We start from the raw sequence: 72089 nt of genomic DNA, 5'->3' as shown, positions 1-72089 counted from the left end.
AGATTCATCCATAGTGATACCTGAGTGAGATACCCCTAATTGTGTCCTGCAACAGTCAGTGGGAAGGATCCTGGAACTGGGCACTCCCTGGGGACATGATATCACCCCAAAGGTTTTCTGTGACTCTGGTTAACTCCATGCCATAGAGTGGGGTCAGAGTCCCAAAAAACAGAAGCAGAGTCAGGGCCTCCACAGATCCCCATCGTGTTCAGCTCTGGCTTCCTGCTTTGACGGCACTACCTGGCTGAGCCACTCCCTGATACTGAAAGAGAACTTTGAAAATTTAAAGAAAGATATCCAAAGCTTTAGAACTTTGAGGCAATGACTTGCGTGGATCTAAGGGGGTACTGGTCTTTAGTACCAGGCCAGTGATGGTCTATGTTTGGCAGTTGGTCAACCAGTTCCCTTCTTTTCACTTCCTTCAATTCATTTCTCTCTTCATGGATATTTTATCAGCACTGCCAATCCCTCCTTAAATTAGGCAGGTTTTGGACTAAGGTCCATATGATATTTAAACTCTCCCCAATCCCCACCTGAAAAAAAGCAAACAATTATTGTTTGACTTGGTAATAGCATTTTCTTCTATTGAAAATATGTCATGTCATCTTTCTTCTGAGTGCTCTAATGTATATTGTAATATTGTATTAAAAACGCAATTGTATAACATAGTTTTCTATTGCTGTTATAACAAATTACTAGAAATTTGGTGGCTTAAACAGTACAGACTTATTTTATAGTTTTCTAGGTTAGAAGTCTGACACAGGACACGCTGGGCTAAAAGGAGGAAGGTGCTGCGGGGCTGGCCCTTTGGGAGGCTGTGGGTTAGAATCCACTTCCTTGCTTTTTTTTACCTTCTGGAGGCTGCCTGCATTCCCTGGATAGTGGTGCCTTTCTCCATCTTCAAAGATGACAACATTGCAGCTCACTAACTTCTTTTCCCTAGCCACACTCTAATTACAGCCTGGAAAGGTTCTTTGCTCTTAAAGACCCGTGTGAGGGGATTGGGCCCTCTTGGATAATCCAGGACAATCTCTCCATCTCAAGGTCCTCAAACTTCATTACATTTGAACAATTTCTTTTGCCATTTATGGTAATTACATATTTTCACAGGTTCCAGAGGATTATGGTGTGGGCATCTTTGGAGGGCTACTAGTATTTTGCCCACCACAGCAGTTTTAACAACAAAATAGGGTGGCAGGGTCTTTATGCTATTTAGAGTACTGCCCTTCTACTGACATATGAAAAATCATGCTTAAATCCTTTGATCATTCACAGGTAAAGAAAATTTTAAAAGCACCCATGCTATATGCTTACAATTTTTTAAAAGATTTTTTAATGTTTTTATTTTTAAGTAATCTCTGCATCCAATGTGGGGCTTGAACTTACAACCCCAAGATCAAGAATCACATGCTCTTCTGACTGAGCCAATCAGGTGTGTCACCATTTTTTTATTAAAATATGTAAATACATATCAAATGGATCATTCTGTTTCATTTTTTAGTGCCTGCAGTACAATTTAAGTGATATAATATCAATGATTATTACTGACAATTTCCTTTTCATTCTGGGAACTGGAAAATGCCAGTGTTGACATTTATTTAATATTTAGTTATGTGTACAGAAAGATAGAGTCCTAAATCTACCACAACCCCCAAACCCAAAGGAAAATTTTAGCCTCTGAGAAGGAACTATTCAACACCTAAGGCATGTTGTTAATTTGAATTTGGGATCAAGGAAGAGAGTAATGATAGCCTCAAGTGCCTCAAACCAGGGCTTCCTGGGGCTGGTTGATTGGAAATGTAGCTCAAAGAATGTGGGAATTTTTAGCTAAGAAATAAAAAAATGTCTTTCAGAGTCTTGAAAGCATGTAAAGAAAATGATCTAATGTCGTGAATGTTGGTACTATGATGGGATAGAATTAATAAAATACCCTCAGCACTGGACTAGAAATTAAGAGATTTTTGTCTTGACCCCATCACTAACTTGTGTAAAGAAAATGTTTCACCTGAGCCTCTTTCTTCCTATGGGTAAATGAGATACTTGAGATTGATTATCTCCAAGGTCTTGTTTAGTTTTTAAATTTTATAATTCCCTATATTAAAAAATAAATTGCCTTGGAATATACTTTACATTGATTACCATTTTGAAAAAATTAGTCTCAACTCAAAATTCATCCTCCTTCAAATCTAGTAGAGAAGTGCTTGGTATTTCCATTTGTGCCTTTGTGCCTTACCATATCAACTTGCACCTATGTCTAGAGTAGTAGTCCGATTTACAGGTATCCCTGTCTTCCATTAGGTACTCTGTGTCTCTAGGGCAGCTACTCTACTCATTATTCCTTATGTCCCTGGAATTCAGAATAGGGATTGTAATGTGGTAGGTCCTACAGAAATATTTTTTGGAATGAATGCATTAATGTACTATTTCTCAGTGTATGTTCTGTTCCATAATAGTCTGCTGGGATACTCTGCAAAAGGAGTGCCATATTATAATGCTTGTTGAATGCGACTTCTCTTTCTCCATATGAATATTTACAGTTAACTAAGGGTTTGAGAAATTCTGCAGGAAAGGAAAATAATTTTGTATATGCTGGAATTTTACACACATTGGACTCTGAAATCATTTAAAATAAAATCCATGCAAGATGCTTTGTGAAGCAGTACATTGATCAATTAAGCATACAATGCTGATAAATATGATCTTTGGTGATTCTGAAGGAATTCCATATTCTTAAGAAATGTGTTATATCAGTTATAATATGATCTCTATCTACCTCATCTCAAAATATTCTCTCCAGATATTATTACTCCAGTTTCCCAGGCCTTCTTCTTCTTCTTTTTTTTTTTTAATTTTATTTATTTATTTGACAGACAGCAAGAGAAGGAACACAAGCAAGGGAAGTGGAGAGGAAGAAGCAGGCTTTCTGCCAAGCAGGGAGCCCAATGCGGGGCTTGATCCTAGGACCCTGGGATCATGACCTGAGCCGAAGGCAGACGCTTAATGACTGAGCCACCCAGGCACCCCTCACAGGCCTTCTCAAGTAAGCAAATAATTTTCTAGTAGCCTTTACATCAACCTTCCCGTATTCTCAGGCTGAAAAAATTCGTCGTTCTCTCTTATTGAAACTTGTTAGTTTCCTTCATGGAATTTATCACTATTGGTGGCTTTATTTAAGGTTTATCTTCTTCATTAAGTCTAATGTGATATTAGACTAGTTAAGTCTAATATGACAACATTGGTCATATGTATTTTGTTTGCCATTTTAACCCAGTTCCTAGTCCATAATGTGAGCTTAATAGTACTTTTTGAATGGAGAGAATAATCTAGTTGTTTATTCTACCAGTTTGAATAAACTATGCTGAATGATGAGCTTTTTTTCCCCTAGCTTTACCAGGCATAACTGACAAAAAAAATTATAAGATATTTAAAGTGTACAATGTGATAATTTGATATATGTATATGTTGGGAGAGGATTTCCCCCAACCAGTTGACACATTCATCACCTCATATATTTCCTTTTGTTTTTTTTTTTTCCCCTGGTGGGAACACTTAAGTCCTAGTCTCTTAGCAAACTTGGATTATACAATACAGTGTTATCAATTATAGTCACCAAGTTATGCATTAGATCTTCAGACCTTATAACAGAAAAATTTGTACCCTTTTTCAACCTTTCCCTTTTTCCTTCACCCCCAAACTTCTGTACTTTGTTTCTCTGAGTTTGACTTTTTTTTTAAGTTTCCTCATATAAGTGATATCATGTGGCATTTGTCTTTCTTTGGCTTGTTTCACTGAGCATGACGCCCTCCAGATTCATGTATGTTGTTGCAAATGACAGGGTTTCTTTCTTGGCTCTGAAGTTAATAATATGTCATTATACACACACACACACACACACACACACACACACACACACACACATATATAATAGAATATACTTAATATATATAATATATATCTCCATCCCATTTTCTTTACGCATTCATCCGTTGTTTCCGACCTTGGCTATTGTGAGTAATGCCGCTATTAACATGGGATTATAGACATATCTTTAAGATAATGGTTTCATTTCCTTTGGATGAATACCCAACAGTAGGATTTCTGGATCACATGGTAGCTCTATTTTTAATTTCTTGAGGACTCTCTATACTGTTTTCTATAATGGCTGTAACAGTTTGCATTCCTACCAACAGTGCAGGAGGGTTCCCCTTTCCACACCCTCAGCAGCATTTCTTATCTCCAATGATGAAATTTAAATGATGAACTTTTGGTGATTTTTTATTCTTTAAAATATTTTTTTCCTTAGAACATTCTAACTGATAGGATACTAGAAAATAGAATTTCCATGGGAGCATGAGAAGAGAAAAATGAAACAAAACGAATAGTTTGGTTTATAGCTTAGTAGAATGGAATTTCATCTCTAGAACAGAATATAAGAAGGAACCCAAATTTTAGAGACCTCTTTTTATGCTATTTCTTTAATTAGAAATTCCTACACGAGGTTGAATGTGATTTGGAAAGTTGAAAATGTTTCAGAACTTTGAGAGCTTTATTATTTTAACAATTATTTATTGAGATGACCAGGAATTTTATAGTGTTCAGATAGACTGGGTATCAGAGCTACAAAGCATCACAGTTTATTTTATATGATTAACAGTGATAATAATAAAAACACCAAAATATCAAGAGACTATGACAATTTTTTTCCAAATAAAACTTTAGCAATTCACTGTCTCTGAGGCAGGTGGAAATGAACAATGGATTAGCTCCTTTGAGCAAGAAGAAAGCAGGGCTCAGTGGAGTTGGGACTTCGTCCTTGTCAGCAGTGCTTACGGGTACAGCTGGAAACAGTGCTGTATTTGTTGATTTGTTCTGCTCTACTGATGAGTTTCTGTCTCCCTCTCTTTCTTTCTCATCAGCTACTTTAGAAAACATTTAGCCTAATATTTTAGTCAGGGTAGAAAGCTCAGGAGCTCTTATTTCAAGATTTATTTCTTGGAGGAAAAAAATGGAATCAGGGATAAATTTCTCTAGGAAAGTCCTCTTGAGGGAACTGAGTGTTGGTAGGTGCAATGGATGCCGTGCCGTGTGCTTTAGATGCAAATGAGTGCATTCTACAATAATATGTTAAGCAGTTTCTAATACCCAAGATGAGTGAATTACAAAGAAAATGTAAAAAAATATATGCAAGAGAAAGATTAATTCTAATCTATTCCCCACTTCTGATATATATTTCTGGAAGCTTTTACATGTCTAGCAGTCCCAAAAGCTCTGTGGAAGAAGATATGATCTTTCTCTAGGGGTTTCTTTTGTCTGAAGCATGAAGTGCAGAGAGCATATCATTATTTTGCTGCAAATTACACCTTCTTATCTGGGTTGTTTTCATTTAACTAGTTTTGGTTTAGAATGTACTTAATGCTTATGATCACAACTGGTGTGTCATTATTGGTCGTTAGATGCTGACTCAAAGCTCTCTAGCAGGGTTTTCATTACTTAAAAACTTTATTCGTTTATTTAATAAACATTTCTTGAGCTCTGTGTGTGTTCTAGCTACTCACTATTCTATGAGTTGGGTCATTGCGGGGAAGAAGCAGGCAGAAAGCCCTGTTCTGGCAGAGGAAGAGAAAGAAAGTATACTGTGTGTCGGACAGCGATCGCTGCTAAGAATATAAATCATGGAAAGGAGGTATAAAATGTCAGGGGTGGCCAGTGAAGGGGTCACAGAGAAGTAGACGTTTATGTAAAGACCTAAAGCAAGTGAAGGAGCTAGATATCTCTGGAAGAGCAACTGAAGAAGATGGAGGAGGAAGTGTAATGGCCGGGGGTAGAAGCTTGCCTATTGTCCTCAGGGAACAGAAGGGAGGCCAGTGTATCTGGGTCGGTGTGAATGAGGAAGCACAGTAAGAGATAAAATTAGAGAGGGAACAGGGGCCTCATGGTGGGCCTTGAGATCATTGTAAGGCCCAGATAGTGGCATCATCTGGGAAGCTCAGGACACTCCCTGGACCAATGAAATCAAACTCTCCGGGGAATAAGCCCAGGCATCGACAGTTTTGAATCACTCAGTGTACAGCCAAGATTGAGCAACGTCACTATTAATGGTGGAATGATATGATCTGAATGACACGATGACATGTCCATTTACAGATATTCACCTTAGCTGGTACTTGGAGAATATTCTGAAGGGGGAAAAGAGCAAGGATTATTAGTTGGGAGGTCATTGTGAAATTCTAGGTGAGAGAGAGTAGCAATGAGGGATGGCAAGAAGTGGTAGCATTTTGGATATGTTTTGATGTATATCTTACATCCTCTAAAAATTCTGAATGCTCGTCTGCAATAAGTAGCTTCTATAACTCAAGTATGTGGAATATGCCGGCGCTGACTCCCTTGTAGCCAGCCTTTGTACCATGGTTCAGAAGAAGGGGAAGCCGGCAGCGGCGGTGCTGGTGGTGTTCTGTTTCTTGATCTGGATAACGATCACTGGTGTGTTCAGCTTGTGAGTATTCATCTAGTCATACATTCATGATTTCAGCACTTCTCTGTATATATTTTATTCTCCTACATAACAAGGTGGAAGAGCCTATTTTAGGATAAAAAAAAAAACCTGAAGAGACTTAAAAATGCATTGGTAATGCCTCTCTCTTGTTGTAGCTGCAGGATGGTGCAGGTGATTATGAACATTTGGACATCCTTGCTTTCTAACCCCCTGATGAGCTATACCATTCGGGTACCAGTTGTCTATAGCGGCCTTTGTTGACCTTTGCCATAATAATGAACTTGTAAGATGTCTGTCCTGTTGTGATGAGGTCACCTACATGAAGCTCTTTCCCTCCTCGTTAGTATCAGACCTGGTGGGATTGAGGCCCTTGTGGAAGTGAGATTGGGGGGGGGTGGCGGGGAGAAGGGGCATGTCTAAGGTCACCAAAGAGCAGAGAAATCAGTTAATTTGAGAATCTTTGCTCTCTTTAATACTGACTCTGCTATGTGACCTTGCACTTTACGAATCCTGCTGTCTTAAAATGTGACTCTGTACTTTGAGGGAGTTTGGCGAACGTTAATATTTGAAAAGGTTGAATGGACTCAAAAGACAAACTAGTGTAATTGGATCATATTCTGAAATGCACTAATGTGCTTTTTTTTTTTTTTAATAGACCTGAGCAAAGTTTGCATTTGTAAACAAAAGTGAATAGAGTGAAAGATTCTTGTCTCGTAGGAAGGAATTGACATACCAACGGAATTCACTGGGGTATTCGTTTGTTGGCGAATCCAATGCATTAAAAGAGAGCGTTTGCAAGGAGCCAAGTCTCAGTGAATACGCCGGCACTATTTCATGGATCTATACCTAGAAGGAGTAAGCTCGGAGGGAGCTGCCAGCATTTGCTTGGCACTGTGAGTAGGACACTTGAAGGGACGAGTCGGATGTTAGTGCTTTGTGTGCCATGAAGGAGACCATCACTTGGATAACCACACTTGATTCTGTTCTCTGTTCAAGTCGTTTGAGTTAGTTTTGAAGATAGAGTTTCTGAGGACGTGAAAGGGATGGCTATATATGCCTAGCGAGTTTCCAGGGCAATATCTGATGATCCTTACATGTCAGCTAATCAACTTAAAAGCAATCTCAAAGAGGATTTTTATGCTTTTTTTTTTTTTTTTAAACTCTGCCTTTAAAAGCTTGTGAGAAAGGAGAGAGGAAATCTTTTCTGTACCGAAAGAGATGCAAAGATACCAATCACTGGCTTTTGCTGGGCTGACGGTGCACTTAACTTCCACTGCAAATGCATTTTATTCTGAGAGGATGATGTGAAAAAGGATGCTTTGCCACACACATACAGGCGAATATGGCACCACAGGGCTTGTATTAATCGCCATCTACACCACATGTTCTGCTTAATCAAATGCATCGCCTTGTGAAAATCGCTTTTCTTGATAAGCCTGGTGTAGCCATCTTTCATTTATTTCCTTTTTAGGATTTAGTCTAGGCATTCAAACTAGTCAGTAATACTAACACTTATTATTGAAAACATTGTCATTTCTTTACTTTTTCAAAAAATGTTTTCTAAACATATTCTAAACATATAATAAAACATTGGATATTTTGAATATCGTTTATATTTTTGCTTAATTAAATTTTGTGGGCTTTAAGAATATGTTCAGTATCTATAACTTTGAAGTTTAAATTAATGTTTTCTTTTTTCTTTAACCTTTGCCAACTGAGTAAAATAGATCACTCTGAACAAAATTCAAAATAGAAGCAGGCTTTTCCCCTTTACTTTTCACACAGTGGTGCCAAATGTGGCCTGTGCTTTTTTGAGCTTCCATAGGAACAGAACCTTGAGGATGGATCTTTCTATTGGTTCTGGATTATCTGGAAGTATTTTTCTGATCTCATAAAATTCACAGCACTAATGGCACTGTTGCCAAAAAGAAAAGGGACACTGTCGTCCATGACATGCTCTGAGCAAAATGCTGATGCTCCATGCTTTCCACCCCCCATTCAGTCTCATGAGAATGGGCCTTGGGCCTTGGATAGTTCCTTACCAGGAGTTAAAGAGCTCACACAGCTTGTGCCAGGCTTATCATCTCATGGGAGATAGCTTTCTCTTTCGTGAGCCCAAAGTATTCTCTTTTCTTCTGCTTACGAGTCAGCATCATACGGACCTTGGCTAACCTCACTGCTGCATCTGTCGTCTGAGAGGAGGGGCTGGGCTCCTTCCACTGAGGCACGAGAGGGGCATATGTGAACAAATTGGCCTGTGTTGGCTGCCAGGAGTCACCCGTGAGAGACCAACACCCACTATTGAAGCAGATCTTGCTCTCTCTCTTCTGTCTGTGAGTAAAGCATTGTTGCATCCAGGGCTTGACTGGTGGTATTTTCCATGGTGACTTGTAACTCAGATACCAAGATGCAGTGGGCAGGAGTGTTCGGAGTCCTTCCCTGGAACTAGTAACCGTGCACGGTGTTCTGCTAGATACTAGTCTGTTCCTAAGTGCATAGGAGAACTTGAAGAAAGAAAATGGTGATCTCAAGTCTCCAGATGGACTAGAATGCATCTGACTAACCTAAACAAACTTTTTTAAAACATAAACAGAGGGCTGAGATTTCCAAAAACCAAACCTGAAGTCTAGTCCTGAAGTTGCCTGGATTTCAGTGTAAATTGGATTCACCACCTTGCAGAATTTTTTATGTTGGTTACATGGAATTGGAAGAAGTGGAAACTAAAAAAATGAGATGGGGACATATAGACAAATCCTGATAAAACTGAGGACATTGGCTTTCTTAATTCCATTGAGTTTCCTTTGCTAGAAGAGGCTCTTCATCCATTGTGTGTGGAGTTGGTTTCTACCTCTCTGAAGAACATAAAGTTTCCTTTGAGATAAAAACCTTGCAGAGCACTGCTGATCCTTGTCAAGACCTACTTACATTCAATATTTTTTTTAGATCTATAACCAGGCTAAAATCCTGGGGCCAGCCCTGGGGGTTAGGTACAAAATGTGACACATGAAATAGTGCCATATGCATAAAGATAACTGCAATATTTTACCAATCTTTTAAAAAGATTTATTTATCTTAGAGATAGAGAGCATGTGAGCATGAGCAGGGGGAGGGGCAGAAGGAGAGAGAGAGGGAGAGAATCTCAAGCAGACTCCCTGCTGAGTGTGGAGCCTGACATAGGACTTGATCCTATGACCCTGAGATCTGACCTGAGCTGAAATCAAGAGTCAGCTGCTCAACCCAACTGAGTCACCCAGGCACCCGGATTTTACTAATTTTTATTGACAGAATCCTGGGGCAACTGTATAGGAATGAATCCTAAAGTAGAACAGTGTGAGGGAAATACAATCATGGATTGGACTGATTTGCCAATATGGATGAAATAAGCAGAGATTCTGGATTTCATGTTTTATTTATTTTTTATTTATTTTTATTTTTTTAAAGATTTTATTTATTTATTTGACAGAGAGAAAGACAGCAAGAGAGAGAGGGAACACAGCAGGGGGAGTGGGAGAGGAAGAAGCAGGCTCCCAGTGGAGGAGCCCGATGTGGGGCTCGATCCCAGGACTGGGATCATCCTCTGAGCCAAAGGCAGACGCCTAACAACTGAGCCACCCAGGTGCCCCGGATTTCATGTTTTAGTTTAAGCAGCTAGTATGGCTCTAAGAGTACTTGGTTAGTTTATTGAAACATGGATCCAAAGATGATCTACACTAATTGAAGCTGAAATTTCAGGTGTTCTTTGATGTACTGTAGGTCTAGGAAAGGCTTGGGAAATTGTAATGAAAGACGTGGTATGTTATGTAAGATCTATGCACCCAACCCCGATCTATGTTTAAGAGGTTGGGCCAGAGAACACTCTGCATTTATTTATTTATTTTTAAACGATTTATTTATTTATTTATTTGAGAGAGGGAGAGCAGGGGGCGGGTAGGGGCAGAGGGAAAGGGAGAGAATCTCAAGCAGACTCCCCACTAAGCACGGACCTCTGTGCAGGGCTCAGTCTCACAACCCTGAGATCATGACCTGAGTTGAAATCAAGAGTTGGATGCTTAACCAACTGAGCCACCCAGGCACCCCCACTCTCTGCATTTAAAGTATAAGAAATACATTTGTAAAGGAGCCCAGTTTCTTTGAAGAGCTCAGTATTGGGCTATTATTTATAAGTCAGGACTGACAATGGGTATGCTGTCATCAAAATGGGCTGTTAGAATTCAAAGGAGATGATGAGATCCTGGGTGGCAGGGACCAAAGTGTGGCCCTTAATTGTGAAAAGCAAGGTGGGCTTAGTTACCATATTAGACAGCAGAGTTGAATCAGTAATCAGAATTTGATCTGCAGAGAGAGAGATCTTTGATAATCATGGTGTCTGTTGAACTGAAATATTTTTACAGCCTCTTATAGTAATACTTGAATGTTTAAGTGGCAAAGTCTAGGCCTGGGAATAAAAGTCTGACTTGAATAACAACAATAGAGTCATGTCCTTTTGATTAATTCCCAGACATGAGCCAGTTTCCAGATCCAGAGTTCCTTGAATGAAAGGGAAGCCAGGTTCCCTTGAGGAGTGATCCTTTGACATAGCCGACATCTTATACTGGAAATCTCAATGTTCCTTAAAGGGACCTATTGTTATTTACCAGGGTAGTGAATTGAAGAAGGGGAAATAACCAGTGTTTTTGGCAGTTACTGGATACTGATCTCATAACTGACACTTATTTCTAGAAACCCCAAATGCCATTGTGGTCCATAGTCAGAGGAGGGGCTTATGGATGCAAGGTAATCAATGGAATTTTGATTTAGATATGAGTAGACCAATGGGTCCTTGAGTCCATCCTGTGATTATTTCCCCAGTTTGGGAATGCATAGTTGGAATAGGCATTTTCAGCAACGGGTAGCGTCCCTACATTAGTTCCCCAACCAATGGAATGGTGGTTATTTTAATAAGAAAGGCCATGTGGTAGCTTATAGAACTTTTTCTTGTTTACCAAAAGAGTAAGTCAAAGACGATAGTACACATTTGAAGCAATTGCAGAGAATATGGCAACCACTGGGCTCTTGCAAAATGGTAACTCACGTCTTCACACAAGTTGCATAGTGGCTTGTGCAGCAGACGGATGGATCTTAGAGAATGTCAGTGGATTAGCACACCCTTAATTGGGCATTAACTCCAATTCTAGCTGCTGTTTCAGATGTGGTTTTGTTTTTGGAGGACATACCCTCATAACTTGGTATGTAGCTATCTACCTGGAAAAAAAATTTTTTTTTAAACTCTCTAGTAGAGACCAGATAGAGTGGTGAAATGATCTTTCGAAGACGTTATTATAGCACCAGCTGTATGACAACGCACTGCACGGTTGGGACAGTATTTTTAGGATGTGGGGCTTTAAAGATTTATTTATTTGAGGGAGAGAGAGAGAGAGAAAGCCCAGGATGGAGGTGCAGAGGGAGAGGGAAGCAAAGTCTTAAGCAGACTCCATGCTGAGATTGAGCCCCGCGTCCAGCTGAACCTTGAGATCACGACCTGAGCTGAAACGGAGAGTTGGATGCTTAACCGATTGTGCCACCCAGGGGTCCCAGGGGTGGTGGTGTGTGCTTTATATCACTGTTCAGTACATGGTCCTGTCTCCCCCAAATCCAGGATTCATGGGTTCTGGAATCAAGGAGTGACAATGGAGGGGATCCTTTCACAGTTCCCCTTGTGATGCGCCAGTGAAGTGTTGGCTCCCTGTCCCAGTGACTTTAAGCTCTGCTGACCTAGAAGTCTGAGTTCCCAAGGGAGTAATGCTTCTACCAGGGACACAGTACTGGTTCCCTTAATTTGGAATTTGCCACTGGCCCCTTTGGGTTTCTCGTGCTAGTGAATCAGCAGGCACAGAAGGAGGTGCTGTGGTGGCTAGGTTGTTTCTCTCGATTATTAAGAGCATGATTGTGTTGCTACTATGCTGTGTGGTATTGGGAAGAGTGTATCTGGAGTGCAGATATGCTTGGGGTGCCTCTTAGAAACATCCACGCCCTGTGATAAGAGTTAATGAAAAAACCCACAATAATCTAATACAGATGGCCCAAACACTTTAAGAATGAAGGTTTGAGTCACCTCACCAGGTGAGGAAACTTGAGTAGCCAAATTGCTCCTGAGGCAAAGGGAATGTATGATGGGTAGTGGAAGAAGGAAGGTACACACACCAGCTACAACTATATGAGAAATTAGAAATAAGAACTGTGATAATTATGCCCATCTTACTTATTTTGATATGAATTTGTTTGCATATATGTTAGCAATTATAACATATACATTTAAATATTTATTTTAGAGAGAGAGAGGAAATGAGCACAGGTAGGGGAGGAGCAGAGGGAGAAGAGAGAAAATCCTAAGCAGACTCCATGCTGAACATAGAGCCTGATGCAGGGCTCAGTCTTCACGACCCTGAGATCATGCCCTGAGCTGAAACCAAGGGCCGGTGCTTAACCCACTACGCCACACAGTATAGTTAATGTGTGTGTGTGTGTGTGTGTGTGTGTGTGTGTGTGTATCAGTTCCTTCCCGTTCCCTTCTCTTCTATTCCTTTACTATCTAACATAAGATGTATTCGTAGTGGTTAATCTCTACTGCAGAACAGCAGATAGGGAGTCTGATGCTGGCCTGCTGGCTCATCTTTTTGGATGGAGTAGAGCATCATCTGTGCTTGCAGCCTGTCCACATCACCCTTGTTGCTTCTCTGGGTCTCAGGCCAGGCACGCGTATAGCTCTGTGGTGACAAGCACCTGCTTCTGTAGGTCACCAGTGTGATGGAGGTGATAAGTGTTGAGAGATAGACACACATTCCAGTGGTTTCATTGATTTAGCTTTATCTTTGCAGATTTCAGTCTATCTTGTTCTACTCCTTTTTATATTCAGCTTTTCCTCCTCACTCTAGGCCCTGCTGACCTATAGTGACTTTGGGTTCACCAACGAACGCAGAGTGAACAGTCATCCACGGGCTTCTTCATCAGGTCTCCTTCCTGTCCGGTGGGGCTGATCCCCCAGCCCTTGCCTTCTGGACTTAGACTTTGTCTTCTATTGGACTTACACTCCCACCATTGAGTTAAGTCTAATATTATAACAAATGCCTTAATTTGCAACACTCAGATTGCTGGGATCCTGATACAGCACCCATCCTCATCATTAACGTTTACTGTATTGCAAATATTGTTCCAGTTTAATTTTTTCTAGGTCTGAAATTAAACTATAACAGTGGATGTTTTGAATATTATTATTAGGATTTTGCTTTAATTGAATAAAATATTGTTGGCTTTAAGAAAATGTTTAACATTTGTAACTGTGAGGCTCAAATTGGATTTTTACTGTTTTTTCATCTCTCACTTGCTGAACCAAAGCAGACCATTCTGAGCAAAATTCAAAATACAAACAGGATTTTTCTATTTAATTCTCACTCCCTGGAGCCAACTGTGGGTCATGATTTTCTTTTTTAGTTATATTGTTGACTTCTGGGTGAACCTGTAACTCCTGGGCGTGTATTTTTTGGAGGTTGACATTAAGAGTCCAGTATTACAGGATCACGGGGAGAAAGTGTCAGTCTTGCTGTGGTGGCTTTTTGTGCCTAAATTGTTGTAACATATTTAAATGTTAGTGGTGCTCCCAAGCATGTGCATTTCGTTGTGCCTGGAGCGTAGTATTTTTGCTAGGTCACAGACACATTAGAAAAAGAAATGGAGAGAATTTTTCTATGCTTTTATCCACTGTAGATTTGATATGTTACATTACATGCTTCTTAAATTTAACAGAGTAATGTTCCCCCTCACTGTATCTTTCACCTAGGAAGAAATCTAGTAAATAAAACCACTCGGGTCCTGGACAGAGAAGCCCAGGTAGATTCATCACTGCAGAATGCACTTTTGACTTCAGACTAGTCTATCCACATTTCCTTGCAATGAAAGAATCAGGCTATGTGGAAGTTGTTAAATAAATGTTCTAACACAGGCATCCTCATGGTGACCAAAATTACACGAAAGAAGCATATTATAATGACATATTTGCATAATACCCAGTGTTTTATGTTTTCTGGTTATCATTGTGAATCATCGCTATTCATATGAATTTTTTTAGAAATTGCATTGTATTGCACGGGGCTTTATGTAACATTCCTTGGACTGCAGAAAAAAGATGAAAGATTTCTTATTTCTTAAAAGGTAAAAATTGAGACAATTTTTAAGAGGTCAGAGAATGTCTTATTTTTGCCATACATATAGGAAAGGAAAACGTCTCCTTTTCACATTCAGAATGGAAGTCATTCAAAAGTCAGAAGTAAAGCGGAAAACCATTTCTTGAGCTTTGGCCCGATCGGATGCAACTATGATTTGGTGTGGCATTCAACCATTCACGAGCTGAACCCGGCTGGGATGTAACTCAGCTAAAAAACAATAAAAGTTAAAAAAAAAAAAAAAACCACATAATAATAGTTGTCTGTAATGTTTATTAAATTGTTCAAGGACTTGAAAGTAATATCTTTGATAGGTCAGGTCATACATTCTCTAAATTCGACAGTCCACTCAAAGGGAAAATGCAGGCTTTCAGACAGCTGCCAACTGTTAAAGAATTTTGATCACTGACTAATCTTACCTTGTGATTTAGGAGATGCGAGGGATTACATGAGGCTTAAGTTAGGCCAGCTTCCATTACTTTATCTCCTGTATCCTCTTTTCAGTATTTTGCTGTCATCAAGAAGTTACATAAATATTCCCAGGGTATAATCAGTCAGGCAGCCCATCTTGTCCTTTCCGCTGGCTGTCAGGTCATTCTGGGGAAAATGAAAGCTTTAGAGGACAACATAAGGTTATGCATTGCAGGAAGCATAAAAAAAGTATCTGCTCATGTGCTCAAATAGACTTTACTAACATGATAAAAATCATTTCTCAAATTGTAGATGTTGGACTTTATCCTATTTGGGCTTACCTAAGATTTGGAAAACATAGTTGCATTTCTGGACAAATTCTTGCTTTCTGTTCATCTTTTCAAGCTCCAAAAAGATGAGAGGAAAAATAAAATTCTTGTTCTGTTTTCTTTCCATTGCAATTTTAATAGTATATGAATCCATTTCTTTTAACTATATTTGCTTTCAAATAGCCTTTCTTTTTTTTTTTTTTCTTTTATAGCAGACCAACTGAGGGGCACCTGGGTGGCTCAGTCGGTTAAGCGTCTGACTCTTGAGTTCGTCTCAGGTCGTGATCTCAGGGTGGTGAGATGGAGCCCCGCATCAGGCTCACCATGGCATGGAGCTTGCTTAAGATTCTCTCTCACCCTCTGCCCCTCCCTACCTCGCTCATGCTCTCTCTCTCTCTCTCAAAAATATAAATAAGAATAAAATAGAATTTCTCTAACAGTTCAATTTATTTTATAACAACATTTACACCTGGATTTTCTTTGTTTTACACACACACATATACACACAGACACACACAGACACACTTCTTTTTCTCAAAAATCTTTACATGTGCTATATCTTGAATATAAGATCAAGTATACATGGATTGAAAGCTAGTACTAGTGTTTATTGTATCCTCTTTAAGGTGCAGATCACTCATAGGTGGAAAGAGGTGTTAATCTAAACATTGAGAATCTATCCTTATTTCCTGAAGAAAGGGAGAACACGGAGGAGGAAACTGACAGGAAGTGTGTTGAGAGAGGAAAGAGAGAGTTTTGGAGTTGGAAAGCCCTGGACAGCATGGGTCATTGAAGTAAATACTATTGGGGGTTAGTGTACAATTTTTGATATTTGTTGCAGTAATAGATTATATTAGATATTGCATTTTAATAATACTATAACTAGAACTTTGAGATTTATCTATAGTGCCCTTTAAAATTTGAGATCTAACACAATATTTTCTAGGAATTTAGACATATAGACATAAATAGACATATGACTAGCCAGGTAGATGATACGCCAATAGATCCACGAAGATAGGACATGTGTTTATTATGGTCTCAGTAACTACTAGAAGCATGGCAGGTGCTCAATATTGTTCATTGATTTATGGATGTTATTAGGTAAGGGGCCCTTATTTATATTCAGGGTGACTATCATTTGCTGTTTCATTCTTATGAGGCCCTAAGAGTTGTGACTTACTCAGGGTAACATAGAAGAGTCACTTCTATGACTCTTCCAGGTTTTCTAAAGTAAATTTGTAAACACTCACTTAAGTCTTCTTTCTACTATCATCCCTGTCTTGCAACAGCAAATTTGTGGCTCAGAAGTACATTAGACCATGTTACAAAACTACATTTGAATTTCTTTAATTTATAACATATGATAATAAGTGAATAGTGTGACATTTGTTACTGGCCATCAGGAGGAAAGAAATGTAATGGTATTAGTATTAGTTCATGTGTTCTTTATTCTTGCATGTAGTAGCCAGGTCAAGCAAATGTTGTGCTCTGTTTCCCAAGCTCCATTTTTCTCCTAGTCTTTTAGTTCCCTTGGATTTTATTACAGTGACAGTATCATCAAGTAATTTTTTTAGATTAAGAATTGTGGTGTATTTTCCATTGCAGGTAAACCAAAATAAGAACCAATAATCTGAACCATCATAAAAAGAAAGTGTCATTAAAGGTAATCTTTCTTTTTACTTTTTGAGACCTATGATTTGGGCCAAAATTGTAGTGAGAGTAAAAATGTGGCCTAAAGTGGCTGTCTGTTTCATTCTTTTCTGTATGCTGCAGATTGAATTTTGTCGGGGCCAGAGCCCAAGGAGTACATTTGCTTTATTTAGCCCACAAGGAAACCAGTCACTAGTCCCTAGACAGGTATGCAATTCTGAATTTACTTACATTTCATATTTTGTTAGGCAGCAATAATATAAAATAGCAAGATGAATTGAATTAATGAGAGTAAGAAAAATGAATCCTAGTAAAAATAAAGGAAGAAAAGTAAAGGGACTACAGGTAGGTTAGTTCATGACACCTTTCCTCTTAAATCCTGCATGCAATATTACCAACACTGAGCTAGACTTGTCTTTAAGATTTCTAGCAGTGAGTGAAAAAAATATGGCAGTAGGGCCAGTCTTAGTTTCTGAGTCATAAATGTTGATCAAGAGAGACACAACCGTGTATTATACTGAAAAAAGAGATAGACACCGTGCACCAAAGTGAACAATGTCTTTGATTAAAAACAATGAGTTTCATTGAGCTCTTTCTTATAACCTTTCTCAGTCTAGGTCTTTGATGGTAATTCAGCCACAGCAATTTGCAGCGGCCACCGCAATGTTGTACAGGGAGGCTCTCTCTTGAATGGTCTAATTTAATAACTCAGAGATGAATTTTAAAGAATCCAGAGGAGAGAATAGATGGCACATGCATTAAGTAATCCTCCATAAATATTTTGTGCCACTGAAATCTTTTGCTAGGTTTTGGGCTGCACTGAATTTGGCATTATGCCCCGGAAGGGAAGTTGCATGATGTTCTTTGGCATGCTCTAGTACTCAGTCATACCGGGAGCAAGGTAGAGATCTTATTGCAAAAAGTGACTTGCTTACCTAGGGTGCAGTTCTGAAGAGAAGGCCGCACACTATTTGGGGGATGTTGGCTGAGATGAGATTATGCCAGCCAGGTTATTCTGCATAGGGTGCCTTGGGACTCTCTACCAAACAAATAGTCGGGCAGTAGAAGCCTAACATCTTCTGTCGTAACAATGGCCAGAACAATGTAATCTTAATATATTTTAAACAAGTATAATTAAACTTCTGCTTTATAAAAAATAGTCTTAATAAAATGCATTAAGATAAACTTTCCGGTATACAGTCAAGTTCCGGTCAGGAGATAGGTACGATACCAGTAATTCGACTGGGGAAATTGGCATATTTTTTTCCTTTTATTTTAAATGGAGATATAATTTATATGCCGTAAGATAAATTACTCTTAGCATGCAGTTCTATGAGGTTTGATAAATGCATTCAGGCATGTAACCACTCCACAATCAATACACAGAACAGTTTTATCATTAAAAAAAACCCAACCCCCATCGTAGTTAATCCCTCTTCTCGTCCCTAGCCCAGCAACCACTGACTTGTTTTCTGTCCCCACAATTTTGCCTTTTCTGGAATATTATGGAAAGGGTATCAGAGTATAATGTTTTGAGACTGGCATCTGCACTTAGCACAACGCATTTGAGCTTCATCCTTTTTGTTGCATGTATCGGGGGTTTGTTTCTCTTTACCGTTGAGTAGCGCCCGTGGTACGGACGTGCCGGTTTGTTTATCCATTCTGCAGGGGAGGGGCATTTAGGTTACTCCTGTATTTTGGAGATTATGAATAAAGTCACAAAAAAGTATTTGTGTGCAGTCTTTGGTGTGAACAAAAATTTTCATTTCTCTTGCTATGAAGTTTGTCATAGAGATTGTTTTTTTAATTAATTATGGCCTACCTTCAAATAATATTATACCACTTCATGCGAAATGTAGAATCTTCCAACAGTGTCTCCAATCTTCCCTCCCATCTTTCTTGCCAGTTTTGCTACACATTACACTTTTACCTAAGTTATGATCCCATGAAACACTGCTACCATTTTTCGCTTTAGACAGTCAATAGACTATGAAAACACTTGAAACTTGACTTTCTATTCACTGTGTTTATGCCATTTTTGGTGGTTTTTATTTGTTTGTGTAGATCAAAGTTTCTTTCTGGTATTATTATTTTTATGTGAAGAATTTTTAAGAATCTTTCTTAGAATGCAGGTCTGCTAGTAACAAACTCTGTTTTTGTTTATTTGAAAAGTATTTCTCCTTCATTTTATAAGCTATATTCACTGCATATATGCTTTTGTGTTGACAGTATTTTTTTTTCCTTCAGCACTTTAAAGATGTCACTCCATTGAGCAGGAATATTTAATACAAAAACACATTCGTCTGTAAAAGTGGTTAATGGCTAAAACGAGTGGAAAAGGACCCTAAGGAATGTGGGAGTTGCTCCTATAGGACGAAGGGAAGAGCATAGCCAAGGAAGGAACAAAGAATTTGGAAGATGGCCCCCCTACAACAATAGATTCCAACCTCATGGGACAGGGTGTGGCTATGGATTGCCAGATAGTGGAAAAGTTCTCTGTGGCATTGAGGGATGAAGCTGGGCTGCGGAAAGCTGCCTTCTGGAGGGTCACAGAAACTGGTTGGAGAGTGAGCACCCCTGGACTCCTGCATGCCACTAGCTGCCATCCCAGAGGAAGGGAAAAAAATCACCCCAGAACTGGGAAAAGAAGCCCCTTTCTGTGCTGTTTCTTCCAGTGTCCCTCTAACTCTCTCCTCTGACAAAGCCTAACATTGTCTCAGCTAACAAAGGAGGGGTATTTATGGGGTTTTGCTTTGCTCTAAAAATGCAGGACAAAAAAATGTAGATTTGAAGCTAAGAAGCAATAAATTGATAACCAGCCCACGTGCCAAAATAAATGAGATGCAAAATGTACAAGGAGTCATATGAGACTTGCCCACATAAATGGTAGAAAACTGTATATAGAATAACCTGCCCTGATGGCTTCAGCCAAGAATCTTTCCTTGCCTCTTCCAGTGTTTTCCAGTGTCTGGTGGCCCCAGCCATAACTCAAGCCTCTGCCTCCATCCTTATATCTTCTCTGTGTATCTCTCTCTGCGTCCTTTCCTCTTCTTATAAGGGTACCAGTCATTATTTACACATGTAAATCCAGGATGATTCTATCTTCAGATCCTTTCTGAATCATGTCTTCAAAGATTCTATATCCAAATGAGGTCACATTCTGAATTCTGAGCAGACACAGATTTGGGGGGAATATTTTTCAACCTGTCACAATCATACAAAATTCAGTTGCATTTATGTACATACTAACACTACACATTTGGAAAATAAAATTTAGAAAACCCTTTGTAATCACAATGAAGGATACGTTCAGTAGCAGTTATGTAAGTCCTATGTACAAACATACCACACGTTGTTGGGAAAAATTAAAGAAGACCTCAAGAAATGGAGAAATACACCATATTCTTCGATTGAGAAACTCATTAAGATGGCAGCTTTCCCCACATTGACCTATACATTTAACGCAATGTCAGTGGAAATTCTGGCAGGCTTTCAGGCAGAAATTAACAAGGTGAATCTTCAACTTACATAAAATGAGCAAAGAGTTTGAACAGATACTTAACAAAAGAAGACACAAATGGTCAATTTGTACATGAAAGGATGCTCAACATCTTTAATTATTATGGAAATGCAAAATAAAACCATAATGAGATACTGAAAGACAGCAAGTAGAATGGCTGAAATAAAAAATATTGTAATATTAAGTGTTGGGCAGCAAGGGAAGCAATTGGAACTTTCATGTATTGTTGGTAGGGCTGTAAAATGGCACAGCGTTAGAAAGCCATTTAAGCAGTTTTAAAAAATGAAAACATACATTCACCATATGACCCAGAAATTTCACTCTTAGGTATTGATGAAGGAAAAATCAAAATGTATGTCCATATAGTAATTTGTACATAAGAATGTCAAGAGCAGTTTTATTCATAAACTCCAAAAGTAAAAAACCAACCACATGCCCCTCATCATGTAAATTGGTAAAGAAACTAGTACCTCCATATAATGCAAACCTACTCAGCAATGAAAATAAGTGAAATATTGATAATAGATAACAAATGATTCACAAAAACATTACGCTGAATTAGTCAGGCATACAGCAATGCCTACTCTATGATTTCCTTTTATATGATAGTCTACAGGAGGTAAAATTAATCTATAGAGATAGAAGTCACGTCAATGGTTGCTTGGGGTGAGCACTTCAACAGCTGGTAGGGGCATGAGGGAATTTCTGGGGGCGGTGGTAACGTTCCATGGTCTGTAGTTCGATGAATACGGTAGTTACATATACAATAACCATTTTCTTTCTTCTGTGCCCTTTAAAGGAGTACATTTTATTTTATGTAAATTATACGACCAAATAGTTTATTGAAAAAAAATTCAAACAGCCTGGGAATAATTTCCACCCCGTGTTGAGAATGAGTGCCAGATTGCATGTTCTTCACCTGAGAAAGTGGAGAAAGAGATGTTTTTAATTCCTGATTAGTGGAGTGTGGCTTGAGATGACTAGGGCCCCAGCCTGGGTGATGCCTGTTTGAATTTGGTGACCGTAGGAACAAAGCTAACAGGAAAGGCATAGATAGCTCCCAACTCTTCCCTCTTCACTCTTCAATTCAGTTTAAATTTGCTGGAAAAAATTTTAAGCAGTTGGGCCCTGGTCCACTGTGCCTGAACCTGGAGCTTCCTTCCCTCCAGAACAGTCTGACCTACACTCTTCCTGGGGGAGAAGGGAGTAAAGCAAGAACAAAAAGGACAGATGTGTGGGGCATCGTTCCAGCCACTTCACATTTGTCATCTCATTGCATTCTTAAAACCTCCCTGGTATGTAGTAATATCACATTTTCCGGAGTTTTAGAGAGGGAAAGCAATGCATGCACAGTCATACAGCACATAAGGGGTTCAGCCTGGATCTGAACCACCTTCTGTCTGCCTCCAAAGCCTATCTTGAGTACATAGCATTGTGTTACGCTCCCTCTTTTCCAGACTGTTTTCTTTCCTACACATCGCCTTATAATTGTTCACATCTGTGTCCTTAATAGACTGTGAAGAACTTTTTCATTTATCTTTTATTTTAGGCACCTGAAATGGTTGGCCCTAGGTCAATGTCTACGAGTGAATTAGTTCACTGTGCAGAAAGATCAGAATTGTGCTTAGAATTTCAGATTTACAACTGCAGGAGAGACTGGCTATAATACCACTGTGTTCTCATAAAAGGGTTTGCAGCAGACCATTCAAATCAAGTTGAAATAAAAAAAAATCAGTAACAAAGGGTAAATTGTTTAAATCTCAAGCTGCGTTATTTTAGGTTCAGTTTCGCGTTCTAGGCAATGACGTTTATTAGTTCTTTGATATAATCTAGACTGGCCATTCCATTTTGGGGAACAATTGGTGTTTAACTTGTCAGCACGGAAATTCTTAGCCTCAGCTAGCCTCACCTTTGATACCTCTTGATCAGATAATAGCAACGGGTTGCACTTACGCTGGAAAACTGCTCAGAAGTAGAAGTAGTAATATGCATTTGTTCTGGTTAGCTGTATTTTTCACTGCAACTCTGTGTTCTAAAGTCTGCAGTAATTGCTTACTCCCACGTGGGGGAGTTCAGCGGGCTGACTTGAAGCTATGGAGTCTCACCTGACAGGGGATCTAAACACCTCGGAAGCACACAAGCATCTTTCTCCTGGTCCTTTAATACGTCAGCATGGAGGTCAGCAGGGAGCCGGATTGTAAAGTTGAAACTTTGTGTCACTTTGGGAAAAAAGAAATTACTTTTCTTAAAACGTCCGGTTGAGCCAAATGTTTTGACCTCTAGTATAAAAAGCATGGCCTTGGCAGACACCCTCGCCTACCAACATTCGGCCTTCTTTGTTTACAATACCCTGATTCTATTCAGGCTGCAACTAACCAGCCCCAGGTGAAGCCGGTTTGACTAATACAATGTAGCTATCCCGTTCCCTTAGCCATTGATTGGTCTAAGTGCGATCATGTGCTTTACTTCTAACCAATGAGAAGTCACAGGGTGGCTGTTTGGGGAGGATTTAAGGAGCCTGCTTTTTCTCCCAGAGAGATAGGGTCCTGTAAGTGGGGATTTTCTGCGTCTCTCTGGTTTTTGGGTTTCAACCCAAGCACATTCCCCGTCTCCTGCTCCGTTAGGGAGCCCAGCTACTCACACCTCAACTTTCCGTGGGAGGTACTGCGTGGAGCTGGAAGTCAGCACCTTGAAGACTCTGAGGAGAAGGGTAAGCAAGTTAGTCTCTCGGACCCAGTGATCTGGCATATTGTGCTGTTGAACCACTCCTAGAATTGCCATTTCAAACTTTTTGTTACATGAAGAACTGGGATAACTCTATCACTTAAGTTTCCAATGATTAAGTATTCTGTCACTTGCTGTGGAAGTGACATTCTGACACATGTGTCACATTCTGACCATTGATACATTGGTTAATACAGTTAATTGGTTTACTTTTCTCCCTTCCTTCAAAACAGAATGTCAGTGTCACCGTACTGCTCTCTTACAACTGAGTTTCAGTAAAGAGTTAAAACTGCTGCAATTTTGCTTTTTTAAAGTTTCTAATATTCTCGAGAGTCTTGAAAAGATGGAGTCAATCAGTGTGAAGTTAATTATCTAATTATGCATTTTTTGGGTGTCTGTTATCACTCAGTGAAGGTATGTTAAAATGATGAGGCCTTAAGCTATTGTCTGTTTTACTTTTAAACATTGCTATTCACCGTCCTTAGTCTAAAGTGACAAGCGAGGACTGACTAATTAGAATCAGATGTTTCATTTGGTGTTGGCAAGCCCGCGCTCCCACACGCACGCACGTGTGTGTTTACCAATCAAGGCAACCTGTACTACTTAGAATACATATATTTTTACTAAGCCCCTAGTTCATGTAATATTTGTTTCAGGATTTTTTTCTTTTTTGTTGTTCAGAAAATGCAGTAACTTTTCAGAGCATTTGGAGAGCACTATAAATAATTTACACCCTGACAAATGCCTGCCCGGTGAACAGAGAGCAGAACATGTGTGGGGTCGGGCCACTCATTACGCTGACTTGCAGCCCAACTGCACCTGAAGGTCCAGGGGAAATTTTTTTTCTCTCCCACTATGTATTCTTAAAACAGGACATGTACTTTTTGAATATTCTGAAGATTTATCTTTCTGCAGGATGCAGATAGCCTCCACTGATACCTTAAACCCTAGCCGGAAGCTACATGGCCCTTGGTACTGCTATTAAGGCAGAGTTATTTATATAGAAATGCATTCTGTTTTATTTTTCTCCTCTTTTGTATGCGTGCTCTTTCTCCAGGTAGCTGGAGTATTTCTGCAATATGTAGTGTATTTATAAATACTCCATTACTACAAACAAAAACACCTAGTGGTCTTTTTGTGGGTCAGGTTACCAGTGCCTTTGAATGGATTCCCCAAACCTCCCAAGGATCATTGGTGTATGAGGGAGTCCAAATTGATGCTTCTTGGCTCGGGTTTTGTTTGGGGAGAGGACCCCCAGAATCATTTAATGTGTACTTTAGTCCTACTCTCTGACCACATAGACTTCTATATTAATTATGACTTAGAGGCATGTGCTTATAGATCTCATAGAGATGAAAAATACATCACATTTTTTTTTCTTGAGGTAATTTTATTATTCAGTAAAAAATTCAGAGTAATGTTCTACACACACTTTGTTATATTTTATTTTTAGTCCCTTATCTTTAAAGAGTAACTTTATTATATTGTTTGCAATTTGAATTATCAGTCTCGTAAAGCTTTCATCGACTTTACATCTGAATATTACTCCTTTAGGGTAAAATAGATCGGTAGTCTTTATTTCGGATGTCTAGGAATCTGTAATGATCACTTTTTCTTAAGGAAGGGCCATCAGTTTCCAAGTGAAGTGGCAGTAGAGGTGAGATTATGGGTGAGGATTCCCAGTGACCTAAACATGATGAATAATGTCATTTCTAATGAAGTTGGAGAGGCTGTGCCAGTAATTTTTTTTTTTTTTGGGGGGGAAGGAAAACAGAGTTAGGTTACACCAGGAAGCACTAAAGAATGTAAAATGAGAAAGAAGTTCAAGGGATGAGATAATAGTGATTTAAACATTTGTACAAGTAGCTTTATTCTTATAAATAATTTGGTACTTAAAACAACATCCTGTCAGGAGGGGTTGGAATATAGGCTATTTACTGGGTAGTACAGAAATATTTCAGTATTTCAGAAGTGGATATGATCATTCCAGTGAATGCCAACTGAATAGTCGCCTTGGTTTCTTGTAGCAAGTATCGCTCAATGCTGACAGCTCAGAGCTTGGTGCCTGACAGAAAGGGTGTTGATGCGTCTGCTCTGCCTTTGTTTCTTTTGATTCCTGAGCCAATGAATGTTTTGTCTCCATTATTATTGTAGGTTTCTGTTGACCTTCTGGTCTACACAAAAATGTAGTTTTTTGTCCTAGTTAAAATTAATTTTTAAAAACTGTTAAGGCAGTGGTGGGAAAGTGTACATTCAAAAATACCAAAAGAAATGGAAATCTCCTTGACTGTATCTTTTTATTATAAAAAACAATGCTTTTTCTATCAGTGCTATGTGTTTGGGGCAGAAAGGTTTCCCAGCCTGGTGTCAGCTTAGCTGAAGTCTCATTCTCGCCTCCGATAACTCCTGTTTTGCTTCCATTCTCACTACTCCCCCAATATGGCAGATCACCCAAGACTGTCTCCAAACCCACCCCAAAATTTGAAATCCTCTTCATTGTACTTCCAGCAGCATTTGGCCAGTTGACGGTCCATGCATCCACCAAATTCTCTTTTCTGTTGGCTTATGGACACCATGTTCACACTCTTCTGCCTACCTTTCTAGTCATTCCTTCTTAGCATTAATTGTTTCGCCTCCTGTTCTTGATTTCAAAATTTTGGAAGTCCTCATGACTACCCTTTTACTGCTCACTCTACATTTTTTTGTAGGTGATTCTATTTCCTCAGCGTTCAACACTATATTCTGATATTTCCCAGATTCATAGAGAAGTCTTAGCTTCCTACCTTAAACCTAACTCTGTCTGAGACATCTTTCTTTAGATTATTTCAAATAATTTTGATCTTAACATATCTGAAATTGAATCTGTAATCTTTTAGTTTTGGATTTATTCTTTTTCTAGTCTCTGTGAATTCCACCAGTATCCTTGCATTTGCCCTTGCTAGAAATTAAGGAATGCGTCTCGATGCCGATTTTCCCAAACCCTCACTTAAGTCTGTCACCAAGTTCCATTAAGTTTTGCTGCCAAAGTATATCTGGAATCTGACCGCTGTATCTACTGCTACCGCTAGGATACTACAAACAAGAAGCCTGGCTTCTTTAGCCACTGTGTGAGCTTCCTATTTGGTCTTCCTTCTTAAAATCTTATCAAATTTGAATCCATTCTCCACAAACCAGGTAAAGAAATCTATTTAAAATAGAAATCAGATTTTGTAATTCCCTTCTGGTTTACTCTGAGTTTTGCAAAGGGTAGACACCAAGGTACAATTAAATGTGTGTGGATTTTATTAGGAGACCTCTAATGAAAAAAAAAAATGGGAAGGGATCTGGGGAATGTTGGAGAGCCATGAGACCAGCATACAAGACTGATTGTAAGAGCAGGAGAGAGGGAAGGGTTGAGGTTCAGCATCCCAGATTGGTCAGTCTAAGGACATGTGGCAGGGCTGTGGAAGAGTCTTTGAGACAAAGTTGCCCATCAAAGGAGTGTGTGTCTCCCAGGAGTTGGTCTCCCCTGCATGTCTGCCACTGTAGGTCACTGTCTTGGACAGCCTGTGAGAAGTGTGGCCTTGAGGCAGTTGCCACTGTGGATATCAGAATGATGCAGCTGAATATTGGGACAGTTATGCCACCTGTAGTTGATGTGTGAGGCCTATTCTCATGGCCATCTGTGTTAGTTTTCTAGGGCTGCCGTGACACATTACCATAACCTAGGTGTCTTGAAACTACAAAAATGTATTCTCTGATGGTTCAGGAGGCTGAAAGTCCAAGGTCAAGAGGTTAGCAAGGTTGGTTCCTTCTGGAGGCTCTGACAGGAAAACCATTCCATACCTCTCTCCTAACTTCTGGTGGTTGCTGTCAATATTTTGCATTCCTTGGCTTATAGGTACATGATTCTGATCTCTGGCCCTATTTTCACACTGCCTCTCCCTGTGTTTCTGTGCGCCCTCTCATCTTAAAAGGACAAAAGTCATTGGGTTTAGGCCTCACTCTAATACAGTGTGACCTCAACTAAAGACATCTGCAAAGATCCTATTTCCAAATAGGTCTTATTCTGAGGTTCAGGATAGACATGAATTTCTGGGGGAAGCTGTCCAATGCCCTATATCGCCATACCTCTTTAATTCTTCAATAAATAGAACACAAATAGGTTAAAATGAGTGAGGTTTAATGAAAATGAGTAGTACATAAAAATGCAGTTGGATGGAGTTAGGAAAAGGAATGTGTCAATCAGGAACATCAGATAAGAGGATCTGGGAGTTTGAGAGATGGTGTGTGATATTATAAATGGAGAGGAAGGGAGAGTGGAAGAGGTGTTTCAAAGTGAAAATATAGAGAACCTGACAACTGACTACATAGAGGAAGTGAGGGAAAGAAAGTATAAATGGTTGATGTGACTGGGAGATAATAGTGGAAGAAGATAGGCTATTGAGAAAGACTACTGCTCTTGGTCAATGTTTAATTCTTTTGTTTGCTGTTATAAATTTATGGAGGTGGAAAGATAGGGGGAGATATCTAAGAATAGATAACATGGATTAAGATGAAAGATGCTGAAATCCTAACGAAGGAGCTCCCCAAGTAAGAAAGGGTGGGAGAATACCATGCATTATGAATCCTATCAGTCTTGGATTAGAGAACAGTGTCCCTCTTCTCTAGACATAGAGGTGCATTTTTTTTTTTTTTAAGATTTTATTTGTTAATTTGACATAGAGGCAACCAGCGAGAGAGGGAACACAAGCAGGGGGAGTGGGAGAGGAAGAAGCAGGCTCATAGCGGAGGAGCCTGATGTGGGGCTCGATCCCAGAACGCCGGGATCACGCCCTGAGCCAAAGGCAGACGCTTAACCGCTGTGCCACCCAGGCGCCCCTTGAGGTGCATCTTTTGAATAGTGTGAACTCATCTTTGCCCTTCTGTTTGTAGCACAAAGCTATGAAACAAGACAAAGCAGCAAACGCGAACCAGTCACTCAGCTGGGGATAGCAAAATGGTGTTCCCATTCCTGAAGAGCAAGATCTCTGGGCAGGGGTCAGAGAAAGTAGAAACACAGGCATTTCGATTCCTTAAATTTCTGCATTACAGAATATGCAGACTGTATAATACAAGATCCTAAAATAGGTGTGGTTAGAATTTAAGTGAAGAAGAGCTTTGTTGCCCTTCATATGTGTATTTTGCACTAAACTGAGCTGTTTTCCAGCATTTTCTTCCACAGTGCTTCTCTGTTTTCAACCAGAGCAAGGTCTAAGAGTTTCTTCACCTTGACACTATTACTATTTTGTCGTATGGTGTGGTGATGGGGAGCCGTTAACCGCATTCTTGACCTCTACCCACTAGACGCATTAGCACAGTCCCCTGCCCACCGGTTGTGGTAGTCAGCATTCTCTCCAGACCTTGCCAAATGTGCCATGGGGATGAGATCAACCCTGGTTGAGAAGCACTGGTTTAAATCATGGCTGTCACAGGCGAGATCTGCTTGGTCTGTAGAGTAAGAACTCTTAACACGATAACATAATGAAGGAAATGTGCTAAACCAATTACATATCCGGTAAAGAGGATTTGACTGAAAAGCTCTGAGCATCGCCAATTTTGCTGACCGTTGTATTGTAGCCAGAGTGCCGAACATACACTTGGGAAGTTTCTTGATCAGCCCTCAAGTTTTGGAAGAAAGATAGAACAAATGCTCAAATATTTTCTCATCTGCTGGCCCTTAGAACACATTACGAAACTGTGTAGGGAGGTGACCTGGGTATACTGATGACTACAAATGAATGCCTACGAATTGTCAAATTAGCCTATTTCACATAGCCTCTTGTTTGTAGTTTGCTAAATGTCTTGGATAAAATCTCTGAAGGTTGAAAAAGCCCAGAAAGGCCTTTTGATTTACTCAGCTCTTAATGCTCAGTCTCATTAATGTAAATGTAATTGATGTCTGCTACTTGTTATCTGTACAGAAGGTCGGGTTTTGAAAGCTTTTCTGAGATGCGGTTGGGATTTCTTGGTGAGATTTGTTGATCTTTCTTTTTTCTAAGAGTCTCAGCCCAGCAGGTCTTCTCTCCCTCCATTGTGAGTTCAGCGGAGTTTGCACCCTGCCAAAGCAGGCTTTCTCCTTCCTAATTCTCTTTAGCTTTTATTTGTAGCTTTGTTCTGTGGGGATCCTGAACCTACAGCGAATGAAATGTGGCAGGTATCAAACTGCTGACACTCTTTCAAAGCAGACTGAGCGAGCAGCCAAATTTCAGGGTTGTGCTTAATTTGAAAAATTGGTTAGGAAGTCTTGCATGCAGAGAAGCATCTGGGATGTTTGAAAAATGGCATTGGTGTTCCTAGCTGGAAAGAGGAGGCTGTTGACCAGTGTGGAATGAAGCAAGCATGTTGCTCTGCATTCCAGCACTTGGAAAAACTTTTCCTCGTTTTAAAAGTATGCACCTTTGCTCGTTTTATCATTGAGGGGCTTTAAACCCACCATGCACCTTCCTATCTCTCTGGACTCGATGGAAGGAGGGTAGCTAGAGTGGGTCAGATGTGAGGGGACCTGGCACAAGGTACCAGTCGTCCATCACGCTTACTCCCTACCGCCGTTACAAATGCTAAATGGCAGCCTCAGAAGAATTCTCCCCTTGGTGTCTCCAGCAGGAGTTTCCTTGACTATATAATAATCAGATTTGACCAGATGGTGATGAGTCTGGGAATGCTTTCTGAATGGATGCTTTTTAATCATTCCTGCTAGGCTTCCTAATTCTGAGTGGACCAATCAGCTTCAGGCTGTGCAGGTTCTAAGAAGTCTCACAATTTGGACTAGAAGATTGTTACCAATTGTGATTTCCCATAGTTCAATGGGAGGGCAATTTTCCCTGTCTGCAGTAATTTTAAGTGACTGAAGTGACAGATTGTGACAGATGGACAGCCGCCATGGAGAGGCCTGATGACATAGGCTTGGATCCTGTCAGTGCCTTTTTATGTATTTAGCCTGTAAGAAAGATCACTACTGGGGTCTCAGGTCTGTGCGTGATTCTCCTACAATCTGAGGTCTGAGCTGAGTGTCTGAACTTCATGATCTTGGCTTTTGTGGTGGATGCTGTGGGGCCTCACCCAGTTCCCTCTTCAGTCATCTACTCAACAAAGTTTTGGCTGCTAGTGGCTCGCAGCTGGGTCCTTCTCTAGAAGGGAACTGCTTCAACCAAGATCCCTTCAGTCCCCTTCTCTCCTTGAGGAATGCACATCCAGTGATCGGGCTGGGGTACAAGGGGGGCACATGTAAGGGACCATTCCCCATCAAGAGTTCTGTATGGGGTTGGCCAAGGCCCTTCTCTCTCTGCTCAATCCTGCTGCCACAGTTAATGCTCCCCAGATAACTTTCTGCATGCAGATCTCCTTCTCTGAATCTGTTTCTGCAGCCCAACTACGGCAGCCACTTGGGGGCGGGGGGGGGGGGGCAGAAAACAACAATAAAAAACAAAGATAAAAACAGTGAATGTCCTGTCCTCTATTCAAGGAACAAGGAACTTTTTCAGTTGCAGCCTGAGAGTGGTATATCAGAACATGATAATCTCTCTCTCAATGCTGGAAGTAATAAAATTTTTTTCCCCATCAAGTAAAAAGCTATGGTAATCATGCAACAGACATTAATTGAGACTCTTACATATGCTAGGTATTGGGCCAGGTGACATAAAGATGATGGGGTCTCTGTTCCTGAGGAGCTTGTGGTCTAGGAAAAAGATTGTATCACCCCTTCCCCCCTTCAGAACCTGTAATGGCCTGTGACAAGAGGCAGCAGTAAAGCGGGGAAGACGGTACAGGAACACACAGGTAGGACTACGTGCACAGATGACCACGTCCCAGCTTAAAGTCTGCCGCCTCCTCCCCACTGACCTCTCTGTCTCTCCCTCTTCTCTCTCTCAGAGCTGTTCAGGATAGCGGGGCTTCCCATGTTCTTCTAGTTTTTTTATTACTTAAAATTATACTAACTTTGTGCTTGTTGGTCTTAATTTACTTGAGATTACAAAAATGGCAATAGATATTCTACAGCTTTTTAGAAATTGTGCTCTCTGGTGGCGTGAGCATTGCTTTCCATTTCAGCGCAAATGTTCCCGCACTTGGGTACTTCTATTATAGTTGGGTAGAACGAAAATTCTTTAAATTCTTATTTCTTGTTGATTATGCACCATGTTCAAGTCTTTATGAAAATAGTTGTCTAAATTTGTGTTTAAGTTTTAAATTGAGTTTGGGCATTTGGAAGATGTAATGTTTTGCAAAATTCTAGTTCTGTTCACATCTGTTTATCATCTATTTTACGTCATTAACATGAGTATGTTTTCTGTGGGCGTGAGGCTTAAAAATACTAAAGGCTATTTAGGATGAAAACTGTTGAATCAAAGAAGTTAAAACTCCCCTCAGATTCAACGCAAGTCTATTCCTAAACTAGTTTTATAAGTACATTTCAAAGGAAATTGTGTTTTTAGGACCTTTAATGTAGGTGACACATACGGTCTAATGGATTTGGCAATAAAGAAAAGTGGAAAAATATCATTATGTCAGAGATTAGCAAGAAAAGAAATGCAAATGAAATCCTTTAGATTTGCTTAAGTATTCTTTTTTTTTTTTTTTTTTTTTTTTTGCCAAATAGTAGAATAAAAATCATTTTTGATCCCTTATTAAGAGTCAGGTGTGCAAAACTGATGGGGTAGGAGATGATCAATCTCCTTTGCAATAAAGGAAACTAACATGTTTTTTGCAAATGAATACTCTTAGCAGTGTCTGCATGGTAATTGAAGGTACTCAGTTTTTATCTGAAAGTAAGCAGAACTATTTGGAGTCATAGGAAGTGAGAGAGAGAGAGAGAGAGAGAGAGAGAGAGAGAGACTGTGTGTGTGGGGGGGGGGGTTGAGATTTTTTCTCCCGCATGCGTTTTCATTGGCTTTTGGCTTCTTATGGCTGGGAGCTGGCCTGGGCGTGGAGCCTTTGCTTGCAGGAGACACTGGTGCTTGGGAGAATGTGGTCAGTGGCAAGTAGTCCTAGAAGGTAAGGGCTCTGAGCCCACACACTCGTGGTGCCTTCCTTTACTAGAGCATTAAGCACAGCAAGAGGATGGTGGGCTTGGGGCGGGGGACAGGGAAGAGAGGATTTAATGTTGGAGGAGAGAGAATGCTCAGTCCGGGCTCAAATTAGTCACCTGCTGGGCAGCAACAACTATGAGATCTTGAAGCTTCACTCAGTTCCTTTAGCTGTAACTCCGGAATGAGGGACTCTTTTTCCTTTGATAATCTCTACCTGAAAGTGCCTGTGTGAAACCCAAAACTAACCTTTCTATACTTCTGACACTGTTCTGTGTAATCTCACACTGTTAATTCTGTGTCCACTGATTCCGTTCTCCTCCTTTACCGCAGTTCACCTGGGAACACATGTCTGGACCACTTCGTCTTTCCTATAAAGGATTTTCCCAAATCGTGGACCAAAGACAAAGGCAGCACATGAGATGACATGAGCTGACTCAAAGGGTATTAAGTAATAACCCATCACACTGTGAAAATTCATTTCTATCTCCTTTTTACTCGTAATTGGTATTATTTTAGGTTGTGGCAAATTTGTCTTCCCAGAGTTGCTAGAAAAAAATATTTTCACAAATTAAGAACAGCTCTCAGGAGCTGAAGCACTGCTGAAGTACCCTCAGTAACACTGGCTTAAATACAAACATTTAAAGTTGTCTTTATTTTAAATACTTTATTTATTTCCTTTTTTTTTTTTTTTGAGCAGCTTCAGATTTCTAGCAAAATTGAGAAAAAAGTGGAGAGATTTTCCTTCTGTGTCCTGCTTGCTCATGTGCACAGCCTCCCCCACTATCAGCATCCCCCACCAGAGTGGTCCATTTCTTACAATTGCTGAACTTACATAACACATCATTAAAATGCATCCTTATGGTAATTTTCCATTTATTATGCCAAATAATACTAGGTTTTGTATCGTAGAGATCTCATTTAAATATGCCAGTTCAAAGAAAAGTATTACACAGTAGTACAGGTGATAAACTAACATGGGAAAAATTCTGGAGGTGGTTCTTGAATAACTGAAGTTTGGAAAACACTCATCTTTTGTTTCCTTTTGCTTTTCTTTATTTTTCTTCATAGGGTTCTTGAGTGGGTCCCATTTGTTTCAGTGGCATAAATAGTGCCGGTATATTGAAGCCTCCCAAATACATGTCTGACTTCTGAGCTTCTGAGTCCTTATGGGGCTGTTAGAGTACCCACAGGCTCGCCTGGCCAAATGTGAACTCATTTTTTTAAATTATAAAACTGTGCTTCCTCAGGTGTTCCCAGTCGTGATTAATGGCATCTGCCCCCTCTATCCCCCTGCCCCAAGTTAGCAACCCAAGAGATTGACTTACCTCACCCTCTCCCATCCCATTTCTTCCCATCCAGAATCCTTCTCCAAATTCTGTGGCTTCTTTTTCTTCAGTCTCCTTTGAGTCTGTTCTCTTTTATGTATATCAACAGTGCTGAAACTCCAGCCCTCACAATTGGTCTCTTGGACCGATATACTTGATTCTTAACTGAATTCTCTGCCTCCTTTATTGATTTCCCCCTCTGTCCGTGGTGCTCACCACCACCTAAGTTATTTTTGTACAGTATATAAATCAACACATGCCATTCCATTGTTTAAAAGCCTTTGGTGGTTTGCACTTGCTTTCTTGAAATGATAGACATTCCCTTACTTGATATGTGAAGCCCTTCGCGGTCTGCCTTTTGACTACTCTTCCATTTTTCATTTCCTGACCTCCCCTTCGGATTTCCCACCTCACACCTTGTATTATGGCAACATTACAGTTTCCTAGTGTAGTGATTGTGTTAGACCTCTTTGCCTCTGTACACATGACTCCATCTACTAAAAAGGAAGTCCGGATAGTGTTTAAAAGCAAAGTATTTGGGTCATTGTTACTTTTAAGTATGTGATTTTAGTCAGATTACTTAACCTTCTTATGCCTCAATTACTTTATGTAAAATGGGAGTGTGTACTAAGAATAATACACCTCCCACAGGTTTGTTTTGAGGACGCAGTGCTTAAATATGTGAGGTTCCTAGAACAGTGCTGGAAACACACACGAAGTGCTGTATGAGTAATTACTGTCACTCTGAATACCTTTTCTTCCATGTCCACTGAGTGAACTCATACACATTTTTTTTCATTTTTGAAATTGCTCATTTTATTTTATATAGTATAATGTATAAAAATGTCAAATACAATGTTGGATAAAGGACTAATAATTTATAAGATGTTCATGTTAATGATGCAAACATAATTCAAACACAGCGAACTTAAGAGGAAATTAAATAAAATGTATTTAAATTTTTGATAAATTATAATTAAATGTCAATGTTAATTTTTTAGAAAGTATCTCTCTTAAATGATTCTTTTTTAATTAGTTAAAATTTCACGAATTTTTTGGAGTTATTGCTGGAATGAGACAGATTTCATCCTAAATCCTATTTTCTTTTCTGTAGATGTAAATCATAAGAAACTTATAGAAGAATGAATAGATAAAATAAATTGGATAAGTAGATAACTTGGAATGAAAACTTTTTTTTTAAATTCTTCAGGCTCTATTAATCAACTTTAAGTACACGTTTTTAAATTACCTGATCATTTAATTTTATTTCATTAATTACTTCAAATATATTTGTTTAGATGATTTTCAAATATTACTTTCATTTTGGATTATCTGCTTTTACAAACTTAATACTTTTACTCTATTAAACCATATTTATGTACGTTATTGTCAAAAACAGTTCTGTTAAAGTTATTAAAAGTCTATCATTTCATAATTACAATCTTACTACTTTCCAGCTGGTCTCATCTTTTCACTACAAATAGAATACAGCATGATTTTTTTTTTAATTTCCAGTTAGCATACAGTATAATATTAGTTTCAGGTGTAGAATTGAGTGATTCATCACTTAATATAACACCCAGTTCTCATCCCAACAAGTGCCCTCCTTCATCCCCATTGCCTATGTAATCCACCCCTGGTCCAGCAACCCTCACTTTATTCTTTATAGTTGAGAGTCTGTTTTATGGTTTGCCTCTCTTCCCCCCACCCCCATGTTCATTTGTTTTGTTTCTTATATTCCACATGTACGTGAGATCATATGGTATTTGTCTTTCTCTGACTGACTTATTTCACTTAGCATAATACTCTCTAACTCCAACCACATCGTTGGAAATGGCAAGATTTCATTCATTTTTATGGCCAAGTAATATTCCACTGTATATATGTGTATGTATATCTACAGACATGTGTGTGTGTATATATATGTATACATACATATATATAAAATACATACATACTGTATCTTTCTTATCCATTCATCAGTCCGTGGACATTTTGGCTCTTTCCATAGTTTGGTTATTGTTGATAATGCTTCTATAAACATTGGGCGCATGTACCCCTTCAAAGCAGTATTTTTTTTTTAATCCTTTGGGTAAACCCCTAGTAGTGGAATAGCTGGATCGTGGGGTAGTACTATTTTTAACTTGTGCAATCTCCGTACTGTTTTCCAGAGTGGCTGTACCAGTTTGAATTCTCCCCCAACAGTATAAGTGGGTTCCCCTTTTTCCACATCCTTACCAACCTCTGTTGTTTCCTTTTGTTAATTTTAGCTATTCTGTCCGGTATGAGGTGATCTCATTGTAGTTTTCATTTGTATTTCCCTGATGATGAGTGATGTTGAGCACTTTTCATATGTCTGTTACCTCTCTGGATGTCTTCTTTGGAAAAGTGTCTTCCTATCTTCTGCCTATTTTTTAATGGGTATATTTGTTTTTTGGGTGTTGAGTTTGATAAGTTCTTTATATATGTCATTTGCAAATATCTTCTCCTGTTCTGAAGCTTGCCTTTTAATTTTGATTGTTTACTGTGCAGAAGCTTTTGATCTTGAAGTCCCAATAGTTTATTTTTGTTTTTGTTTCCCTTGCCTCAGGAGATGTGTCTAGTAAGAAGTTGCTGTGGCCGAGGTCAAAAAGGTTACTACCTGTGTTCTCTAGGATTTTGATGGTTTCCTGTCTCACATTCAGGTCTTAAATCCACTTTGAATTTATTTTTGTGTAATGGTACAAGAAAGTGGTCCAGTTTCATTCTTTTGCATGTTGCTGTCCAGTTTTCTCAACACCATTTGTTGAAGAGAGTATCTTTTTCCCATTGGATGTTCTTTCCTGCTTTGTCAAAGACTAATTGACCATATAGTTGTGGGTCCATTTTTGGGTTTTCTATTCTGTTCCATTGATCTATGTGTCTGTTTTTGTGCCAGCACCAGACTGTCTTGATCAGCGCAGCTTTGTATGTAACTTGAAATCTGGAATTGTGATGCCTCTGGTTTTGATTTTCTTTTTCAAGACTGCTTTGGCTATTCAGGGTCTTTTGTGGTTCCATACAAATTTTAGGGTTGTTTGTTCTAGCTCTGTGAAAAACACTGGCGGTATTTAGATAGGTATTACATTAAATGTACAGATTGCTTTGGATAGTAGAGACATTTTAATAATGTTTGCTATTCCAGTCCATGAGCATGGAATGTTTTCCCATTTCTTTGTGTCATCTTCAATTTCTTTTATAAGTGTTTTATAATTTTTGGAGTACAGATCTTTTATGCCTTTGGTTAGGTTGATATCTTAGGGTTTTTGGTATGATTGTAAATGGGATTGATTCTTTGATTTTCTTTTTCTGCTGCTTCATTATAGGTGTATGGAGGTACAGCATGTTTCTGTATGTTGATTTTTATCCTGTGTATTTACTGAATTTGTGTATTAGTTCTAACAACTGTTTTATTGGAGTCTTTTGGATTTTCTACATAGTATCATGTTGTCTGAAATACTGAACATTTGACTTCTTCCTTGCTGGTTTGGATGCCTTTTACTTCTTTTTGTTGTCTGATTGCTGCGTGTTGAATATGATTTTGTTGTCTGATTGCTGAGGCTGAACTCCTATAAATTCTTTTTTTTTTTTTTTTAATTTTTAAAAAATTTTATTATGTTAGTCACCATACAGTACATCCTTAGTTTTTGATGTAGTGTTCCATGATTCATTGTTTGCGTATAACATGCAGTGCTCCATGCAATACGTGCCCTCCTTAATACCCATCACCAGCCTATCCCAATCCCCCACCCTCCTCCCCTCTGAAGCCCTCAGTTTGTTTCCCAGAGTCCATAATCTCTCATGGTTCATTCCCCCTTCTGTTTACCCCCCTTCATTCTTCCCTTCCTTCTCCTACCAATCTCCCTGCTATTTCTTATGTTCCATAAATGAGTGAAACCATATGATAATTGTCTTTCTCTGCTTGACTTATTTCACTTAGTATGATGATCTCTTCTAGTCCCATCCATGTTGCTGCAAATGTTGGCTAATCATTCCTTGTGATGGTTGAGTAATACTCCATTGTATATATGGACCACATCTTCTTTATCCATTTGTCTGTTGAAGGGCATCTCGGCTCCTTCCACAATTGTCCTATAAATTCTTAAAGACAGATGCAGTATCACCTCCTCTGAAATTTGTACTTAGTCTCTGGGGGCATATTGTTTCCCTTCCAGTGTGCCTACACTGGAAATACACTGTACTTATTTGAGCAAATCTCATATTCCATTGTATTTCTTTTGTTTTCTATTTTTCCCATTATTAGATTGTGAGCTTCTGTAAAGAAAGGATTGTATTTTACTTATTTTGGTCTGCAAGGAGTATGTACTTAATTTGTCAAATGAATGAATAAATACAGAAAAGTACATGATCTTTAAAAAATGTTTTTTATCCGGGAAAATTTCAAAAACACAAAGTAGATACGCTCATACAATGAACTGTCATATACCCCAAATGTAGCTTCAACCATCAACATAGTACCATTTTTGTTTTTTCTATTCCTTTTTTGATAGAATATTTGAAAGCAAATCTCATTCATATTTTTATTTACAAGTCTGTAGATACCAGTAACAGGTAAGGACTTAGTTTAAACAAAACCGCAATGAACTAACTGGCAGTGATTCCTTTATTATCTAATACTCATTTTGTTTTATTTAGTTTTCCCCAAATATCTTTGAATTGTTGGTTGCATTAGGATCCTTCCCTCCAAAGTGTATGTATTGCATTTACTTCGTGTCTCTAAACTCTTAATGTCAAAGAGCATTCCCTCTTATACCATTGAATCTTTAAATAAAATAGATCATTTGTCCTTGAGCATTCCCCACATTTGGGGGTTAGATGACTGTGTTACTATATTATTTAACATACTCCTCTTTTCCTATATCCTGTAAAAATTACATCTAGAGAATTGATTAAATTCAGGTTCAATTTTTGTAAAAGAATATTTCATAGATCCTGGCATGTATCTTTGATTACATGATATCAGTAGTAACATGATGTCAGATTGTTCAGTGTTAGTGATAAGATTTCTCAGTGGGGTTTGGGTGGTATCAACCTCATCTGTCCATTTTAAAAAGTTCCTCATCATCCTTTAGCTTAATATTTTAGCAGCCCATGAGTGATCATTGCCTTGACCCATTATTTCATTAGGAGTTGCAAAATGGTGATTTTTTCCCCCCCTAATTCTACCATGTCTTCTGCTTGTCTTAGCTGTGATTTTTATAAAAAGAAGATTGTCCCCATTTATTTTTTTTTTTCAATTCTCTTAAGATGCAGTTCATTGAAAAAAGTGAAGATAAATGCACCAACTTTCCTTTTGAAAATTTTTACAATGATGGGATGTATGCTGGTAATGTCTAAAGGTGATCAGTGCAATTTTTTTCGATCATGATTTTGACCTCATGGCATTTTATATATTTACTATGTTTCATTCAATTGCAATCAGTATTCTTTATGATACTCAGATTGTTTTAGCTTTGGACTATGGGAGGTGTTCAAGGTACTCCTGAGTCCATTTTGATATGTCTTCAGACATCTTACCTAGTATCCTTGCTTTTAGGCACGGCAAGATACTCTCTTGTTCATTTCTTGCCCCAGATTTGGAATTATTCAATTGTCCCATTGTACTTACTTCCCTTATGTGTGAAATGGTATTTAGAGATGGTAATCTGAGTCCTAGTGAGATAGCATTGCTTCCAGTCTCTTTCAATGGACAGAAGTAGGAAATGGATATTTTATTGAAAGAAAAATCATGAGATCATACTTTTATTTTCAATTTAAATGAAAGATTACAGGTTTTTTTTTTTAACCATTTTACTTAATAACTCTTGTTCTGAAAATGGTTCCTAACTATATTACTATAATTAGATATGTGCTTTAATTTAATATTTTATAGTGGTTTCACTTATAAAATGCCTGTAGTACTAATAAAAGAATGAATACATTCTGTTTACCTTTCTGTGTCTATGCATGTGTGTATTTGGTCTTCAGGATATTCAATTAAAATTCTGTGTCTTAAAGCCATTTACAGTTATTCATCTACTTCTGATTATGCCACAAACACCACAAATAGCTAGATTTTTCTTCAGGTTGTTTTTTTTTTTTTTTTTTTTCCATTTTCGATGACCTTTGTTTTCCTAAATTTATTTTAAAAATTATGAGGATAGTTTCATGGTTTGACACTTGAATTTATAAAGCAAGGAACATTTAAAGATACCTAGGTTCTACCCTTGCCTTTCTCCTCCCCCCACCTTTTTCTTTCTCTTTTAGTAGTAACTTTGAAATATAGGCAAATCTGTTCATGTATTTGTCTACTCTTTCTTTCACAAAAGTAGCATGCATATACTTTTTCAAAAAATATTTAAACTTTTAAATTTTTTTCCTTTTTTTTAAAATTTAAACTCAATTAGCATATAATGTATTATTAGTTTCAGAGGTGGAGTTCAGGGATGCATCTATCTTAATGTAACACCCAGTGCTTATTAGATCATGTGCCCTCCTTAATACCCGTCACTCTGTTACCCTATTGCCCACCCCTCCAGCAATCCTCAGTTTGTTGCCTGTGATTAAGAGTATCTTATGGTTTGTCTGCCTCTCTGATTTCATCTTGTTTTATTCTTTTGCTTCCTTCCCCTATGCTCCTCTGTTTTGTTTCTTAAGTGCCACATATGGGTGAGATCATATGATAATTGTCTTTCTCTGATTGACTTATTTTGCTTAGCATAATAACCCTCTAGTTCAATTCACATCATTGCAAATGGCAAGATTTCATTTTTTTGATGGCTGCATAATATTCCTGTGTGTGTGTGTGTGTGTGTGTGTGTGTGTGCGCACGCGCACACACGCGCACATGTGTGTATGTGTGTATACCACATCTTCTTTATCCATTCATCTGTCCATGGACATTTGGGCTCTTTCCATAGTTTGGCTATCGTGGACATTGCTGCTAGAAACATTGGGGTACAGATGCCCCTTTGGATCAATACATTTGTATCTTTGGGGTGCAATTGCTGGATCATAGGTTAGTTCTATTTTTAGCATTTTGAGGAACATCCATACTGTTTTCCAGAGTGGCTGCACCAGCTTGCATTCCCACCAGCAGTGGAAGAGGGTTCCCCTTTCTCCATATCCTTGACAATGTTTGTTTCCTGACTCATTAATTTTGGCCATTCTGACTGGTGTGAGGGGATATCTCATTGTAGTTTTGGTTTGTATTTCCCTGATGCCAAGGGATGTGGAGAATTTTTCCTGTGTCTGTTGGCCATTTGGATGTCGTCTTTGGAGAAATGTCTGTTCATGTCTTCTGCCCATTTCTTGACTGGATTATTTATTCTTTGGCTGTTGAGTTTGATAAGTTCTTTATTGATTTTTAAATACTAGCTCTTTATCTGATAAGACATTTGCAAATACCTTCTCCCATTCTGTTGGCTGTCTTTTGGTTTTGTCGACTGTTTCCTTAGCTGTGCAAAAGCTTCTTACCTTGATGAAGTTCCAGTTGTTCATTTTTGCCTTTGTTTCCCTTGCCTTTGGAGACATGTCTAGCTAGAAGTGGCTGTGGCCAAGGTGAAAGAGGTTGCTGCCTGTGTTCTCTAGGATTTTGATGGATTCCTGTCTCACATTTGGCCTTTCAACCATTTTTGAGTCTATTTTTGCGAATGGTGTAAGAAAATGGTCCAGTTTCATTCTTCTGCATGTGGCTGTCCAATTTTCCCAGCACCATTTGTTGAAGAGACTGTCTTTTTTTTTTTTCCATTGTATATTCTTTCCTGCTTTGTGGAATATTAGTTGAGATAGAGTGGATGGTCCAGTTCTGGGTTCTCTGTTCTGTTACATTGACCTATGTGTCTATTTTTGTGCAAGTACCATACTGTCTTGTTGATTACAGCATTGTAGTATAGCTTGAAGTCTGGAATTATGATGCCAGTACACTTTTTATCTTAAGATAATAATTGATTCACATGTATTTGTAAGAAAGCCTACAGAGTGATCCCATGTAGCCTTTATTCAGTTTCTACCAATGGGAACATCTAGTAAAACTATGACAAAATGACAACCAGAGTACTAACATTAGTACAGAATGTTCCCATCAATACAAAAATTCTTCAAGTTGCCTTTTTACAGCCACACGTACTTCTTTCCTGCCCCTACCTTCATCCTTACACTCTGGCAGTCATTTATCTAATGTTATCTAAAGGAAATTCTGTGGTACATCAACTTTTGGGATTGGCACTTTTCCATTCACCATAATTCTCTGGAGATTCATCCTAGTTCTTGAACATATGAATTTTTCATTCCTTCTTATTGTTGAGTAGTAATCCATGACAGGGATATACTGTAGTTTGTTTAACCATTCACCCATTGGAGGACAACTGGGTTGTTGTCAGGTTGTTCATGAATAAAGCTTCTACAAACATTTATGTATAGGTTTTTATGTGAACCTAAATTTTCATTTCTCTAGGATGAATTTCCAGGAGGGCAATTGCTGGGTCAAACTGTAGTTGCATATTTAGTTTTTAAAGAAACAAAATGTTTTCCAGGATGGTTGTACCATTGTATATTCCCACCAGCAATATAAGAGTAATCCAGTTTCTCAGCATCCGCATTAGCATTTGGTGTTATCACTATTTTTTGTTAAAGCCATTTTGTGACCTCTCACTGTGGTGTCAACTTGCATTTCCCTAACGGCTAATGAATGTTGAACATCTATCTTTGCATGTGTGTACTTGGTGTGTTAGTCTGTACGGGCTGCTATGACGAAGTACCACAGACTAGGTATCTTACAAACAACAAAAATTTATTTCTCATAATTCTGGAAGCTGGGAGTCCCAGGTCAAGGTGCCAGCGTGGTCACATTCTGATAAGAGCCCTCTTCCTGGTTGATAGCTGGTACCTTATCACCGTGCACTCACATGGTAGAAAGGCTACAGTGCTCTGTGGGGTCTCTTTAATAATAACACTAATTTTGTTCTTGTGGGCTCCACTTTCATGATCTAAGCACACCCAAAGTCTTCACTTAAAATACCAGCACATTGGGCATTAGGATTCCAGCTTTTGAGTTGAGGGAGGACACAAACATTCGGACCATAGCACTTGACATCTGTTTCTATAATGATGTTATGTTTTTTGCCCATTTTTAAATTAGATTTTTTTTACTGTTCAGTTTTGAACATTCTCTGTAGATTGCAGATACTGGTCCTTTTACTTTACAAGTATTTTATCCCACTCTGTAACTTGTCTTTTCATCCTCTTAACAGAATATTTTGCAGAGTAAAAGTTAACTTTGGTGAAGGCAAATTTATTTGCTTTTTCTTTTATGGATTGTACTTTTACTATTCCATCAAAGAACCCCTTGTCTAACCCTAGATCCCCCCAATTTTCTCCTCTTCCCAGACATTTTTACAGTTTCACAATTTAGATTTAAGTCTACAATCCATTTTGGGGTTTTGCTTATTTGTTTAAGGTGTGGGACTTAGGTAAAGGGTTGTTTTCTATAGATGTCTAATTGTTCCAGAACCATTTGTTGAAAAAGCTATCTTTCTTCTACTGAATCACGCCAGCGCTTTTCTCAAAAGCAGTTGTTATTTGTTTGCATCTGTTTCTGGATTCTTCTGTTCCATTGGTCTACGTGTTTATCCTTTGGTTAATACCATATCATCCTAGTTCCTTGTCTTGAAATCAGGTAGACTTACCGCTTTATTCTTTCTCAAAATTGTGTTAGCTATTCTAATTCTTTGTCATCTCATATAAAATTCAAAATTAATTTTGTCTGTATTTACAAAAAATCTTAGAGATTTTTATGCAAATTTCATTAAAGCATATATAAATTTGAGGAAGAATTCCCATCTATGCTATGTTGAATCTTCCAACCCATAAACACATATGCTTCCCCATTTATTTAGCTCTTCTCGTTTTGTAGTTTTCGTCATACAAGTCCCATATCTTTGGTTGTAATTAAATGTATTGTTATATTTGAATCTATTTTTTTAATAGAACATAAACCAGATAAGAGAGCATGAGTGGGAAGTGGGGTGCAGAGGGAGAGGAAGAAAGACTATCTTACACGGTCTCTATGCCCAGCATGGAGCCCTACACCAGGCTCAATCTCATGACCCTGAGATCATGTCGTAAGTCAAAGTCAAGTTGGATGCTTAACCGACTGAGCCACCCAGGTGCCCCTCTACTTCATTTTTTGGAAGGGGGTGATTATAAATGCTTTAGTATTTTTATTTCAGTTTCTATGTGTACATTATTTATAGCACTACAATTGATTTTTGTACTTTGATCTTGTATATTTGACCTTAGTGAAGTCACTCATTTGTTACAGAAGTTTTTGTTGATCTTTTGGGATTTTCTTTTCTTTTCTTTCTTTTTTTTTTTTTTTTTTTTTCCCCTTATGTAGATAGTCATGCCATTTACCAGGAGGGGTAGTTTCCCCCACTGCTCACCTTTCCGATTTGTTATTTCATTTTCTACTTTCTAGGGCTGACTAGGATTTCTCCTACAATGTCAAATGCAAGTGGGGAGAGCATGCATTCTGCATTGTTTGCAATGGGAACAAGGGAGAAAGTATTCAGTCCATCACTATTGCGTGTACTGTTAGCAGTAGGATTTTGTATATATTCCTCATCACATTGAGGGAGTTCCCCTTTGTACTTTTCAAAGCACTTTTGTCATGAATAGAAGTTGAAATTTGTTAAATGCCTTTTCTGCATTGACATATTTTTCTTTTCACCCTGTAATTTGGTGCATTTTTTTTTCTTGTGGGGAATCTGTACATCTCCTAACAATTGTTAATTGAGTAAAGAAAGTAATGAAATTGTTAAGCTTAGATTTCCACAAATTAGAGTATGTGATAGAATTGTGGTGGATTTCTGCTGGAAATTGAGGACTATAGATTTAGGGGTTAGAGTCAGACCTTATTCTTCTTACAGTAAGTATGTAGGTACACAATCTGGTATGTAGGAGTGTGTTTATTTCTGTATTTTTATGTAACCAAAACAGAGGAACGTGTAGTAACAAACCTTTAATGCCTGCCTCTTTCTCTTTTTATTTTTCCTTTTCTCCCTCACCCAGTTATTCCTTTAATGAGTGAATGGCACCTGCTCTAAAACATTCCGGACCCTCACCCTAACTGCACTGTTGCCACTTTCTCCTCTAGAACATGAAATTTTCCCCATCTTCCCACTTGTGCTACTTTACTGAAGGTGCTGAAAGGTAATTCTCATTCTTAGTAAATAGATGTTCTGTAAGAACAGTTATCAGTGCTCATGTCTATTTTGTTCACTGTTGTGTGTGAAGTAATAGCTTAGTATTTGGTATATAATTGCTTAATACTTACTTGATGAATGGATCAATTAATCCAGTAGTAGCTAGATAGGAAGCACTGTGCTAGCCCCTAAAAGACCTTTATTATCAGAAAGTTTTTTTTTTTTTCCTAGGGGCTTATGATTTTGTTATAGAGATAAAGTGTATTTTCTTAGATAGTATAATAGATTATAAAAAACAAAATGACTGCTGTAATTAGTGGGCTGGAATTCAAAGATGAGCCAGAGCCTGTGGGTTTTTCCATAGGGGGATGATAGAGCAGAATTTGAATGGGAGGAAAAAGGAAACATGTGGCCTTCTGCGATAGCTACGTGCAGCTCAGCGCATGTGAGCTCAGCTCAGTAGGTTCATGCGAAAAAATAGTTGATAAGAAAATTTGGATTAGAGGGTTGACTTCTACCCTCCCCCCCCACCCCAAATTTTGAACCAGACTTGCATACCTGGAATAAATCCCCCTTGGTCATGGTATATAATAATTTTGATATTTTACTGAATCCTATATATTAACAAAGTTTTTTGCATGTATATTCTTGAAAGGTATTAGTCTATAGTTTTCTTAGTACTGTCTTTCTCTGGTTTTGGTTTTCAGAATAATGCGAACTTCGTAAAATGAAGTATTCTCTGTTTTCTGGAAGAGGTTGTATAGAATAGGTGCTAATACTTTTCCTTTTTCTTTAATTCTAGAAAAAGAAAAAAACAGATGGACCAGAATATCCTCTTCTGGGAAGTTGTTAAATTATAAATTCAACTTCCTCTATCATTTCTTTTTAGGGTGGGTATGCTGGTAACAAGTTCTTTTAGTTTTCCTTCATCTGAGAATGTTTTGATTTCCCCTTAATTGCTGAGATCTGTTTTCATTTGATGTAGGATTCTGGGCTGACAATTCATTTCTTTAAGCATTTGAAAAATGTTGTGCCACTTATTTCTGGACTCCACGTTTTCTCGTAAGAAATATACTGTCATGCAAATGTTTTTCTCCTACAAGTAGGTGTCATTTCTCTCATGCAGCTTTCCAGATCTCTTCTTTGTTCTTTTCAGAAGTTTCACTCTGATGCTTTTTGTTTGGATTTCATTGAGTTTGTCCAGTTTTTAGACCGCTTAGCTTCCTGAATATACAAGTTTATGATTTTTGCCAATTCAGAAAAGTTTTCAGCCATTATTTTTTTTCAAATAATTTTAGTATTTTCCTTAAGTCAATTAATTAACATATAGTGTATTACTAGCTTCAGAGGTAGAGTGGTTCATCAGTTGTTCAGCCCTTATTTGACTACATTTTTAGCCTTATTCTTTCTCCTGTAATTCTGGGACTAGACTTCTTGCATGTTAAATATTTTGTTATAATCCCACATCTATTTGAGTTTTTGAAAGAGAATTGTTTTTTCTTTTCTCTTCTCCATCTCATGGAATTATTGGGAGGACTAGAGATAGGAGCTGTAGGGTAAGCTTCCAGAACCACTCCCAGATGCACACTGCTGATTTGTCCCATTCATGAAAGCATAGTTGTCCCTATGAGAAACCACACAGCCTTTGCTGCCCCTGGACTAGCAAAATGGATGCCCCATATCCAGCGTGTGTCCCTACATATCTTACTCCTGAATCAAAGTCTCATATTAGTGTATTACACTAGTATACCCATGCATCTATCTGCCCCCCAAGCAGATAGTGCCCAAACAGCAAGGGGGGCTGGGAAATGTAGGCTCCCCCTGCCCACGAGCTTTATCGAGGTGTAATTGACATATAACAATATAAGGTTAAGGAGTACAACATGGTTGATTTCATAGACTTAAATATTGTGAAATGATTACCGTAGTAGGGTTAGTTAACATCTCCAAAACCTCATATAATTATCACTTCATTTTTATGGTGAAAATATTTAAGATTTACTCTTTTAACTATAACTGCCGTAAGTTACCAACTTATCTTTCAACTGAAAGTTTGTAGTACTTGACCAACATCTCCCTATTTCCCTCACACCCAACCTGCCTCAGCCTCTGGCAACCCAACCAACATTCTACCCTGAGTTCAGCTTTCTTAGATTTCACATATAAGTGATAGCATACAATATTTGTTTGTCTCTTTCTGACTTATTTCACTTAGGATAATGCCCTCAAGTTCCATCCATGTTGTTGCAAATGGCAGAATTTCCTTCTTTCTCTTGGCTGAATAACCTATCATTATATCACATGGTACTACATCCTTTTTAATCATTCATCCATAGATAGATAGGTTATTTCCATATCTTGGCTATTATGAATAATGCTGCAGTGAGCTTGAGAGTGCAGATATGTCTTGACGGTCCTCTGAAGATTTCTTTTGGATATATACCCAAAAGTGGGATTGTTAGACCATATGGTAATTCTATTTTTGAGTTTTTAAGGAACTTTCGTACTGTTCCCATAGTGACTGTATCAGCTTAAATTTCAGCCAGCAGCGCACAAGGATTCCCTTTTCTCCACATCCTTGCCAATACTTATCTTTTGTCTTTTCTGTTATAGTCATTCTAACAGGTGTGAGGCTATATCTCCTATCCTTGTGGTTTTAATTTGAATTTAACTGTTGATTAGTGATTTTGAGAATCTTTTCATGTGGTCGTTGGCCATTGTCATCTTTGCAAAAAAAATATTTAGTTCCTCTGCTCATTGATTAATCGGATTGTGTTTTGCTTGTTTTTCTTCTAAGCTGTAGCAGTTCCTTATGTATTATGGATATTAGCTCTTTATCAGGTATACGATTGGTAAATATATTCTCCCATTCCTTAGGTTCTTTTTTCATTTTGTTAATTTTTTTCTGTGGAGAACTTTTTAATTTGATATAGTCCCACTTATTAAATTTTTACTTATATTGCCTTTGCTGTGGTGTCCTATCCAAAAAATCATTTCCAATACCAATTTTAATGCATCCGAATGGGAAAGGCAGAAGTAAAATTGTCTCTGCAGATGATGTGGTCTTCTATAGAAAATCCTAAGGATTCCACCAAAAAAACTGCTAACTAATCAAATTCAGTAAAGTTGCAGGATTCAACCTCAACATGCAGAAATCCATTATGTTTCGCATATACTAACATGAAGTATCTTAAAACAATCCCATTCACAAATAGCATCAAAAACAATGAAATATTTAGGAATAAACTTGACCAAGGAGGTGAAAGATCTGTACACTGAAAACTGGAAGAAATTGAAGACACAATAAAGTGGAAAGATCTCTCCTGTTTGTGGATTTGAAGAATGAATGTTGTTTCCATCTTAGATCTTGTTAAATTGTCCATACTACCAAAAGCCATTTATAGATACAATGTAATCCCTATTAAAAATTCCAAAGGCATTTTTCAGAGAAAGAGGAAAAAAAAACCCTAATATTTGTGTAGAATCACAAAACACTTTAAACAGCCAAATCAGTCTTAACAAAGAAAAACAAAGCTTAGAGGTACCATGTTTCATGTTCTCAAACTTATACAAGGCTAAAGTAATCAAATCTGCATGATACTGGCATAAAGTAGACACATGGACCAATGGAACAGAATCAAGAGCCTTGAAATAAGTCCTTGTATATATAACCAACTAATATTTGACTAAGGATACAAGAATACTTAATGAGAAAAGGATAAATGTGTTGGGAAAACTGGATAATTAACTGCAGAATAATGAAATAGGGCCCTTAATTGATACCACTCAAAAAAATTAATTTGGAATAGATTTAAGATTTAAACACAAATATTTCTTTTTAACGTATTTTTCTCTCTGTTCAGATGGAATAATTTCTGTTGTTCTATATTTCAGTTTACTGACTGTTCTTTTCCCTCCATCCTACTGTGGCATCCATCCATTAAGTGTTTGTTTGTTTGTTTTTTAGCTTTGGTGGTTTTTTGTTTTTGTTTTTGTTTTTGTTTTTGTTTTAGAACTGAAAAACACAATTTTTTTTTTTTTTTAAGTAGGCTCCACACTAGTTGTGGAACCCAATGGGTTTGAACTCATGACCATGAGATCAAGACCTGAGCTAAAATCAAGAGTTGGATGCTTAACTGACAGAGCTACCTAGGCACCCCAGTTTGAGAAATTATGTTTTAATCCTGTTAAGTGTTCTTTAAATATGTGAGTTCATTCTCTTTATTCCAGGAAAGTCTCCTTCCATTATAGTTGTCAGTATTTTGTTCCACTGATTGGATTTTCTTTTAAGAATTTCTTATATATCTATGTTGCATGATTTTTTGCCTGTTTTCTATGGTTATTACTTTCTCCAATTTTTAAAATTCATTCCTTTTTTTACATTCTTATTTTTTCTTCTTTATTTCTTTGGAGGTTCATTCTGTGGTATCTGTTTCTTCTTGTATGCCTTCTGGTTTAATCTACGTTTCTCTCCATACATCTACATCTGTTGCTTAACCATCCTTAAATGCCTCAACATTTATGATGATGTAAAATTCAGATTTATGTTTCATTTGACAGCTTCTATAATTTTCTTTCTTTGGTAATAATAGATCCAACTTTTGGTTCTCCAGCCATATTTTTTCCTGATGTGATTTCATTTTCATAAGTATATAATTTAGATTCCATCTTAGATCTTGCAGTTAAGCTCAATTAAAAATATTGCAATTTTTTCATTGTTTATATTAAGAAAGACAGTTTCCTGTATTTTAGGAGGAAGTGCCTGTTTAGCAGAAATTAAGATCAAGATTGCTTTTCCAGGTTCAAAACTAGGTTTCCTCTTTGGTTTCACTGTAATAAATTTTAGAAAATATTTATCTGCATAGCTGTATCTTATATCACATTTGCAGCTTTTTTTCTTTGGTTAGAAGTCTCTTTTTATTATATTTATATATATATATATATATATATATATAAATGTATGTGTGCGTGTGTATGTGTGCGTGCGTGTGTGCGTGTGTGTGTATGTGTGTGTGTATATATATATATATATATATTTTTTTTTTTTACCTTGAACAAATGGTGATCTGCTCTGATTGGTCTCTGTTCATTGTAGGGTTTTAACTATTTTGACATCCTGGATGGTTCAGGCTGCCTCAATACCTTCAGAATTGTGCAGTCCTCTTATACACATCTACATATAGGAACCTGTGAAGCTTCCAGTGCTTATGACTGTCCTATGTGTCCATTTGAGTCCCCCACTTTGAGTGGAGACCTTCTTTTTGAGAATGAATACCTGTTGGCAATTTCTGGCTTTCTTGGTTTTTAGGAGCCCACCAAGATTTCCTTTGCATTCCCTTTTGCTTGTTCCAGCATAGCTGCTGTTTTCCCTAACTTGCTGCTGTTAGTGTTTTATAAATATACTTACTCTTTTACTGGGACTTCTGGGATAATTTATCATTTCATTTTGTAGTCTCTTCTGTTTATTACTGCCTAACAAATACGTCCAAAGTATATTGTCTTAGAACAACAATTTATGGATACTTTCAGGTCATGGTTTGAGGCATGGCACAGTATGGGTGTTTTTGTTTCTGTTTCACACTGTTTGCGACTCCAGGTGAGATGACTGGAATGGTCGAGAGTTGGAATGTCGGGGAGCTTGCCGAGCCTCTTTGTCTCTCAACATGGCTCACTAGGCTTCCGCAAACTAGAGTGGCCTCAAGGTATTTGAAGTTCTTGCATAGCAGCTAAAGTCTCCAGGAGATCAAGATGAAAGCATCCAGATCTCTTAAAAGCTAGGCCTGGAAATGGCATAGAGCCTTTTTTTTTTTTTTTTTTTTTTTTTTTTTTTTTTTTTTTTTTGCCTACTGTTACTCAAAGGAGTCACAGGCCACAGTAAACTCAAGGGCAAGGCAAATAGATCTGTCTCCTGAAGGCAGGAATGCCTAAGAACTGTGTCCTCCTTTAACTCACCATAATAACCTAGTTAGCCTTTTGAAAAATAACAGCTTTATTGAAGTCTAATTCACCTATTCTGTAATTCATCCATTTAAAATGCACAATGTAATGATTTTTGGTATGTGAACGGAGTTGTGCAACTCGTGCACAATTTTAGAACATATTTATCACCCCAAAAAGAAAACCTGAACCAATTAACAGTGACTTGCATTTCTGTTGGTTTTTTTAAAAGGGATTGGGAGATTCAAAAAATACGGCATGGGACTGCCACCATTTTGTTCAAACTTGTGATAGGTTTTTATTTAAAGGGAATATTTCTGGTTTGAGATATGTATTATTGAGACGAAGGCACAGATGCAATTTTAAAAATACATCAGTAATATGAGATTTTACCTTTCCTATTTTCTACCAGATGTTATAGGGAACAAATGAAAGGATGAAAATAAAAACAGTTTTAAAAAGTTGAAAATCCATTCTAAATATATTATTTATTATTCCTCAAATATTAAACAGAGGAAAATGAAGTATTTTGAGAACATATTACCATAGATTTTGTGTATTTCTCAGTAGTTACAGTATCAGTCTTCCTGTATTAAATTATGAATATACATATTCCTCACATTTAAAGCAGTGAATGCTAAAAATTTTTCCAGTGAAGTGAATGTTCACCTTTATAGTTCTGTTTTTTCCTTGAGAACCAACTTAAAAACTGAACTTAAAAATGGAGAAAACACATAGGAACAGGAGTGGGGGTGGGTTGTAGGGCAGTGCCTCGGTAATAAGCACTCGGTCCTCCAGTGCTGCTCCTACCCTGCCCTTCCCCCACACCTCCTCCTTCTCCCAGCCTGGACCTCTGCGGCAAGGCTGCCTACGTGCCGCGGTTGGATGACTGTATGACTGACAATTTTCCTAAATTGGGTTTTCTTAAAAGGGAGAAACTGGATCTTCTCTCACTGAGGATTGGGGTGATCATGCAACAGGTACTACCAAATTGTGATGCTTTTGTCTTGGAGACATGTTAAGCAGGACCGGCCATTGGGATAGCAGGTATACATTGGGCTACTCCCAAGCAATCAAGGTGTATGGTCCCTATCTAAAGACACATCTTACTTTATCTTTTGAACTTTTTCTGAGTCACTTGGTACCTGAGGAATTGGGTACGGCTCTCGTTTGGTATAGTCTTTCAACAAAGACTAGTCTAGTTGAGCAATGGCAGCGGGGAGGAGGATGGGTTTATAGTGAGGTACGCCTCCACCCATAGGTAATGGAAACACAACATACTCACTAATTTGAAGAGAAAGCTTCAGCGACCTGCACCTTCCAAACCTGACTAATTGAAGGACTTTTTTTTTTTCTTAATTGGATTCACATGGAAGTCATTTGGTTTTTTTGTAAAATTATGCCCCAAAAAATCCCTAATACAGCATGAAAGAGTGTCTGCTATGAGCAGGCAGTTTAAATTCTCTCCCCAAACTTGATTCTCCATTTCTCTACTGCTGGAGATTATCTTGGGCTCAGTATGTGTCTAACCTTAGTTTCTTTTCTTATACATTAAGGATTCTAGTCCCTGCCTCACAGGGTTATGTGAAGGCATATCAAGGTGAAATATGCAAAATGCCTTCTATACTTAGTCTTATTTAAAGTCTTAAATTATATAGTAGGTCTTACTGTTCACTGGTGAAGCATTTGGGCTCCAAAATGGAGATTTTTGGTTCTAAATTGCTGTTTTATAACTTATTTAGTGTGTAGCTTATATACTAACCTCACGAAACCTCTGTTCTGTCTGTAAAATGAGGATGAAACCAATGCCTTCTTCGCAGGATTGTTTTAAGAATTGAAGGGTATGCTATATGTAAATATTGTAGCCTAGCACCTAGAAAATGCTAAGCAATTATAGGTGTTAGTTATTATTAATAGGATCATTGTTCATGCTAATGCTGACAATAGAAAAGCGGATGAGAACATTTACTTCCCCAAGGTTTAATCAAGATTGTTCTTTGTTACTTGTTTTCTACAGAAGTCTGACAAAGATTGGAGGGCCCCCCCCCCCCAGGCTCTGTGTCTGTTCTTTTCATGTACAAATATGGTTTTCTTTGGTACATTGGCATCTTAAATTCTGAGGCCGTAAGAGACCAGTTGGTGAGAAAAGGCTTACCTGTGCGTTGTTCTGTCAACCTGTCCATGAAGCCCTACTCTGTCAGGGCCCCGGGCTTGTTGGATATACTGGCATAGAGGACAGTGTATCCGCTCTGTCTCCACTCCTGGACCCAGCACATTTTTTGCCACTGAATCCGCATAAGCCTGGACTCTTGGCGCAGACAGGATCTAATTCCCCGAAGGAAGAGGTACCACTGACCTAGAATCACGGCATTGTGAAGTCCCGCCATTCGATCTTCTGGTTTTTCTCAGCTGTGTTGTGAGCATCTCCTGTCTGACTGTCATGGTGCAGTGCGGTTTCATCTGTTTCCTACCACTGACCTAGATCCTCTTCAAAACAGACCATAATGTCAGAACTCTGTTCTTAGTTCAAGATTAGAGACTGCTATCATAGCTGGGGTGAGGCTAATCTGGACTCGCTTGTCTATAAAGGAATCTATAACTCTATAAAGACATTTTCCTTTTTGTTTAAGCGCTCAGGGTATGTGTTACAAAGGTCTCTGCCTTCTGATGTATAAAGAAACAGCTTGTTCATTTCTGACAAGTGATCTGATCTTTGTCACAAGCTACTGGCTGGGTTGAAACAGTCCTCTTCAGGTGTATGTTCCGTTTTTCAGAATTCTACTTTTTCTATTTCTCCCCAAGATGGCGTCTGCATATAAAAAGGAGCTCACGGTCTACCTTGGCTTCAGAGAAAGGGCTAGAGTTGTGTGTGTATTCTTATGCTACTCTCTAGATTTTTGCTGGGTTCTACAGCAATTCTTCCCAGCCTGTCCTAGCTAGATTTGCTGGCGTCCTCTGCTGGAGTTTGAGGCTGAAGAACATGGTATCTCTCCTTCTCTTGGCTTGGACAGAACCTGGGGTCCTATCTACCATCTTGACCCAACTTCAGTTCTTCCAAGTACAGTGGCTGCCACAGAGGCCTGGCTGTGATTCTCTTTTGCTTAGTAGCCTACATGCTCTGCTAGTGAGGTGTTAATAGGTGTTAACCCCAGCTGATCATTCCATCAATTACCAGACAGCGCATCAATTAACTTCCATGACCCTCCTTAGGGCATGTGAGAATTTCTGGATTCCTTCCATGACCTTATAGCCAAATTGGAGATCTCCACTGAGGCCCTGTCTCTCCCCAGCTCTGCCATGTCTCTGACTTCACACTGAAACCCTTCCCTAGGTTGGCTGCTGTCCTTCCCAACTGCCAAAGCTAATGAGGAGGAAAAAACCCTCTAGAGTTACCCTCTGGAGGGTAACCCTCTGTCCTTAGATAACTTTTCAGACCTTTTCTTCCTCTAGAACCTTTATCACTTCTCTTACTCTCATTCTCTGCTAATGATAATAAAAGAAAAACAATCAGAAGACGGTTTGCCTTGGTTTACCCTTTCTTATGTTTCTACCTATGTGTATCAAAGCTCATGTGTTTTCCCTTAACTCCTTTATATGAATGAACTGTGTAAATTCCTAGCAAAGGAAATGCCTCTCTTTGTGCACAAGGTCTCATGCCCTTATCCTTTTAAGAACTTTATGGTGATTCTCCTTTCTCATTCTTGCATCCTCCATTCTCTTTCTGTTGAACTTTTGCATGAGCATATTAGTGATTTCTCTTAACAAAACAAACTGCCTCTATTTTTTTTTCCACCTACTCCCCTCATTTCGTTCATTTATAGCAAAGCTCCTAAAGATTTGGCTCTGTGCATTTACTCTAATTCTTTCTTCTCTTCTGGACTGAACCTACTGAAGTCAGATTTCACACCTGGAACTCTTAAGAATGCTTGTGGTCTTCACCAGTGATCTCCAGGTTGGCTAAATCCATTGCATTTATTCAAATATCTTAAAGATGATTCAGAATTAACATGTCTCAACCTGAACTCCTCATCTTGTCATTCCCATCTCAAAATCAACATCCTCCTTTACTTCTTCAAAATAACTTTTCTATATGGTACTGGAGTGGTGGATACATGACTCTATCTATTTCATAAATCCATACAAAATGTTTGGTTTTAATTTCATAGGATAAAATACAAAGCAATAAAAATTCAATGATGGCACTTCTTTATTCAAACTCCAAAGTTTGAGCCAAAGTCCTTATAGTGGCCTACAGGTCCGTTCTGCTTTAGTCCTACTGCACCATTTGTAGCTCAAACGTAGAAGACACACTCTTGTTTTAGGATCATTGTACAATAGCCAAATAATGTAGACTAATACTGTTAACTTCAAAAAAAAAATTGTATTTTCTGGGTGCCTGGGTGGCTCAGTCATTAAGTGTCTGCCTTCGGCTCAGGGCGTGATCCCAGGGTCCTGGGATCGAGTCTTGCACCGAGCTCCCTGCTCCTCCCTCTCCCACTCCCCCCTGCTTGTGTTCCCTCTCTCGTTGGCTGTCTCTCTCTCTCTGTCAAATAAATAAATAAAATCTTTAAAAAAATTGTATTTTCATAATTGGCCTAGTATGTGGCTAGTTTTTTTTTAAATGGCCAAGGGGCATTTTAAAAGGAGTTTTATCTCTAGTATGAATTTCCAAAACCAAACTTATTATTAGTCATTCTCTCTATAGCATCATTTTACTTTTGACTACTTAATCTGTCAAATAATGAGAAAGGATATGAAAATATGTCACAACATCGAGAGTTTAGTATTTAACATGATCAGGCCTAGAATGAACCAATTAATCCAAAAGATCTGTTAAGGCTGGGAATAGAGTCTGATACAGAGAGGGAGCGGAGAGCAGACCCCAGAGAGCCCTGAACAGCCCCACCGCCCTCGCTGGCCTAGTTACCATCACACCTGGGGAGGCAGCCGCAGCTGCCACCGGCTCACATCGCTGGCGCCTGCTGGTGGGGACAAGAAGGTCATCACAAGGAAGGTTTTGGGAACAGTAAAATGGTTCCATGTGAGAAACAGATATGGCTTCATCAACAGGAATGACACCGAGGAAGATGCATTTGTACACCAGACTGCCATCAAGAACAGGAGCCCGGGAAGCACCTTCACGGTGCTGGAGATGGAGAGACTGCGGAGCTGGATGTTGGGGAAGGAGAAAATGGTCCGGAGGTAGCAACTGTGACCCGCCCTGCTGGAGCTCCAGTGCAGGGCAGTAAATATGCAGCGGACCGGAACCATTCTAGACACTCTCCGCGGCGCAGGGGTCTGCCACACAATTCCCAGCAGAATTACCAGAATCATGAGAGTGGGGAGAAGAGTGAGGGATCGGAAAGTGTCCCCAAAGTCCAGACCCAACAGCGCCAGCCCTTCCGTAGGCGACGGCTCCCACCTTACTACATGCGGAGACCCTCTGGGCGTCGACCACAGTATGCCAACCGTCCTGTGCAGGGAGAAGTGACGTAAGGTGCTGCCAACCAGGGTGCAGGAGAGCAGGGTAGACCAGTGAGACAGAATATGTATTGGGGTTGTAGACCACCATTCCGTAGAGTCCTTCTCCCCAAGGACAGCCTAGACAGGATGGCAATGAGGAAGGTAAGAAAAATCAAGGAGATGAGATCCAAGGTCAGCAGCCACGTCACTGTCGGTACCGCCACAACTTCAACTGCCAACGCAGACGCCCAGAAAACCCTAAATTACGAGATGGCAAAGAGACAAAAGCAGCCGATCCACCAGCTGAGAATTCCTCCACTCCTGGGCTGAATAGATGCCGGCTTACCATCCCTACCATCATCCGGTTTAGTCACAGCATGATGGAATGAAGATGAAACTCTAGTAATAAGAAATGAACAGAAGGTTGGAGCTGAAGACCTTAAGTGCTTGCTTTTTTGCCCATGGACCAGATAAATAGAGCTATCTGCGTTATCTGTGTAGCATGGGACTTTTATTGTTTTTCCTAAAGATGTCTCTTCTTGGTAATGACAAACGTGTTTTTAAAAAAGCCTGATTTTTCTCAGTATACACTTAAAAGTTTTTAAATTGTTAAATATCTGGTCAAGTTGAGATTTTTAAGAACCTCATTTTTAATTCATAATAAAAGATTACAATTTGATTTTTTTCAAAAAAGTCAATAAATGTCAAATACCCGTTAACAAAGATCTTAAATAATTAAAAAAAAAACAAAAACAAAAACCTAGGGATAAAGAGAAATAATGTATACATGTTGAAACTGTTTTCTTTTTTTTTTTTCTTTCTTTTCTTTTCTTTCTTTCCTTTCTTGTTGAAAACATCACTTACATTTATTTGCTAATCTTTTGATGCAGGGCCAAAGCCTTAGAGTGTGGGCCCTAACCTGGAGTTATATTATTTGTGTGGCTTAACCACACCTATTATGTAAGTTCTGTCATTTTAATTGGATTTTTAAAGTGGAGAGTTCAGAGACATTTTTGAAAGTGATCTGAGTATAGAGTAATGTGTGTAGGTTTTTACAATATTTGATCTAATATTTACATTTGTGTCCCCACACCTAACTTGACAGGAGTGTTTAGAGAGTCACATTGATAGAGGCTTTACAAACTCGTTAAATTTTAAGTATAAACTATTTTTACATATAATTAATACATAGTATTTAATATACACTAGCAGTTTCAATATCAAGTACTACAGATATAAACATATCTGGGAACAAATATGACTGAGCCTTGGTAAGCATACAGTTCGATTTGTGGAAATAGAAGGATACGAGCATGCAGTGGGAGCAACCCATCAGTGGTTAGTGTTCGGAATGCTATGGATAGGTCAGCATGTTTTGCAGAGAAATAGAAGTTGTCTGTTAATCTAGGGAGTCAGTTAAGAGGGCTCTTGCTGCATTACTGTGTTTCTGTTAATGTCAGCTTTTATTTTCAACACATTTTTTTGCTTTGTTTAATGCTTTATTTGATGCATAAAAGTTGATGACAGTTATAGCCTTTGAGCTTTGCTCTTTCATACATAAAAGTAACATTCTTTGTTCCTTTGAAGCTTTCACGTCAGATTTGAATTTGTCTCTTACTGTTACTGCAACCTTTCTTTAATGCTCCTTATCTCTTTGCTTTGTGTTCTGTTATAGAGTTTCTTTGATATTTTTCCCTTTTGTAACTTGGAAGCCTCCAAATTGCTAGAGATCGATTTTAAGAATTTAAAAAACTTTCTGGATTCTGGATTACTCAAATCAGCTTCAGTAACTGTCAACTTTGCTCTTTTAGATGAAGTGTTGGCAAATTTCCAATTTTTTTCACTCTCCTAACTTATATTTTGTAATATGTGTTCCATAATCATGATTCTTTATATAAACATGCACACATTCATGTATGTGCACACTTAAGCACACGTGCACACACTCAAACATACTTAATGCCCACTAATAAATTCCTCTTTTATTCGCTACTTATTTAGGTTAATTTACTCATGTATGACTTCAGAAAGCTTCCTCCCCCTGCAGTGGCACATAAACAATGTACTTTTCACACCATGTTTTTATCTGAAAAATTTTCTTAAATTGCTTATTTTCCAGAATGGCAATTTAATAGACTGTAAATTTCATGAACCAGAATCTTTTCCTTTTAATATTAACAAATGTTAGTAGACATTAAATTGCATTTAATGTAGTCAAGGAGAAAAAAACCCTACGTGATCAAATTGCTTTTGTTTGTGGTGAATCCCCCCCACCACCCCAGATGCTTGGAGGCTTTTTTTAATTTGCTCTCAAAAATGACTAATTTCATTAGGTGTGGAGTGAATACTTTTTAGATACAGATTTGATCATAAATATGTTCTTTCAGTACAGTTCTGGTTATTCCATCCCATCTGTTTTCTCCTGCAGGAAATCTTATTTCCAAATGTTGGATATCTGTTCTCTGTTCTCAGTGTCTCTCATTTTTTTCCTTAGACTGTATTCTGGGTGATTCTTAAAGCCTCTCATCCAAAGTAGTGATTTGATGTTTAAAATTATTGATTCTACTTGGCCTTTCAATAGCTTTTAAGCATATATATCATCTAATACCTTTTAAAACTCTTCAGAAATTAAAAAAAAATATAGTGTGACCGACATCATCTTCATCTTGATGTAAGTATATTTGCTTATCATTCATAGAGTCTGTTTCATTTAATTTTTTTTTTGAGAGAGCAGAGCACTTTTCACTTAAAGTTTTCTTTTGCAGAATGCCTGGGGGGCTCAGTTGGTTAAGCGGCTGCCTGTGGCTCAGGTCATGATCCCAGGGCTCTGGGATCGAGTCCTGCATCAGGCTCCTGGCTCAGAGGGGAGCCTCTTCTCCCTCTGCCTGCAGCACTTACTGCTTGTGCTCATTCACGTGCTCTCTGACAATAAAGAAATAAAATCTTTAAAAAAAAATAAAGTTTTCTTTTGTTATTTTGATACAGCTTCAAAAGCGTACTTTTGCATCAGTACTTTGCTATGTTACAGTTTCATTTTTATGTGGCGGATCTTTTTCATGAGTTTTTATAGGACTGAATGCATTGCAGCAGCTTTAAGTAGTTTGGCCATTTGTTCCAAAATAGTAGAGGTGGATTCTCCTTGGTTCTCCTCTTTGCTTATCAAGCTCTTATAATTACGCCCTTCCAAATTTAACTAAAATGCTGGATTTCATAAATAAATGTTATGAGTTTAGTCATTCATTAGCCTGAGGAAGTATGAGCATTTTCACCTTTGTGGTGATTTCTTTCTGGAAAGTTCATTCTTAATATCCATTAAAAGTATGGAACTAAGGGCTTTTCTTCCCTATTTAGTTTTCTCTTCAGTCTACCTTGAGTTCTAGAAAGTTTGACTCTATACAGTCCTTTTAGTTTTCAGCTTGCTCAGTTGAGGGAATGCTGTATCCCTTATTCCTCTGGGGATTTGACTGAAAGTCTTTATTGTATATCTTCCTTCACAACCTTAGAGTGGGGGTAGGAAAGAAACAGTGGAGCATTTCTTGTCTTTCCCATGGCAGCACAATTCGTCTAGCCATTAATGCTTCACATTAAAGCATTTTGGACAAAATACTCTTGGTTTACTTCATGCAACACTACTGATTTCTTGTTAAAAGGATTTGTGTAGCAGCCTATAGTGTCTTTTCTTCAGTCTGTATTATAACTTGCAGGCATTCCCGTGTTTGGTACCATCCCTTGTTTTCAGTGTTCTGGAATCTCTTTGGTCATCACAGTTGGTTTCTGGCACAGAGTGTTGGAATAGACCCATTGATTCCTAGTGTGTTATCTTTTCCAGAGGATACACTCAATGTGATTTTTGTTACTCTCTATCTATACGTCATTTTATCCAGCTCTTCATCCGTCACCCGTTTCATGAAGTAATTAGTCTAAATGTTCTGTTTTCTCCTTAATACTAAACTCCCCTAGACTTTCCTAGTCTTGTAGAAAGTCATCTCAAGCAGCTGATGACTTTTTTTTTTAACTATTTAAAAAATATTTTATTTATTTGAGAGAGCGAGTGAGAGAGTGAACACAAGTGGGGGAAGAAGCAAAAGGAAAGGGAGAAGCAGGCTCTCCACTGCGCAGGGAGCCTGATGCGGGGCTCCATCCCAGGACCCTGGGATCATAACCTGAGCCAAACACAGATGCTTAACTGACTGAGCCACCCAGGCACCCCAAAGCTGATGATTTTCTATCTTTGTCTACTTTTGAACACATCACGACTTCCAATCCATTGAATTACTACTATTCAGGGAAATTAAGTCCTACAACTAAAGCATGAAGCACAGTGCTTGCCATGTGGGACTTAATAAATGTGAATTCCAGTCCCTTTGCCTTCCCAGGTGCTTTCATTGTCTAGTTCCTCTTCGGTTCTCTACATCCTAAAAATGCTGAATAATTCTCTTTAAAAGATAGCTCTCTTGGTATTTGAATCTCATATTGGTTATAAACCACTAACAAACTCTGTAGTCAGCAAGTGTTTTATGTTTCGTAAGCATTTGCTTGGGTTCTTTGTACGTTCCTAGATGATATATACCCACCAGTTATAAGAACAGAATAGATACTAAGGAATAGAATTCACTAATAAAATGGGAATATTCTTTGCTTCTTTCCTTCTTTACCATTACTTCTGGATCCCTTACCCTCATGGGCACTTGCTTTCCTTCCATTTTTCCTCAAGTCTCAGTGGGGTTGAATCTCAAGCAATATGGAAACTGTAATTTTTTCTTGAAAGAAAGTCCCGTGGAAAATAACATTTGCTTGACATTTTTTGGTTTCGGTGGAGGGTTTTGTTTTTGTTTAAATCTGAATACAATATTTTCTGCCATTTTTGAGTTATATAGAAAGGAAAGTACATTTATTTTTTCTTTAAAAGGCGTACTGAGCCTTCTAAAAATTCTGTATTTATGCTGAAGGCAATTAATTCTATATTTCAAATTTGTTTCAGGAAAGAATCTAGAGCTAAATAAAAATGTTGCATTATCTTATAAATGATTAATGTCTGTTACAAAAAAATGCATCTTTAGTGTAATCTCAGTGCCTTAGTTAATGTTGAAAACATTGAAAGAATTCATAGGTTCAAATTAGATTAGAACAAATTACATAGTCAGAAAAGAGATCTTGTTTTGCTAGTGAGAAATGTACGTACACCAAAATGTTCTTCCTTCCAAAGTCTTCCTTTCTAAAGTTTTCAGTGTAGAGGATTATCTTTTCAATGATTTCTTTGCTATCTAATAAGCTAAACTACTCTTACTGCAATTTTAACTTTTTCCTGTACCATTATATTTCTGTGATATTGGAAACTTCATTTGACTCAAGTAGATGCTGTCTTCCCAATAAATGGGTTCATTTAAAGGAATCTGAGAAGAATACTTCACAAAATGCCTTTCTGTAAGACTTTCAATTTTTTACAGTGGTTACGATTGGATATTACTTTATTTCTTCCTATACTCCTTCCCTTTTAGAGTCTTGTTTCTTAGGTAGCTTAATATAGATAATCAATTATATCTAAGGGAAAAGTTCAAGTTAGTTAAAGAATACCTTTTGTTAGAGATATGGACTTTGCAAAATCCTTCCTGAAAATTGATCATAATTTTCATTTATTTTGAAGTATGCCTTTAGGTTTTTGTTGTTTGTTTGTTTTCCTGAAAAGCAACAGTATGGACATGCTGGTAAAATTCTACACACTAATCTTTCCCTGCATTACCAAGCATTTTAGAAAAGTGTAAGAAAAAGTTAATATCAGAAAAATTTAAAGCTGAACCACTACAGTGCTCCTTAATATTGCTGCTTCTGAATTTGGAAACTTCAGACACTAGATACTGAACTCACAGGGTCTGGTGATGGCAGTCAGGAGCAAATATAAATTTCTGTTCACTGTATTTATATAATTGTAGAAAATATTAAAATACATCTATGGATTTTGTGTAAAATACACTTGACAATATTGAAATGTGTTCAGGAAATTTGTAGTTATCATATACAACAGAATATACATTTTAAATAACAGAATAATTTAGAATAGTTTGTATTGTTGGTACACTTGGTGAAATCTTTCTAATGAAAGAAACTTTCACTCCTGTAGCCTGTGTGATTTCTTCCTGCCTAGCATCCTTTCTCATTCTTGTGGTAACATAATCTTTTCCTGGGAGAAATTCCCTGTGATTCAGGTGAAGGTCACTGATTTCCAGAAGCCACAGCTTGGACACAAGCCTCAGGTTGCCGACCAGAGCATGGTATTCTGCCCTTCTGACCAGCTACTGTGATTCATTCAGAAATGGACACATGGCCCAAGCAGAGAGGTCTCCCTAGAACATTTTTTGAATTATGGAAGAAAAGGGACACTCCTTGCCGGAGAATGCAGGTAGAAAAAAAAAACTGAAAAAAAAAATTTTTTTTAAGTTAGCTCTACACCCAACATGGGCCTCAAATGGACTCATGTTCGACTGACTGAGCCAGCCAGGCACCCCTTAAAAAAAACTTTTAATTATGGAATTTTTGGAGTGATCTTTGCCACCATTGAACCAAAAAAGGTAGCTGTTCCAGTGGGATTGTTTGAAACCTGGATCAAATCTGCCCGGTAATCCACGGACTTCATGGTTCCATATACTGGTATATCTCTTCTTCTTAAAGTTGTTCCTGTGTTCTGCTCAAATTAGTTAAATTTGTTTCTTTTACGTGCATTAATAAGGTTCTGAATAGTGCAAAAAATGATCAGTACAGCATAGCAATTAAAGGATTCAGACTCTGGAGCAGTTGGCCTCGGTCGAAATTCTAGCCCTGCACTTGGAGCTGTGTGATCTTGGCCAAGTCCCTCAACCTCTCTACCTCTGTTTTTTCACCTGTAACAGATAATTTTAGTATTCACCTCAGAGGGTTGATTGAGTTATTATAAAGTGCTTATAAGAACTGGTGCATAGTATATACTGTACAATGTTAAATAGGAATAGTGATTGAATAAAAAGGAGGTTTTTCATATTATAGAAGAAGGGTTGATGTTAAATTATCATTGATTTTATGATTCGTTTAAATGGAGCAGAAAATATGCACAGAATGCTTTCCCCCCCCCCCCCCCCCGCTGTTGGTAGCCAGATTACTCTTCATCATGACAGAGTTTCGGCTCAGCACAATCATTAATGATTTTCTGATTCACCAAGTATTCTATTTTAGAAATAACATTTTCATGTTACTTTAGTGGACCATTTGGGTGTAAGAGTTTGGGTACCAGCTAAAAAGGAGGTTTAATTCTCATCAACATTAGATCTTTTTCAGTCCTTTGAGTTACAGCGAATTTCTTACAAATTTAAAATCTGGTATAGGTAAGCTTAAAAATTAAAAGTCAGGTCCTTGACACATGCCGTGCGTTTAATACAAATAAGTTCTACCTCTTTTAATAGAGTCCACCACTGTCTATTTTTTTTAAAGATTTTATTTATTTATTTGACAGAGATAGAGACAGCCAGCGAGAGAGGGAACACAAGCAGGGGGAGTGGGAGAGGAAGAAGCAGGCTCACAGTGGAAGAGCCTGATGGGGGGCTCGATCCCACAACGCCGGGATCACGCCCTGAGCCGAAGGCAGACGCTTAACCGCTGTGCCACCCAGGTGCCCCCACCACTGTCTATTTTATCCCCTCTGCCACAAAGAATTCTCTCAAGCATTTTAAAGAGAAGCATATAGTGGCAAGGACTTGAAATGGTAAAATCCCCCTCTTTCAGTATTCAGTGTACTTTGTGGAGTTAATAGCCATAAATTCTTAATATTCTACATAGACTTTGACTTGATAACATTTATAATAATAAGAAAAATGTGTTTTTAAACACGTATTTTTCGAAATTGAGAACTCAATTTTTCAGCCTGCTGTTTTTCTTCAAGGCTCCTGTTGAAGTAGTAAAATCTAGTTAGTAAAACTTGTGGAATCACACCCCAGCATTAAAAAAATTAATCATTTTATGTCCACAGGTAGGAAGCAGTGTAGCTTTGGAGATATTAATCATTGCATTTCATGTCATGAATAATACATTTATGTTCTTTGCTGGACCTAAGCTGATAATATACATATGTAGCATGTTTACCCTTTGCAAGCATATTGTAGCTCTTATGATATATTATGTATGTATCAGCAGCTCTGTTTATTAGAGCCTAGGCTCAAATCTTGCTGCAGTGAAGTGAAAAAGTTACAGTCACGTTCGAAGATATTGGGGTCGTAATTAAAAGACAAGCCTGGCCCTGGTCCCAACTTTTGCTGGGTTGGAGGTACAACTATCGATAGGATTTATATGCTGTATATATAAGATCTTAAAGTTATAAATCAAACTAACAAAATTATCATGTGTGCTGTCCTCCTACCTCGATGAAGGCATATGCATAATGAATTGAAAGATCAGTTAGAATTTGAAATCCTTTGAATAATCTGAGCTTCCCGGAGAGCTAGACACGTGGCCTATGGTGGCTTACTCAACCCACCAAGCTCTGGCCCACAGCGCACGTGTGTGCGTCCCCCAGTCCCCGTAGGCAAGCTTCATCTAGAGCTGCCTCTTTGAACAAAAGTCTTTTTGGCCACTTTTCCGCTTTGCAGTGGTGGCTCAGCTCACCCTTTGGAAGATGTAGCTAGTAAGAGACCTGCGTAAGCCCCGCTGAGGCTATTGAGGTAGCTAATTCCGGGGCCCCGGTTTCCCAGAGCCTTGGCCTTACCGGGCCCTCATCTGCGTAGAGTAACATACCTGCAGGAGGGTAAGAGCAGACTGCTCACACGCTGGCTTGGGACAGGAGCCCTCTTGTCTAGGTGGTACTGCTGAGAGTCCAACCCAGAAATTGAGTCTTCATTTACTTTACTTGATGATTGCATTGTTTTGAGGGTTGAATATCTGCAGTTTCTGTGATCCAAACAGAAAAGAGGAGCTCTGTTTCTTTACATGCAGTTATTTTAAAAATAAAGGTGGATTACTAAGGAAATGAGTAATGTTAATATATATTACAAATCCTGGCACTCAAGGAAACTTCTAGCATGACAGTAAATATACTTCTTTGGTTTTGTACAACGTAGGCTTTACTTAAAACTTGAAATAGCAAAATTCAGCAATTTCCTGTTATCTGTAAGCCATCTGACATTTGTAGAAACCGGAAGAATAAGTAACCAGAAGAATTCTATGACTGTACTTTAAATTAGGTCTGTGATTCATTTGTCTTCATACCTAAACACAATAAAATAACTAAAAATGATTTTTCAACTGCCAGTAATTCTGAAATAGAAATTATATTCCTTGTGGAATTACAATGTAGGAAGAAGCCACATCATTTTTTTTCCTCTCAACTTTGCTGGAATATTCTCTCACCGCTGTTACCTAATCAGTCTGAGGGAATGTTTACCCAGATCAACTGTAGATTATTGTATTCCACATCAAACTGAACGTTTTATTACAAGTACACAGTCAAGGATTTAGTTTTCCTTCAGTCCTCGTGCTTTATCAACCACATCGAATAGATTCATTTGAAAAACTATCCCTTGTCAAATAAGTTGTTTTATGTTTTACAAATGACAAAGACAAAACCGACTTTCTGTCAGGTCAGCCAGAGGCTGCTGTGTAAGGAAGAAGGCAGAGCAGCTTCCTCAAGCAAAGGCAGGTTGTGGTTTTACCTTTACTAGTATGTAGGGAGATGTATGAAGCAAAACCCTGAAATGAGATCTAAAGGCGTAGAACCCTTTGTACGAGTTATTTTGAGTGAGGTATTCTCATTTCTCCTGTTCAGTTTCGTGTGCACTTGTGCTCACTGACTGCTAGTTCTGCTCCCGGCATGCCAAAATCTGTTGCAAAAAGTGCACTATTTGGTGCTGATGTCTTGGTTTTAAAGAGCCACGAAGGGGCACGTACATCCCAATGTTTATAGCAGCAATGTCCGCAATACCCAGAGTATGCAAAGAGCCCAGATGTTCATCGACAGATGAATGGATAAAGACATGTGAGTGTATATATGTACACACACACACATTGAAATATTACTCAGCCATCAGAAAGAATGAAATCTGGCCATTTGCAGCGATGTGGATGGAACTAGAGGGTATTATGCTAAACAAAGTCAGTCAGAGAAAGACTATATGATTTCACTTGTGGAATTTAATAAACAAAACAGATGAACATAGGAGAAGGGAAGGAAAAATAAAATAAGATGAAAATTGAGAGGAAGGCAAATCATGAGAGACACTAAACTCTAGAAAACAAAACTGAGGGTTGCTGGAGGGGAGGGTGTGGGGGGATGGGGTAACAGGGTGATAGACATTAAGGAGGGCACTTGATGTAATGAGCACTGGGTATTATATGCAACTGATGAATCACTAAATTCTACCTCTGAAAGTAATAAAAACAAAGATATATATGATTTACAAAAAAATAACCCCTTATATAACTTGTGGAGGTACCACAGAGATCATGTGAGAAAAAGAACTTGGGTCTCAATAAAGTCCCAGTTTCCTGTGTGGTCTGAGGATCTAATGGGAATTTCTTATTAATAACATACACTTCTCAGTGCCTCAGTCCACACATGTGCTGCAAGAGAAATTTTGTATTTGGAAGGTAAAAGCCTCCCTCAAAGAGTAAACTCAGCTGTTATTAACTGCATTGATAGTGCAGTGACATTTATATACACACATTTCCATCATTGAAAATAAACTAAATTACATGAAGTAATTTCAATTATTTTATCAAACACATTTACAGGATTTCGTGACATTTAAATAATTACACAGGGGCAATAGTAAGGAACATGTGTCTGAAATGAGATTCAGTCCTAAGGGAGTAGCACAATTTTTTCTCTGAAGAGTTCCTGTACTGAGAATGAAGATAAGTGTTCAGTCTTTTTGAATCTTAAGTGCCATTATATTTCAGAAATAGGCCCAAAATCATGGATTACAGGTTTTTTTTTTTTGCATAGGACCTATCATAATTTGAGTATTAGCAGATCAAGTGATGAGCCCTCTGATTGCAAGCTCTTATGAAGCAGTGTTTCTTTTTCCATTTAAAAGTTTCAAGAAATAACTAGAAATTATGCATCAGATTTTTGATGAGGCCAGAATTGGTTAAATTTTCTGGGCAATAATGGTGGTGGGATAGGAGTCCCAGAGTCAGCCTTGAGGAGTTTGGGGTCTTAACCTCCTTTCCTTCTATCAAATCCAAGTTGAAATGGACACAGGAGATATTTTGAAGTGGATGAAGTCAGTTGAAGAGGCTGTTTGGAAAGGTATGGTAATAGTGATGATGTGAGGTCATAAGTTGATTCTGACCTTTTGAGCAGTAGTAGAAAGATTATATATTCTTTCTCCCAACTCCAGGAGCTGAGAATCAAACTCAGCCCCAAGCCTCAATCTACTACACCCATCTGAAAGCTCACTTGTTCCACTGCTTAAACTCTTTTCCAATAACGACTGTTTCCTTCGGATGTCGTTTATCTAAACTTCAATTCTTGTAACTGCCTCCAGAGGAGACCCTGGTAGACATCAGCAGAGCCTCGAACTTCAAGCAAATGATTTAAGATTATCAGTAAGAAGAAATGAAGTAATGATATACAGAGAAGTAGTGTTTAGCTAAATACCCAGTTAGAGTACGTTATGGTGAGGAAAGGGGGTTTGTAAAGACAACCTGAGGACAAGACCTGGGTAATCATTCATGAAAAGTTGCTTCTTGCATGGGCCAGATTCAAGACCAGTCAGAATCCAAGCTCCGTCATTCACTAGTTTTTATGTAAATTAAGAAAGTCCCTTTATTTGAACCTCCGTTCCCTTCAGAGTAGAACGAGGCTAATGGTATCTGTCATGTTTGTGAAGTCTGCAAATAATATATGCAAAACTACTGTGTTTTTTATGTAAGTATTTAATAAGTTGTGTCCTCAGATGAAAAAAAATGCAGGTAAGGTTCAACTCAGAGAAGAGGTGAGCATTTACAATGAAAGACCCAGATAGCTATTAGTTTGGGAAGTCCGGGTAAAGGTTGGAATGTTAAGATTTGGGAGAGAGGTATTGTGAGGAAGTAGGTAAAGATGTAGGCTTGAAATCCAGACTACTTGTTTTCAAATCCCAGTGCTACCATTTAACAGCCATATTTTATTAGACAAGTGACTTAAACACTTTGGATTTCAGTGTACGCATCTGTAAAATGGGAATAATGATCCTCCTACTTGCCTTATAGGGTTGTTCTAGGGATTGAATGAGTTGATATTTGTAAGCCCAAGTCCCAGCACCTAGCAAACACGGAGTAAACATTAGTCTTCATTATGATAGTTTGGACTGCTGGGCACTATTTGGTACCACCTTGTTGTTTCAGACAGAGTGAAAGGGATGATTGGTGATAAATTTTTTTAATTTTAAGTTGTAAGACCGTTGATTTTTATTTTAGATATAAAACATGACAAGAGACCATCAGTCTCAAATTTGCAATTAAACAAGCCAGAGAAACTATAAAAATCATAGTTAAAATCATAAAGCCAAGCTTATAAAGAAACCCAAACAAACCAAACATCAGAGTACTAGATGATCTTTATTGGATAAAAGAGACTTAGCCCTGCTCTCATCACTGAGGGAATGCTTATCACAGAGAAGAGGGGCAAAAACCACCCGAACTGCTAACATATATAGTAGCTGTGTGTGGGCTCTTAAAATAGATTAGAACTACAAGGGACCCCAGCCATAGAGCAAGTCTGCACTCACCACCAATTGGAAAGTAGCATTTTAAAAATATACAGCAGCATTAAAAAAATCAGATAAGAAAACATAAATATAATGAAAGATGCCAAAGGTCTCCACACTGCAAACTATAAAATATTACTGGGAGAAATTAAATAGGACCTAAAACATGGATCTAGCAGGTACCTCGTTTAGAAAATGAAATGTTGAAACATCTATACTTCCTAAATTGATATTTACATTCGATGTAATGTTTATCAAATGTCAAAGGCTGTTGTGAAGAAGTAGACAAGATGGTTCTAGATTATATATAGAAATGCAAAGAAAATAGGGTAACTAAAACTATGTTGAAAAGGAACAAAGTTGGGGGACTTCAATGAGCTGGCTTTCAGAATTTACTATAAATGCACAGCAGTCAAAAAAGCAGTGTGGTATTGGCCTAAGCATAGGCAAACAGAATAATGAAATAGAGTCTAGAAACAGACCCACGCATATTTGGTTAACTGATTTTTAACAGAAAGTGCCAAAGCGATTCTTTGGGGGAAAGACCTTTCCACAAATGTTGCTGGAACAACTTGGTATCTATATGGAAGAAAATACACTTGGCTCTGACCTCATGCCATAAACAAAAAGGAATTCCAGATGGATCACAGATCCAAATGTAAAACGAGATTCCAGCAGTTCTACAAGAAAACAGAAGAAGATTGTCATTTACCTCAGGTTATACAAAGATGTCCTGTACAGGACAGAAAAACACAAATTGAGCACTTTTAAAATGTGCTTTTTTGTGTGGGAAGTATCTGCTTTGTGGCGCATATTTCAGTGGAGTTACTTGTGTGGATGGAGAGGAATTCTTTATATAGTCTTTATCTGTCTTTTGTCAAAGACTCTGTAAATTTTATTTCCCAGCTTGTGGTTTATTTATTCACTTTTGATGGAATCTCTTAATGAGAAGAATTGTAAAGAACACAAAATATTTTTGTAGAGAACACAAATACTCGTTCTATTTGTTTGTTGGCGGACTAGAATCCTCCCTGAGTACCAAATCCTTTTGTCCTGAGACATGTCACACTGCTAAGTGCAGCCATCCTGAACCATGTCTCTAATCCCCAGTGCGTTCTAATCTCCAGGGCAGCTGGCTTCCCGTATCTAAATTGACTAACATTCCTGCTCTCTTCGTGGTAAATAAGACAAATGTTGCAACAAGGCAACATTTTATGCATCTTAGATTTTCATAAGAAAGCAATTTCTTGCAATGCAACCTGCCATTGTTTTCATCATTTGGTACCATACTTTGCCAAATATGTGATGAGGATCGATGTAGAGGTGTTTAGGAGGTAGAAAGTTAGGCTGTATTGAACTCCAGTGGGCTTGGATGAAGGATATGTTAGTCCCTGAATAAGGAAAAGCTCAATAGAATGAAATTCTTTATCTACTGGAACATGATCAATTCTGAGTCTGTAAATGTCCTGTCGTGGGTTGGTAAATAAATTTATGTACACCTCTAACTTAGAAACACAGTTACCTGCTGCATTTTAAAGAGCTGTTAGTTCTACTTTCCAAATTCGTGCCTCCTTAGTAGTCCACTTGTTTTAGGAGCATGTAATTGGTTAAACGCTTTGGAAAAACTTTTATTACTATCTTGTTATAATTATGCCAAGAGCTGATCAGGAGTGACCACTTTTGAGGTGCCTCAGTGAGCTTTTTTTTTTATGCCACTGTCAATCCAGTTGAACTTTGAGCCCGATGAAAAGATAGTCTCCCTGTCCTAGCATAGCTGAAAAGCTCCTACATTGACTTAGAATGCATCAATTAAATATTTGTAGCCACAACTATTCTGGGGGAGAATTCCAGATCTGGGAGAGTATTATTCCTTGGGACGATTGTGGCACTGGGTCAGAAAGCATGACACATACCACCTTCTTAACTTTTTTCTTCATTACACCCTCAAAAGGGATCTCTTTTCCTTTCTTTGAGGGCCCAATGATCCTAACCCTGGGTGGGTCAAGATAAGGGCATCAGTGGTATTTTTCCTAATTCATATAACTGATGCTGAGTGGCCTTCCATACACCGGGATAGTATAAAAAGCGTGTGCTATATACTACTTATGCATTTTAAAATGTGTATATACATAAACATATACATATTTAATGTGCACGCATACACACACACACACACACACACACACACAGCTGTTTGACCAGGTAAGAATTATTCTTCGGCATTAATTGGCCAGTTCATAGAGCACTTTTTGGAGAAGAAATTAGCAGGCTCAACCAAATTGGAAATGTGTATAAATTTTGACCAAACAAATTTCACCTCTAAAAATCTATCCTCCAGAAATCTTTGCACCTTCTTAAGGGCATGTAATCAGTGCAACTTTTTTATAATACCAAAAATTTGAAAAACAACTTAAATGTTAATCAGTTAATTATACATTCCTTATATCAAATATTGTGTGATTAGAAAAGTAAAGGTATAGGTCTTAGTGTAGGAAGATATCTTTAAGACCTTGATAAAAGAAAAATGCAGTTCACTGAGTAATATGTATAGCATGACTTTATGATAAAACAAGCAAGTTACTACCCTTTATGTGTGCACAAAATACTTGGAAAGGAATTTTAAACCGTTAGTCAAGAAGGGAGGAACTAGGCAAAGAATATTGAAGGGGAATAATTCTTATCTCTATACCGGAATTTTAAGATTGTGTATAAGTATTACTTGTTTAACTAAACAGGAAAAAAGTCATTTGTAAGATTTTTTTCAATAATGGTGATCTATTAATGAAGGAGTCCATGCTCATATTAGAACATCTTTAGCAATAATGTGAAAATTACATGATGTAGAACATATTGATAGATTGAAAACATTGCTATTTAAAATGGTAGCTTCACAAGATATCTTGAAGCACTGAAGTGCTATCATTTGTCAATAGTTGAAAAATTTGCTACTTGACTATTTCCTTTTCAGTATGCGAGCTGTCTAGACCGTGTATTCTATGAGTGAGTGAGTGTTTACGTAGCTGTCTATAGTGCGTTCAGGAGCGGCTTCCCAAAAGATAGCTCTAA

At 38.2% G+C, this 72089-nt stretch overlaps 1 pseudogene; it reads left to right on the top strand.

The window, feature by feature from the left end:
- The first annotated feature begins 50542 nt into the window (after positions 1 to 50542).
- On the top strand, positions 50543 to 56705 carry LOC113266727 (Y-box-binding protein 1-like; annotated as a pseudogene).
- Positions 56706 to 72089: the final 15384 nt, after the last annotated feature.

This window comes from Ursus arctos, unplaced genomic scaffold (genome assembly GCF_023065955.2).
Source record: "Ursus arctos isolate Adak ecotype North America unplaced genomic scaffold, UrsArc2.0 scaffold_3, whole genome shotgun sequence".
Classification (NCBI taxonomy): Eukaryota; Metazoa; Chordata; class Mammalia; order Carnivora; family Ursidae; genus Ursus; species Ursus arctos.
The sequence above is the reverse complement of the archived record's forward strand: the minus strand, read 5'-3'. Positions and strand labels throughout refer to the sequence as shown.